This window comes from Phaseolus vulgaris, chromosome 10 (assembly GCF_051622355.1).
Source record: "Phaseolus vulgaris cultivar YP4 chromosome 10, ASM5162235v1, whole genome shotgun sequence".
NCBI classification, from domain to species: domain Eukaryota; kingdom Viridiplantae; phylum Streptophyta; class Magnoliopsida; order Fabales; family Fabaceae; genus Phaseolus; species Phaseolus vulgaris.
Window position 1 is genome coordinate 9465395 of NC_143507.1, and position 72089 is coordinate 9537483.

General features: G+C 32.9%; 6 protein-coding genes across 10 annotated transcripts in view; 1 reads left to right on the top strand and 5 right to left on the bottom strand.

The window, feature by feature from the left end:
- Window positions 1–1668: 1668 nt before the first annotated feature.
- LOC137818824 (stellacyanin) lies at window positions 1669–2952 on the bottom strand. Its single transcript, XM_068622440.1, has 2 exons — window positions 2571–2952; window positions 1669–2194 (listed from the first exon to the last, which is right to left on the bottom strand). The coding sequence occupies exons 1-2, from the start codon at window positions 2728–2730 to the stop codon at window positions 1815–1817; spliced, it is 540 nt and encodes a 179-aa protein (XP_068478541.1). The 5' UTR covers window positions 2731–2952; the 3' UTR covers window positions 1669–1814.
- A 9137-nt stretch (window positions 2953–12089) lies between these two features.
- Window positions 12090–15507, bottom strand: RPL4 (ribosomal protein L4). The gene is made up of 2 exons (XM_068621577.1): window positions 14421–15507; window positions 12090–12315 (listed from the first exon to the last, which is right to left on the bottom strand). The coding sequence occupies exons 1-2, from the start codon at window positions 15310–15312 to the stop codon at window positions 12281–12283; spliced, it is 927 nt and encodes a 308-aa protein (XP_068477678.1). The 5' UTR covers window positions 15313–15507; the 3' UTR covers window positions 12090–12280.
- Window positions 15508–21620: 6113 nt separating this feature from the next.
- LOC137818330 (ras-related protein RABD2a) lies at window positions 21621–25573 on the top strand. Its single transcript, XM_068621679.1, has 8 exons — window positions 21621–21914; window positions 22720–22792; window positions 23259–23306; window positions 23388–23435; window positions 23668–23739; window positions 23839–23994; window positions 24104–24207; window positions 25270–25573. Exons 1-8 carry the CDS (start codon window positions 21901–21903, stop codon window positions 25364–25366), a joined length of 612 nt encoding a protein of 203 aa, XP_068477780.1. The 5' UTR covers window positions 21621–21900; the 3' UTR covers window positions 25367–25573.
- An 8529-nt stretch (window positions 25574–34102) lies between these two features.
- On the bottom strand, window positions 34103–35897 carry LOC150024201 (uncharacterized). Its single transcript, XM_090296054.1, has 2 exons — window positions 34236–35897; window positions 34103–34117 (listed from the first exon to the last, which is right to left on the bottom strand). Exons 1-2 carry the CDS (start codon window positions 35895–35897, stop codon window positions 34103–34105), a joined length of 1677 nt encoding a protein of 558 aa, XP_090152180.1.
- Window positions 35898–37854: 1957 nt separating this feature from the next.
- Window positions 37855–41582, bottom strand: LOC137818479 (RGG repeats nuclear RNA binding protein A). The gene is made up of 7 exons (XM_068621932.1): window positions 41117–41582; window positions 39974–40289; window positions 39809–39874; window positions 39564–39696; window positions 39078–39233; window positions 38919–38975; window positions 37855–38337 (listed from the first exon to the last, which is right to left on the bottom strand). Exons 1-7 carry the CDS (start codon window positions 41313–41315, stop codon window positions 38143–38145), a joined length of 1122 nt encoding a protein of 373 aa, XP_068478033.1. The 5' UTR covers window positions 41316–41582; the 3' UTR covers window positions 37855–38142.
- Window positions 41583–48505: 6923 nt separating this feature from the next.
- EDD1 (glycine-tRNA ligase) overlaps window positions 48506–72089 on the bottom strand; it is a 34762-nt gene continuing 11178 nt past the window's right edge. For 4 of the 5 annotated variants that reach the window (XM_068621933.2, XM_068621934.2, XM_068621936.2 and 1 more), the window contains 21 exons: window positions 71947–72010; window positions 71788–71843; window positions 70621–70692; window positions 70400–70482; window positions 58632–58680; window positions 57253–57315; window positions 57079–57168; window positions 56914–57000; window positions 56202–56273; window positions 56056–56114; window positions 54673–54766; window positions 54145–54363; window positions 53914–54008; window positions 53345–53435; window positions 53098–53202; window positions 52974–53012; window positions 51381–51470; window positions 50223–50324; window positions 49454–49535; window positions 49168–49253; window positions 48506–48856 (listed from right to left, as the gene is read on the bottom strand). In XM_068621933.2, the coding sequence (XP_068478034.1) occupies window positions 48758–48856; window positions 49168–49253; window positions 49454–49535; window positions 50223–50324; window positions 51381–51470; window positions 52974–53012; window positions 53098–53202; window positions 53345–53435; window positions 53914–54008; window positions 54145–54363; window positions 54673–54766; window positions 56056–56114; window positions 56202–56273; window positions 56914–57000; window positions 57079–57168; window positions 57253–57315; window positions 58632–58680; window positions 70400–70482; window positions 70621–70692; window positions 71788–71843; window positions 71947–72010 (1797 nt within the window). In that variant the 3' untranslated portion in view covers window positions 48506–48757. Of the gene's footprint in view, window positions 48857–49167; window positions 49254–49453; window positions 49536–50222; window positions 50325–51380; window positions 51471–52973; window positions 53013–53097; window positions 53203–53344; window positions 53436–53913; window positions 54009–54144; window positions 54364–54672; window positions 54767–56055; window positions 56115–56201; window positions 56274–56913; window positions 57001–57078; window positions 57169–57252; window positions 57316–58631; window positions 58681–70399; window positions 70483–70620; window positions 70693–71787; window positions 71844–71915; window positions 72011–72089 lie in introns of those variants that run through there. The other variant, XM_090296496.1, reaches the window with a different exon arrangement.

The following is a 72089-nucleotide window of genomic DNA, read 5'->3' on the forward strand; positions in this document are numbered from 1 at the left end:
ACTAAGTAAAGTAGGTTTCTTTAAAAGGGTTGGAGTAACTTTTTTTTATCGGTAATAAGTAATTAAATTAAATTGATCCATTTAAGGAGTGTTTCAACCCTCGTACAAAAATAAAAGATAAAATTTTCTTTCTACCTTTGTATCTAAAACTCACTAATAAAAGTGTTGGAGTAACTTAATATTCTTATTTAATTAATTTTTTTTAACTATAAAAGAAACTATATCTATAAGACCTTCCATATATTTTAAAATTTTATTCGCGAAAATTTTCAAGTCTACCAACTTTATGCACTACAAGAAAATTATGAAATAGAAACTAATTTTAGAAATAAAAAATAATTAGTTGATATAGTGACTAGATTAGAGACCATTTTAGAAACTAAAAAAACTTTTGGTTTTTAAATTAGTTTCTATTATTGTTAAATGATTTCTAAATTGGTATCTAATTAGCTACCAGTTTTTGCTACTAAATTTAGAATCTAAATAATTGACATTTAAAACCTCGGTAGCTAATTAGTTACTAATTTAAAAACTATTTAACAATAATATAACTAATTTAGAAACCAAAATATTTTTAAGTCTATAGAATAGTCTATAATTTAGTCACTATAACAACTAATTATTCTTGGTATCTAAAATTGATTTCTATTTCATGATTTTCTTGTTTTGATGGTTTTGGTATCTAAAATTGATTTTTATTTCATGATTTTCTTGTAGTAATGGTTGTCAACCTAATATAATATTATATATATATTATTTGCACTAAGATTTTGGAAAATAAATAAATCTTGTCAAAGAATTTTATTTATTTTTTATGAGCAATCTTGTCAAAGAATAATTATCAACAAATAAAAGTTCAACACGAAGGGCAATTCAAAGTGATAAGCATGTGGTGGTAGTGGTTGGTTCAATCTATAAGTAGTAATTAAAAATAATTGTTAATGATTTGGTGCCAGTTGTATTCATAAGAAGCCAATAACATGATGCATTAGTTTATCAGTAAAATATTTAATTGATGTAGTTGATTATTTGCCCACATGGTTGAAATATTTTAAATTTCAATGACAAAATTAAAATAAGAAAAAAAAAAGGAACAAAAGTATATCTCAGTGAAAATAATTAAATTTTAGATTGAATAGAAAAAAAAAATTCAAAAGTTCATCTTTCTTCATACTTTCTTATATATTCTTTCTTCCCTGTGAAAAAGACCACCACTTACTTAAAGTGGAGTGTACAATATTGTTTCTTGGTCAATAATTGTTAATGGGAAGATAACAAAATAAAGAAAATGACACCATCATAGAAGCTATAATAAGAAAGTGAAAAGAAAAAGTTTTTCATCTTATCATGACATTGTAATTATTACTAATTTAAAAGATTAAGATGAAATACGATTTTTTCTCACTATATAAATTATTCAAACAATACGCAAATTTCAAATATATATTATATCAACCCATTTCATATGTTAAAGAAAATACTAACAAATCTTCTCTTTAAGTAAAAAAAATATTTTATTAATTAATCTGAATTATTGTAGATATACTTTTATAAATAATTGCTATAAAAAATTATCATGCATAATTATTTATAATTGGATGGCAGAATAAAATTATTTTATTATAAGATTACATTGCCTTGTAATAAATGAAAATGTTAAACAAAATGTTGAAGAAAATGTGTCATTTTCAAAGATCAAAGGGTGATAGACATGAAGATGAAGTAAACATGTGTGAATCAAAAGAAGCTCACAGGAACTCAAAGAAAAGAAGAACATGTTGATGAATAAAGGTGAAAGCAGCACTGTCTCTTCCCTAGCCCATGAAACCAAGAACAACTGCTGAAGCAGCCACCAGAAGGGAAATGCCACTGGAAACTCCAACTGCTCCACTGGGCTTTGCTGATGGTGAGGTGGTGTTGGTGGAAGGGGTGGAAGGGGTGGAAGGGGTGGTGGAAGGGGTGGTGGAAGGGGTGGTTGGGGTGGTGGAGCTGGCAGCCTCCACATTGATCTGCAGCTTCATGCCTCCAGCACAGTGCCCTGGCCTGGGGCACAGGAAGTACCTTTTCCCTGTTGTAGACAATGCAATTTTGCTGTTTCCATCTTTGTAGTTCTTGATGGTGTTGCTTGAGCTGCAACTGGAGTAGCCACTCTCATCAATCTCATCAACTTCATGGCTGGAATCATAGTTGAACACTTTTTTTTTTCAACATAAGACATGACAAATTGGTTAGCTTTAGAACAGAACATCATTGAAAAACAATAAGATCAATCATTTCTGTATGTGACAAGTACAAAAATATATACAGTTAAAAATTTACCTGTGATATTGAGAGAATGTGACTATAGTGTACAATTTTGGAGAGATAAAGCAAGTGGTAAAAGAAGAATCAACTAAATCCAATTATTTTCTTCTCATCATAAAACATGGACTAAAAGTATGAAGTCAAGTGAAACTTGATGAGAGAACATGATATACATATAAACATTGCTTCTTAAGTTCTTGTGCTAATTTTGTTCCTTTTCAAAGAATTTTAGCAGCTCTAGAGATCAAGAACTTGAAGAGACTTACCCAAATTGTCACCAACTTTGAAAGTTTTACCAGAGGCCCAGGTGCTGTAATCAACCCCTGAGCTCCATCCGCTGCTGTCACCAACAGTATAGTCAACACCAAATACAGTGGGAAGAGCCAGCATCAGAACCAAGAAAGAAGCTGCAATTGCTTTAGCCATTCTTCCTATAATTTCCACAGAAAAATGTATAGCAGAAAGGTTTAAGATTTGTGATTAGAGGAACCTGTGGCAGTGACAATATATATAATACCAACTCCATTTACTGTGTCACCAACTTCTATAACCATATGTAGATAAAATAGTGAGTGGTTATTGACTCTGTCACCCTCATCTTTCTACCTAATGCATTCAGATTCTTTTTCCATATGCTACTTGGAAAGTGGTGGTCAATGAAGAAAGCTGGTGAATATTAAGAATCATGTGACACATAAGAACCGTATAATATATTAATTTAATATAAGAATATTTTGTAATATAACTATTTTATATATGGTATCAGAGTTATTTAGAGATTATTCAAAAAAAAATTGTTAAGTTGATAGTCGTTATCTAGCCACCTATTATATAGTGTTTCACGTATATTGAGTTAGATTTACAGTTCAGTTAAGATATAAATATAAATGTACCTGTATAGGTAAAATAGGGCCTAAATAGTACCTGAGACTAGTTGTACAATTGTTGGTGTGTTCACTTCAAATCTCCTCCTTTAATTGCACGAGTTAAGTCGGAGATGACCTGGAAATGGTACTCTGACAGTACTCTGTGTAGTGTATAGTGAAAATTGATTCAAGCGTACCTTACACACCTCTGTAAATGATTTATTTATAGTATTTAGTCATGACCTTTGTTGTGATAGATCGATTCTATCAAATATCAGTGTTAATTGATTTGCAATATGATCCCTGATTTATAGGGAGATATATTGGTATATTGATATATTTGGATTATATCTTTTACTAAATCAATATTAACTTATTTTTCGAGAATGTCACCCAGATTCAATGAGACATGATCATTATTTGTACAGAATTTTTATAATAATTGTTGCTCAATTATTGAATGCCTTTATTGAATACTAGGATCATCAATCAACCATCGACTAATTCATCCGGTATCGACCGTTATAATAAATTTCATTAAATTAGTTAAAATAATAATAGAATGTTTTGAAAAACATCATTAAGATATTATAATTAACTTACTGTTATATGTTCAAAATCAAAGAAGTGATATTGCAAAAACCAATGTCTGCATCTGCTGGAAATGTTGTGATGGTTGAATATTCAAATCAAAGGATCATATATTATAAAAAGCACAGGCAAACATAGAAATTTTAATTATGCATCACCATCATGCCATAGTAATGCCAATTTAATATATATACATCAACTTTTAATTTGTGGTTGTCAACTTTTAGATTGCAGTCACCATCTTTACCTACTTCTTCTTTTTTCTATAAAATTTAATAAAAAATTATAATAATTATGATAAAAATTGTTTTTGTATTTTTTATCCTAATAAAATGATTTTTCATATCTTTACCTACTTTAAATAGTGCTAAACCATTTATTTCTTTAATTGACTTAATAAATTTACTTAATTTATCAAAAGAATAATGTGGATTTTATTAAAATAATTAAGGGTAAAAGATTATTTTTAAAAGATAAAAGATGATAAAATCAACTTGTTAATTAGAAAATATAAAAAAATATTAGTAGTATTTATTATATAATTTGTCACTTATTTTTTTCTCATTTTTTGTTTTCTCGTTTTGTCTAAAATATGACACCTTTAATTTCATTTTATTTTATTTTAACTCATCCATTTTATCTCCATCAACTTATTTCTCCTTTATACAGAACAAAACTTAAAAGAAATGTTAACAACTTTTTAATATATTATTCTTTTGAAGAGAAAGGTAGTCAATATATATATACACATATACATATTTTTTAAAGTAATTTTTATTCTTAATTAAATTTTATGTAATTCTGTAAATCTCACGTTATATTTTAAAATCTTAGCATTTTATAAGTGTAAATGAAAGAAGATTGTATCCAAAGAAATGTTAACACTTAGATATTAAGTATATGTGATAATAATCTATTTTTTTAATGGATATAAAACTTATTTAAGGTTCCAATTATATAAATGAATTTTATTATTGTTATGAATGATTGCTTCTAGCGAAGGGAGTAACTAGGAAAGAAGCAAAGAATTGTCAACATATTCACTATTTTTATTCTTTTCCAAAAAAAACATTTTCTTCTTGTTTTTAATCCTCACATTGGAAGCTTTTAGAACACATCTATGTGTATTATGATGACCTAACTGAGTCAAACAAAGTGGGTCTGAGGTGTTCTGCAATTATTATAATCTTGCCATGTGGAAGCTTCCTCACTGGATATATGCATAATCTTATTCTTTTGAATAAAGGCTCAAATATATATATATATATATATATATATATATATATATATATATATATATACTCAACCTATTTAAAACATTTCAATTCTTCCGTAAGAAATAGCTTGGGATGTAAAAAAGTTCATCATTCATAAATATTTTTAAATTTTGTCATTGATTTGAAGGTAAATTACCTGTATTTGATGGTATATAACTTACAGTAAATTTAGTTATCAAAAATAAAAATAAAAATACAAGATTTTCATCCACTTATATAGTATTTATCTTTAGTTGATGTGAAATTTCCAACACAATTTTCTGATACTAAATCTACCAACTCATGCGTGAAAACTAAACATGGTGGTCTGAGGTCGTTTGATGAAGACTTGAAAAGTAAATTTTCAAGACTATTTTCCTTGTTTTGTAACAAAGAAGGTAATTTAGAGTCTTGTGGGGAGTGGTTTAATAGTAGATGGAAGTGGAAGTTCGCCTAGAGAAGAGGTATGTTTGATTGGGAGAAAAATCAGGTAGGTATGTTGCTACAAGAGGTGCATGGAAAGGTCCCCTAGTCTTGGATTATGAAGACAGTTGGGTTTGGAATGATAGTAAGGATAAAGGGTTCACAGTAAAATCTACTTATGATATTTTAAGAGGTCCTTCCGAGGGAGTTAGTCTATTTGTTTCTCTGTGGAAGACTTATGCCTTGCCTTTAGTTCAGTTCACTGCATGGAGAGTGTTGCTCAATTCAATTGCTTCTAAAGACAATACTTGAAAAGACGTGGGGTTGCAATTGTTAGCAACCTTTGTTGTTTTTGTAGGGTGGAAGTGGAGTCAACAAGACATTTGTTTTTCGAATGCAGGTTTGTTTGACTAGTTTGGAATAAGTGATATGCTTGGATGGGGTTAACGTCAGTAGATCATCATGACCCTGTATCACACTTCTCACATTTTAATTTATTAAATGTTCCTGTTCAGGTAAATGTGATTTGGGAAAGTGTTTGTTGGTGAAATTTGGAAGCACAGGAATAAGTATATTTTCAAAGGTGGAGTGATAGATCATTCAGAAATATTCACATTGGCCCAATTAAAGGTATGGTCTTGGATAACGTCTAAATTTGTTCCTGCTTGTTTTTCTTATTCTGAGTGCCCCAGCCTGTATGTTTTCGATTAAGTGACTTTGAACTTTGTGATAGTTTGTTCTTGTAGGAAGGGTTTTAGTTTCTTCTTTTGGTTGGGTTGTTTGCTTTTCTGTAGTATAGTATGGTATAGGCAAACTGGAAGGAGATTGATGGGTCTTGTTATGTTATGTCTTGTATAAGAGTTGGACCACCCGTGAAGTTGCCCATATTTATTTATTTATTTTTGACTTGTTGATAAAAAAAAAGGTAAAAGTTCTAATACATATTAAGGAGTGGACATGGGTTGAAGTATCCCTATTACTCCCATTTATATAATTTTTTAATGCTCATAAAAAATAACTTTAAACTAATTCAATTATATAAAACAGATTCATAAAAAATTGAGATTTACACTTATTTATATATAATATTATCTTATTTCTAGTTAATGTGAGATCTTCAACATTATCTTTAAATTTTATTTTGAATTATTAATTTGACCTTGTGTTAACAATTATTTTATCATAAAATTACAATATTTAGAAATCAAACCATACTTTTTTTTTACTCGATTGGAACTACATTATATTATTTTTAAGATTAAATTAACAGTCTTTTATCTTTCATTAAATAACTAAATATGTACTATTACAATTTATTTTATCTTAATTTTTCTTCTTTCGATTGTACTAACTGACATATAAATTGTTATACATGGGTGACATTTTAGAAGTTATACAAAAAAAAATTATGAAAAGAACTCAATTTGGGTGAAAAACATGCAAAATTTTCTTCAATTTTCTTTATAAATGATTGAAAAATTTTATTTTCTAAAATAAACTTCACATTTTTGGAAAGTCAAGTTGATAGTTGATGAGCAAGCTTTGAATTTTTAATAAAAAAATATGATTCATTTATCTCATTATTTATTCGAGCTGAACACAAAAAGCTACCAAACATGTGCACCAACATAAACAAAACAAGGACTAGGAACGTGAACAAATTGTATAAACCTAAACCACCATGCTTAAACATTATTATTTTTTAAATTAATTATTGGTAGTTATTGCCACCTAATACTCAGATACTTCACGTCATGTTATGGAGATTAGTGTGGAATCACGACAAAACATTTTTCTCCTTTAGATCGAGGTACAAAACAAGTAATAACTATATCACTGCATTCCTTCGTTTATTATTCTTAATTAAATAACTAAATTTATTAAAAACTAATGAAGTATTTGATTAGTTATTAAAAACTATATGTTGTGTATAAAAAAAAATGTTCACACAAACAAAATAACTTAATTGAATATTGAAGATTATGTTGTGAGCGTCTAATAATCGGTCAATACATAATAAAATTAATAGGGATATTTAAGGAATATACCAATTCTTATATGTGTCGAAGATTGTTTAATGACGATTTAGTAATATGTAACTTTGTAGTAGTATGTAAAGATCATCTAATGGTTTATGGAGATTGTATAATGATTTGTACGAATCATCTAGTGCTTTTTAGGGTAACGTGTAACGATTTTTTAGTGATTATCTTTGTTTTGTTGTATGCTTGAGGAGCTATTATTCTCTGTATGTATATATACTAAAAAAAATCATGAAATAGAAACTAATTTTATAGACAAGAAATAATTAGTTGTTATAGTGACTAAATTAAAAACCATTTAAGAGACTAACAAAATTTTTGTTTCTAAATTAGTTTCTGTTATTGTTAAATGGTTTCTAAATTGGTATCTAATTAACAACCAATTATTTAGATTCTAAATTTGGTAGCAAAAACTTTGATTGTTAATTAAATACCAATTCAGAAACCATCTAACAATAATAAAAACTAATTAGGAAACTATAATCTTTTTTAGTTTCTAAAATGATTTCTAATTTAGTCACTATAACAACTAATTATTTTTAGTCTGTAAAATTGATTTTTATTTAATGATTTTCTTATCGTGATAATTAAGAATATTTCCTTAAATGTGTTTTTCTTTCACTCTATTTTTTAGAAATGTATGCTTTTTTTTTATGCATGTGTATGTAACAAATGTTTATTTGATTATTTTCTCATCTTTATTGATATGTTCGGTTGTAGTTTCAACAGAAATATCATATTCAATAACAGTAAATTTTAGGTCTTTGAAGATTTTTTTTCCACAATCAATTTATGAATATCTTTTATCCAATATATATATTAATTTATTAAAATATATTAACTTATTTTTAGAGGGAATATATTAATCATAATTATGGCTCATTAAGAAACTTTTTATAAAAAAAAACTAGGGGACATAAATTAGCAAACTTCCATAAGTATTTCTTAATGCACACCTACTTTCTTTCTTGAAGAGGTGTGCAACAATTATATGTCAAAATATAATTTAATATTAAACGTAATTCCAATTTATTTTACACACTTTAAGAAAAAGAGTGGGTAACCACATAAGAAACTTTGATATATAAATAAAAGCAATTTTGAAATCAAAAGTGGAAAGCAAGTAGGATTAGGTAGAGAATTTGACAGCTCTCAAAGAATGATGAAGCCACCATTGTAGGGCCACACTACACAAATTCCATTAACAAATATTGATGAATTTACATGTACATCAATCCAAAAAAAGTAAGGTTGTGATATCATATCCAATCAATGGTTTTTTTTATTAGAATATATTTAAATTTGTTATTCTGTTGTAAAAAATATCTTTCTTCAGTTAATTTTTTTAACGTTTGACCTAATTATTCTCATAATTGATCCTCGTACATTAATGTATTGTTGTACTAAAATTTCCTTTGTTTAGTTGTTTCAAGTTGTTCCATTAAATTCTGAAGATCTTTTACCTTGGTGGGTGTGGCTCGGGTAGAAGAAGTCTTCATCGATGAACAAGCTTAAAGACATTTTAAGGTGTTTTTTATTAAACAAATAATTTTTTATTAGTGACACTTTAAGAAGACAAAATAGGATTATATCATGACAATGTAAATTTGTTTTACACTATTACTCAATTACAAACTATGATTTATTATTATTACTTTTTTTTATCAGCACTATGATTTATTATAAATTTATTAATTTTGACTTCAACATAGTCAAAATCTTTTGCTTTGCATCTAATTGGAAAATTTTCAAAATTGAAATATCTTGTTGATTTCCCATGTTGGCAGAGATTCGTTTTAAAAAATTTCAGAATTTCAAAGTGAAGAGTGTTTGAGTGTTTCTTCATGCACCTCTATGTTTTTTTTCTATTTCTAAAAATATTCCTTTGTAATATTTTGGATTACGTAATCCAAAAATCTTTTTTTCAAATTCATAATTAACTTCCAGATTATATAACCTGGAAGCTTTTTTCATATCCATAATTAATTTTTTGGATTACATAATCCGGAAATCTTTTTTAACTTCCAGATTATGTAATCTGGAAAATTTTTTCAAAAACATGTTCAGATTACATAATTCGGAAGTTACTCTATGGGAGTGGTATAAAAAGGATAAAAAAGTATTTTCACGTTTTGTATCAAGGTGACAGAAGAACATATGAAGGTACAGGAATAAACATTTCGAAAATGAATTTTTGGTTATAGTTTTCTCTCATTTGTTTGCCTTTCTCTCACCCAACTCATTTCCTCTCAAACTAGTTGATTCATTCTTATTTCGGTGTTGACTCTTTCTTCCTATACCTCCATACCTTCTTGTATCACCCTCATACTAAATGTGAAAATACCATTTTATCCTTTTTTGTGTCAATCCCATACATAATCTGAAAGATACTTTTGGATCCGGAAGTGTTCTTTAGATATAAAATCCAAAACTCTTTTTTGGATTTGAAATAAGCCTATGGATTATGTAATCTGGATATATTTCAGATTACATAATCTGAAAGTCAATCTCATATTTAGAAAAGACTTCTGGATTATGTAATCCAAAAGCTCATCAAACATCTGGAAAAAAAAAAACTTTCAAATTATGTAATCCAAAAGTTAATCTTATGTATAGAAAAGACTTCCGAATTATGTCATCTGGAAGCTAATCACAAAAAACTTTCAAATTACATAATCCGGAAGTTAATTTTGGATTAGAAAAAAACTTCTGAACTATATAATCTAAAATATTAAAAAAAAGTATTTTTGGAATAAAAAAAAAACTTATGAGTTGGCACAAGAAGGTATAGAGGTGCAGGAAAGTGTTTCTTTCTATCAAAATTCTTTCCGCACCTCTCCAATTTTGAAAATGACTATTTTACTCTTATTTTGAATGATTTTCCTATGTCAAGACCTTGATTTCCTTTTTACCCCTTCAAAACTAAGTAAGCTTCCTCTTTTCATCTTCTTTCTTCTGTGATTACAGCTATAAGAAAATTATATCGTCTTTCCATCTCATTCACCTTTTTCCTTCATGGTTTCTTAAGGAAAGGTAATCAATTCAAGAACCAATAACTCACCTTTTATTTTATGGGCAGCTTTTATTATCCTACTAATTCTTTATAATGTAATTAAATAAGAAATTTAAAAATAGAATAATTCATTCTCATAAAGAATTTTAAATATTTTATAAAACAACATGCTATTTGTAAAATTTTATAAAGAACTGAAGTTATTTAAAATTAGATGATTTCATATTTTAAGAAACAAAAATTTAAAAATTTTCCCATTTTGAAATATAAATCAATTTAAAATGAAATCAATTCAATTTTATTTTATTCAAATGTCTCATTAACGATTAAATTTTAATTTTCTATCCAAACACAAAGGTTAGATTTGTGCTTATTCTCTACTTAGATGAACTTATGTTTGAAAACTCTTTTCTAACTACTTTTTTGTTTTACTTTTAAAAACTCTTAAAACAGTGAGTGGATTTATTTATATACTATAATTTTAACTTTATTTCTTGTCAAATATGAACTTCTAAACGCACCTCATACTCAAAATTGGAATTTTAAGCGTGGAACTAGAAGAATCCAATAGAGTGACACAACACCATATTAATTATTATCTTAATAGTAAAATTTAAGTTTAATCCAACTTTAAAACTGACTTGATGAAATTTCAATCTCTTATATACTATTATATAGTATAATTTGATATCTTAAACAAAAATATTTACCTTGATTATGTATACATTTTTATTTTTTACATTTTAATTACTTTCATCAACAAATATGTTAAATATATAGTTCAATTGGACAAAAAAACAAGTAAAACATAATATGATTGATTTATAGGTTTCCCCTTTAACATCATCATAGAAAGAAAACTAATTAATGGATAAACTAGCTTAAAAGCCTTCCATCTTCAAAGTTAAAAACAATGACACTGAATCACCTCTACACTGTCACCTACAAATCTACACTCACAAAACAAAATACAAGAATAATGAAATATAAGTCAAACTAAAGCCTAGAACATTTAGAATTTTGACTAGAAAGAATTACATAAAAGATCATTGAAGTTGAACACGGCACCAAGTTATTACCACCACAACCAATAACTAGGATATCACTGAAAATAATGCTTGGTTTTCTTATTCTAATTGAGTTTTGAATCCTTTTTCGTGTATAAGGTTGGTCTCTTAATGCCCTTTTTGTGTTTTTTTTTAAGGTAGTGTCTTTGTCAATCTGGTAGGCTATTCTAGTTAGGAGAATGATAAAGTGTATTTGTGTATAAGGATTGAACCACCCTGAAATGGTTCCCATTTATTTATTTTTTATTGCTGATAAAAAAAAATCACTGAAAATAACTCACCATGTTCATACCCTTTCAGAAACGAAAGGAACTCATCTCAACAATATGCAATCACCAACAGTGGCAGAAAAATATTTGAAAAAGCAGGAGCAAGGAACAGACAAGGAAAACGTGTATATGTCCTAGTTTATCAATCAATGCACTAAGATTTCTACGAATGACTTAATTCATCAGCAGCCTTCAATATATTCAAAGAAAATAATTTCCTTTTCCTCCTAGGAAGAGAAGAACTGCATGCAAAAAAAATTATGCAAAACAATTGATTATAAATAGGGCAAAAGCAAATATCCTTACAGGTTACCATTACCAGGATTAAGGATCCCTAGGAGATGGAAAGGAAAGAGACATATAAATTGGTACAGATAAGACTTCAGACCTTCCATTCCCCATATCAGCAGTTTCCTCTATAAAATGGCACAAAGAAGACTTTAAAATCCTCAATTCACCACATCACTATTCTCTGTATCAGGTCCTGTATCCCAAATAGAAAGCAAATAAGGTCAGAAGCCTTTCACTCAGACACATCATTAGCTCTTCCACAAATATTATAAAATAAAGTGAATGTGCAGTGAAACGTGTACAAACACCCTGAAGACTGAACAACTATCAAACTGAGATTTAAGCAACTCTACTGAAATGCATTGACTTCAAATCTTTTAACTGGCCCGACACAATAATTTTGTAAAGACAAAATGTAACTTAAATCCCAGTCGTAAAATAGGTGAGATGATTTTACAGGAGAATATTGGGAAAAAAATATCATTGTCTTCTCAGCAATCACAAAGTGCAGAAACATGAATACCACACAACATAAAATGATTACCAATAGTGGCAAAATTCATATTTCATGCATTAAAAGTCTCAGTTTCCAATAGCCACAAAATTGTTGACATGTCAGGCATCAAACCTGGTTTATCAAATGCTTCGCAATATACAAGCACATGTAACCGAATTTCCCACACACATCACGCCAATCCCACTAGGAGGTGGTAGTGTGAGTCAGTGATTTAAAACAAGCATGATTCATTGTAGGCAACAAGACTTGTTTGGATAAACTTCTCCATAAACACTTGTAAAACAAACAAAAAAATGTTCATAAGCTAAAATCAGTTTACTCATAAGTTAATAATAATCTTTTAGATGAGATAGTTCCTATGAATTAACTTGTACATAAGTTAATTTTACCTTACAAAGCAAGTTCATTTTTTTTTCTTTCTTATTTTATTTTCCTAAAAGTACTTATGGAGAACTTTATATACAAAATAAAATAAGAATAACAGTGATATTCTCATCTCTATTGACATGGTATCCATGAAACATCCAATATGAATACGTATCCAAGACAAATACAGTACAACATGGCTACTATTTGAAGTCTCCATACTTCCTTGGAAACCAGCAGCGGAAATGCAGCTACACCACCAAGGTTTTAAAATAACAGACCCAATTGAAACTGCGACATCAAGATTTCTGGGGTCGTCCCAACTATAATTGCAGCCACATCAGCTACATTTGTTCATAAACTAGAACACTGACCATAATTTACAACCTTGGCCACAACCATGTTTGAAATGCACCATGGCAATTTGAAACTATCATAGGAAACCAAAACCAACTATGTAATCACAATCTAGTCAAAGAACAACAACAACAACAGCATCAGCATCATTCATTACCGTAATAAAGTACAATGTGTTTCTAGTGGCTCAAATTTCATTAGTTTCGGTCCATGTACTTTAAAACAATGATTTTGTTTGTAATATTTTTTTTATAATTGGTGAATTTTGTCTTCTTTATGGAACTTAGAATACTAGATGGAGCAGTGAAATTAACTTATTATTAAAATACGAGAACTGATTATTATTATTTTAAAAATTTAAGAACTCACTAATTTTAATAAAAAAATTAATAGACCTAAAACACCTTTACCCTATAATTTATAACAGTTATAACACCAACCATTTACTTTCTTCACAATCCATTAACAGAAGAAATGCAACTACAACCAAGGTTTTAAATTTAAAAAAAAGTCCTCAACCACAATAACAATTGCAACATCAAGATCTATGGAGTCTCCACAACCACTATTTCAACCACTTCAGTCCCACTTGTCCAAAATTTTCTATGATATCAAGAATCACAACAACACTGCAACTTTGACCACAACCTTATCCCCAACTGTGGGTGCAATGCAGTTGCATAAACCTCAGAAATGGCAATAGCAGTTGTGGTTGCAAACTGCAATTCTAAGCCATCATAGGAAACTGAAACCAACTATGGAATTGCAATCGAGTCAAGCAAACATCATTCATTATTTTTGAGATTTCAAAAAACAGTCCGCAGCTTAATGCCAAGCTACATTTGTGTATAAATTTTTTACAATTTAAAAGAAGTTCTTAGAAGAAGCAATGGAAATAACTTCTCCACAAGTCAAAAGTAATATATACAAACTTGAAGCATATTTGAACAAACTTCTCTATAAACACTTAAAAGATCTATAAACACTGTTGTGTGAACTGTTATTTTAATGTGAAGTAATAAGAATAACTCATAAGATTTATAACACCAATGATTTACCTTCTTCACTATCCACCACACCTTCTTCATCATCCTCATAATCATCTTCTTCTTCTTCTTCTTCATCCTCATCATCACTCCCCAAGTAATCAACCCCATACCTCTGGTTCAAATAATCCACCGCACCCTGCGTGAGCACGAGCTTATCCGCGTCGAGAATGTCGTACAAATTCAGCGTCCTCGGCGTGTGCATCTTCAGAGTCCCAATATTCCTGCTCGACAGCCTCACGTTCTCCGCCACCTCCGTCATCAGGAACATCGCCTTCTCCTTCGGGTCCAGCCCCCACCGCTTCATCGCCGCCACGAACTCTCTCGTCCTCGGCTTCTCCGCGAACTCCGCCGCGAAGTCCTCCACCACGATGGCGCTCGAGGAGGCGCTGGCCATGGCGGTCGAGATCGCGAGCCGCTTCTCCTTGCGGTTGATCTTCACGCTCCAGTCGCGCGGCTTGGGCCCGAATATGACCCCTCCGCCAGGCCGGAGCGGCGTCCGGTTGGAGCCGCGCCGCGCTCGCCCGGTCTTCTTCTGCGGGAAGGGCTTCCGGCCGCCGCCTCTGACCTCGCCGCGCGTGAGCGTGGAGGCCGTGCCGCGGCGCTTGTTCTGGAGGTCGGTGACGACGGCGCGGTGGACGACGGCGCGGGCGGTGGAGGGAGGTGCGGAGCGGAGGTCGAGGAGCGACTCGCCGACCTTCTCGCCGGAGAAGTTGAGAACGGGAATGGGAGAAGCCTTGCAGGAGACTGAGAGGGAGGTGGTGGTGGTGGTGGTTGTGAGGGGTAGAATGGGAAAGTTGAATTTGTGAGTGTTGAATTGGTGTGAAGAGATGAAAATGGAAGATGAGGTGAAGGAAAGTGAGGTTGGGGTTGTTGCTGTTGTGAGGAACAGTGATGATGCCATTTTCCACACTCTCTGGACTCACACTTTTGCTATTCCTATCCTATCACTTCTAGATAACATTTGCTGCTGCTGCATCTCTATCACAAGGGGAACCTCACTTTAATTTATTCAATTATTATTATTTTTAATTTCATTTTCTTTTATTTTCCTCTTCTTTTTCTTTCAATTAGAATCTGTAATCATTCAATTCCTCTTAGTTCAAACTCTAATTGGATAATTTGGTTTTGAATGACTTGAAGTTTGTAAGAGATAAAGATAAGTCTCGTAATTAATTTATAAAAACATAATTTAGTAATTTATATTTGGAGGGATTTGAAATGGAATAGAGGTGAAAAAAATAATTAAGCTTAATTCTTACACTAAATTAATTATGTCATGAACAATAATTAAGAGTGAAAGAATATTTTTTTTCTTATTTGAATTGTGGATCTTTGATAGTCTTGCTTATACGTCTAGTGAGACTCTGATTAATCTTTGGTAAGTAGTTTTGTTAAATAATTAGTAAGATTATGAATATTTTTATATTTGTTTAATTGATCTAAGATTTGGTGTAACTTATGAGTACTTAGTTAAAATAAACTTAAACTCATAAGATAATTCTTAGGTCATTTGTCTTGTCAAGCAAGAGTTATTTTCTCAAATATAGTTTGTCTTTCCTTGATGGTTTCTTTGAAATGTGTCAGATGAAACTTTTTGTTGTCTTGTAAAATTTGTAGATAAAGTCTTAGGATTTTATGATTTGATACATTGTATTAGAAAAATATTGCATTATAAATTTTGAGATATTGAAAAAAACTTGAAGGAAAGTTTTATACGAAGTGTTTAATGAGATATGAATGTACACTCGTTTATTGGCCTTCTATGCATGGAGAAACTTCCTTTTATAATCATCTTAAATTAGACCAGTGAAATTTGTTTATTGTGGTTTGTTCTTGTGTGTCAGGACCTTTTTAGAGTCATGATTGACTTTATATTGACACCTTTAGCTGATGCACGAGAAGTGTTGTAAAAAAGATAATACTTTTCTTTACTACTTCTCTATATTTTTTAACAACACCATTTTGAATATACAAATATGGTTGGTTTATTTCTTTCTAATTAAAAACGTTTTAGAAAAATTTATGATGTTATAATATTATTTTGGATGTAAGAAAGACACTAAATGGTTAAATATGTAGTGTTATAACATATGATATAATATTTATTTTTTAATTACAAATACATACATGTATAAATAGTTATAACAATTTATGATATCATTGAGTTAAAAAGTTTAGTTTATGAGTTCAAGAATTTCAAAATTAAAACATAAGACTCCATCTTTTATTAAGTCTAAAATACTAAAGTGAAGTTAAATTGATTGAGTTGATTTAAATCAAATTAATTTGTATGTAACATCTTTAATAAAAAATATATTAAAAAGTCATAGAAAAAAATTTCTCATTTTTATTTATTTATATTTTAACTAAAATAATTTTAGAATTTATAATTTTTTTGTAAATTTAGTCAATTAAATAATGATAGATTTTATAAAGATTTTGAAACCTTTTCACAAACTTTTTTGTAAACTTTTTGAAAATGATGGTTAAGAGTAGACTATACTAATAACAGACGAAGCGTTAATCACTCATTTATATTGTTTCACTTCAATTTAGGCCAAGTTTAGTTCTTCTTTATTACCTATAAAGGATTCCAATAATCACAATACATTACAAGTATTATTCTTTGCACTTCTGCCTTACTCGAGTACACAAAGTTGTTTTTGACTATTAATTCCCCCCAAAATTAAACATTAAGTACACAAAGTTTCTTCAAAAAGTTATATAATAATAAAGTTGTTTTACAAGAAAGTACTATTTTTCTAAATGAATCTTACAAAAGTACACTACTTGATTCTAGAGTCTTAACTTCAAAATAGTAAATGATTTACAAATAATGATCACTTTATACATCTATTAGAAACAACAATTTCTAAGCACTTGAAAGCTTGGAGAAATATTTTGCATGTAGCGTCTGTATGAGACATAAATGTACACCCATTTATTAGTTTTATCTATGTGGAGAAGTTTCCTTTCATAAACATCCTAAATCAGACCAATGAAGTTTTAGTTTTGTGGTTTGTCCTTATATCAATGCCTTTTCAGAGTCATGCTTGACTATATACTAAATCTTTGATTGTTGCCATCAAATTGTTGTAGAAAGGGAAAAAAAATTATTTATTGCTTTTTTATACTTTTGAAAACACCATTTTGATCATACAAACTGTAATGGTTAGTGCATTGTGTCGTGATCATCCTCAAGATGTAGATTTGGCCAACTTGTTCCTTTAAATGTTTTTTCATAAAAAATGTGTCACGTGTTAGGATTTGTAGTTTGCATTTAAGATGTTCATCTTGCATCTTGTTCTAAGACTTTAAGAGATATTGTCTAAGATTTTGTGTTTGTGTGCATCTTACTTAGAGACTTTTTCTAGTCTTGATTTGCATCTAACACTTTTGTACTATCTTCAAATTCTTTGTCTAAGATTTTATAATTGAGCGATTTTGTACAATTTAATACCTATTTCACCTTTATGGAATTATTAGACACACAAAATCATGTTATTATTTTGTCATTATCACATAGAAGATTTTCTTTGAATGACATTACTCACAATCCCTTTATGAGGTTGTGTTTTGGCAGTTTTAAGAGTAATCTTAGCTAACATGTTCACACTTTCTATGTTAGATCCAATGATCTTCTTTGACCGCCATAAGGTAAGAGACTTTCTGAGTTGACAAGTGTACCATATCAAGTTTATGAAGATTTATTTTTTTATTTATAATAAATTTAATTATAACATGGTTTAGAACTACACATTAGTCTTTGTTGAAAGCAACATCACACTCACTACCACACAATTGGCTAATGCTAAGTACGTTATATTTTAGACCATCTACTAAAAATACTTTTTCAATTAAAGGTAAATGTTTCATACATATCAAACCAACTCCAATTATCCTTCTATGTTGGTTGCCTATGAATATTACCTCCCTCCTTGCTTGTTTATCAATTCGTAAAACATAAATCTTTCACCTTTCATATGTTGTGACCATCCATTGTCATGACTATTTTGTAAAACATCATTAAAAATTTAATTTATAATTATTGAATGAGAATGATGTCAAAATCCTATTTCAATTTATGAAATGAAGGTGAATCATATAATAGTTTGGTCTAGTCAAAACATAATTAATAAGTATAATTTTATTTAACCATGGTCTATTAACATCAAATGCAAAATTTCTTACGACAAAGGTATATAATAATTTAGTAAAAAATAAGACGTTATTTATAATTCTATGACACATATTCAAGTCTTTTCGTCTCATGGATATTTTTATTTAGACAAGTAATATATGAACTTTATGACGATTAAGATTAATCTCTTGAAAATTTTTTCAGCATTCATCTTCAGATGTTTCTATCAACAATACTTCTTCCTCGAATTTACCTATGATGGTATTAAAAATCCACATTATACGGATATGATAATCTCATTCACAAAATACATATTTACATCACTACAAGATTTAATCCATCAGTATAGTATAAAAGGTATTAACAAGTGTCATAATTGTCGAAATGGTGAAGATGATAATAACAAGCCCGATAATAGAGATATTTGTGGTTTCATCTGGTAGTGTTATCAAGGATGACCCTTGTCTTCTGAAGGTCACAATATTATTATATGTATTTACGTTCCGTTCTAGTTTTGAGAATCTAGTATTTACTATTACAAAAAGTTGCTAAACATATAGGGATGTCATCCATACGTATTAAAAAATTTCTATCATTTTCATTAAGAAAAAGAGACAGGAAACATAAAGAAGATAAGGAAGTGAAAACAAATATAAGATTATAATTTGTATGGTGCAAATAGTGCAATTATATATACACATATATGATTATATATGCAGTGATATCTGATGGAGATCCCACATCGACTAGAGATTAGAGCCTTTCATTGTATATAAGTGGGTGCAAACCTCAACCTCATGAGTCGGTTTTATGGGGTTGAGTTAGGCTTAAAGTCCACTTCGTAATATGACTATTTTATTTTCATGCATGTATTTAAATTATTTTTGTAGTGGCTAGTTAGGATAAATGAACTTTGATGTGAGATATCATTAATCTGGTTCAAATATCACTAATTTAAATCTTCAAGGCTAAATGTACAAGTATATATAATTTAAATTACCACTTCTCAAAATAGTTTTTTTATATAAGGTAAAACCTATAACCCCATATTTAGGTCAAATGAAGATTGAGTTTTGATTATGTGATTGTCACATCTCTTCCTTCTCTAGGTTTGTTGTTCTTTTCTTTTAAGAGTGTGAGTACCCATCTCACCACATTATCATTATTTATAGTATAATTTGTAATGATTACATTCCCCTTAATTCAAACTCTATTTCGATAATTTAGTTTTGAATGAATTGAAGTTTAATGATTAGTTTGTAAGATACAAGGATAAGTCTCCCAAGTAATTTACACTGAGAGGGGTTTCTAGTGGAGTATAAGTGATAAAAAATCTAATCAAGTTTATCTCTTGCATTAAATTCATCATGTCATAAACAATAACTAAGGTAAAAGGAATATTTTTGTTCTTATTTGAATGATGAATCTCGTAAGAAAGAAACTTAAGTATGTGGTCTTGCCTCTCCATCTACTGATTTGATCAATCTTTTAGTAGGTAGTTTTCTTAAATGATTGGTTAAGACTTTGAATATTCTTACATTTGTTTAGTTGATCTAAGCTTTGATGCAACTTCTTATGATTACTTAGTTAAAATAAACTTAAACTGGAAAAATAATCCTTACGTGCATTTCATGCATGTCTCGTTTTCTCAATGTAGATCATCTATCCTGCCAAGCAAGATTTATTTCCTCAAATCTAGTTTGTCTTTCTCTAATGTTTTTCTAAAATGTGTCAAATGAAACTCTTCATTGTCTTGTAAAATTTGTAGACAAAGTCTTAGGAGGATTTTATGATTTGATACATTGTATTAGAAAAATATTGCAATTTAAATTTTGAGATGTTACAAAAATTTTGAAGAAATGTTTTATATGAAGTGTTTGGTGAGATGTAAATGTACACTTGTTCATTAACTTTATATGCATGGAGAAACTTCATTTTATAAGCATCCTCTAACTATTGATGTTTGTTTATTGAGATTTGTTCTCGTGTGTTAAGGACTTTTTAGAATCATGATTTATTTTATGTTGACACATTTAATAGTTAAAAATGTTATAAAAAAAGATAATACTTTTCTTTGTTTTTTTATTTTTATTTTTAATAACACTATTTTGAATATACAAAACTCTTGTGATTGATTTAGGGTTTACTTGAAATATATTATTGATCAACTTATTTGCTTTAAACGTTCTTTTGATGCATATGGTGTCATGCATTTATAATTTGTATATAAAATGTTTGTCTTGTAAGACTTTGAAAAATATTATCTAAACTTTTTTATGTATCATTCTTCAATACTTCATCCAATTTTAATATGTATCGAATACTTTTATCAGATCTTCAAAGTTTTTATCTAAACTTTAAAGCTAACCATTTTACATTTTTTTATATTTTGTCTGAATTTCTAATTCACACTTGTGTAAATTGTTAAAAAGACACACATACAAAATATAAACAATACCATTTTGGGTCTTACATAAAATCTAATTTATATTTTATATTAAAACATAAGTATATAAAATATAACTATTTAATAAACTACAAATTTTAAAAATTGTTTTCTTTGTCTCTTTTAATTTTAATTAGTAAAATTAGTTGTAGACAATTACAGTACAAAGTACCATTAAATACTTATCAAGATTACTTGGAATATATATATATATATATATTATGCTTATGTGTGCGTGTTAAATATAAAAATGACAAATTTAAATGTACAACTATTTTTATTATTCTTATCTTTGTCAAAGTAGTTTTAATCGAATAAATTATTTGAATTTTGTAAATAGAAAAAATAGTTATATTAAATATTTGTTCATAAAAAATAATATGTTGATGTGAAAAAATAGTACTTTAAAAACTTATTAACTCCAGATTCAATATATGAAACATTTTATGTTTATAAAAAATAACTCAAAAACATATTAAATATTTAAAAAATGGAAATGTAAAATAGCAAAAGGGAAATCAAAATAGACAAAAAAAATGAATATGCAGTGTGGTTGAATATTATATTATATTAAGTTTTTAATTTAATTTGATAGAATGCATAGCGTCAACGCTTGCCATGTGCGAATGGTCAAACGCATCCCTCAAATAAAAACGAAACCTAAAAAACAACAAATTCAAATACGGCACCGTATAGCCTTCCTTCTTCTGTGGTCCACACGATTTCCATTCAAAAGCACCCAAATCAAACCAAAAACTAAAAATTCCCTTTTTCATTCCATTCTTCTCAATCCAAACCAACGTTTTCTTCCTCCGATTGCTGCCTTTCGTCGAGTACCGGATCTCCCCTCTTCTCTCCGCCCATAACCTTCCCTTCTCCGGCAACTTCGCCGCTTCCCCGATATGAATCCTGAGTAGTATGTTTCATTTCCCCCTTCTGATTGCACTAACAATTTTATCCCTTTTGTTCCTCTTTTTCAAAAGGGTATTGGTGGATGTGCCCAATTTTGTTTCAATGGGATGCTTTCGGGGTTTCCATTTTTTCTGTTTGTTAACCCTAGATTGGATCCATTTTTCTTGTTTGTGATTGATTTATTTTTTTGACAAATATTAGAAATATTTGTATCTGCATGTGATTTGAATGAATTGAAACATAATTGGCCTCGTGTGAGATCGTGTGATCAAGCGGGTAGTCTCTGGCTGAAGAATATCTCGAGAGATGTCAATGTCTTACACTGAGGAATTATTCTCTGGCTCTTGATCAGGATACCTGGGCAATAAGAGTGAATTGGAAAAAATAATGTTTTTATTTTCTATTTATTGTGGATCCGATAAAATGGATTCATGGTTTGAATAATTTGGACTATAATTTTGATATGGGGATCATCATTCTATAATTAATCTGGGAGGGGTACTAAAACTATTACTGATTAACATTTGGTGGATGATATTTTGTTCATAGCTCATGTGCCAGATTTGAAATGAGAATGTATCGATTTTTGTTGTATTTGTATATTTCTTTAACATTAATTAAAGGAGCAAAATCATGGTCTTGATGGATAAATTTATAATCCGAGTTCACGGTTTCGTTGTTGTCTGTGTATGTTTTTTATGATTTTGTCGTTATGAAATGGTCTTAGTTGATCGTTGAGGTGAGATGCTACGGCTGATTATCGGTCTAATTTAAATGAGAAACTTCATGTGATGCTGTTATTTATGCAGTGACTATCTGTTCAAGCTCCTCCTGATTGGAGACTCTGGTGTTGGTAAATCGTGCCTTCTTCTAAGATTTGCTGTAAGTTATCTACTGTTTGTTTTATTTTATATTGTAGTTTTGTTTTGTTTCCTTTTACTTGTTTACCGTGTTGCTCACCTCCTTACACAGATTATTGTCTCTCCTACCCAAAAGATTTACTTGCTTTGAGTAAACTGATTTGAAATGGACATTAACATCTTACTTAAAAATAGTTACCCGCATATTCTCTGTTCTTTGTTTTGGTTGTTTTTGGGTGGGCATTACCTTCAGCTTGTTGGGTTCTTTTCCGTTGCTTTCCTCATTGGTCTTTGTAAGTGAAAATGTGGTGTGCAGTAAAATGGTCTTGTGTGGTTATCTAAAGTACGTATTTAGTGACATTATATGTAGAAGACTGAAACCTTGATGCCTTATTTTTCATGTTGTTTTCTCTTGGAGACAGTGCACAAATGGTCAGTACTGTTATTTAAATTACTACCTTAATGATAATTTCAATGTTGTGCCACAGGATGATTCATATATCGAGAGCTACATAAGCACCATCGGAGTTGATTTTGTGAGTACACTATAACACCTTTTTAATTTGGAACTCATTTGAGACTGTTGCTCAACTGATCATACATTTTACTTTGTGCAGAAAATTCGCACTGTTGAGCAGGATGGGAAGACAATTAAACTACAGATTGTATGTATCTGATTGGCTTGATATTGTTTTTTTATTTGCTAATGTTATATTTTCAGTAAGCTTGTGGTATATGTTTAAACATTTGAGGTGTTTGTTGTTGTTCGTGTCTATATTAATTTCACAGATCCCTTTTTTTTCTAAGCAATTGTGTTACTACACAATATGAGATTCTGAGTGACTGAAGTTCTTGATTATATTGACAGATCTTTTCTTACTTGGTTTACTATTGTAGTGGGATACTGCAGGACAAGAACGATTCAGGACAATAACTAGTAGCTACTATCGTGGAGCACATGGAATCATTGTGGGTGGTGGTTTTCTTAGCATAAGATTTTAAATGTAGAAGGTTACGTATCTCTGTGGGGATTTTGTTGCATTCTTCACTAACTGGTTCCTTTCACAGATTGTTTATGATGTGACAGATGAAGATAGCTTCAATAATGTGAAGCAGTGGCTCAGTGAAATTGACCGTTATGCCAGTGATAATGTTAACAAACTTTTGGTTGGAAACAAGAGTGATCTGACAGCAAATAGAGTTGTATCATATGACACAGCTAAAGTAAAACCTTGACATATATCACTTTCTGTTTATAATTGTTGGAATGAAAATGTTCATGTTCCTCAACAAGCACCATCTCAACCCACCTTCTGTTTTTCTCCTATTACAGGAATTCGCAGATCAAATTGGAATACCTTTCATGGAAACAAGTGCAAAAGATGCTACAAATGTGGAAGATGCCTTCATGGCCATGTCTGCTTCCATCAAAAACAGGTACTGTACCTGTTCCTATTTATTGTAGAATGGATGAAATACAGATATTAAACAATATCACTTAAGCTTAGGATGCACTTCTTTCAGCTTTGGAAATGTTTGTTTATGATATATCTTTTACAAAATCTACATTTTTTGGTTATCGAGAGAAGCACTAAAACAATTGTTTGGATCTTTTTATTATAAAAAGCACAGATATATAGGACATATCGATTTTTTAGAAGTTATACAGCACATGGTGACTGTAACACGATGTATAAAATTGATAGTACTGTAAATTAGCATCAGACAGAAATCTTAAATCAACAATGAATCAGCATGTTAAAAACGATCACAAGTCCTTGACACATTATCAAAGATTAAATTTTTTTTTTCTATAATGATTGTGGTATTGTCATCAAAGTTAAAAAAATTAAGTATGAAAATTATAAAAAATAGCTAGAGTATTTGTAGTGTCCAACTCTGATAGAGTTATGCATGACAACTATTATCTTGCACTACCAACTCACATTTTCTTCCTTGGAAGTAAATCTCAGACAAAAATTTGTTACAATTTCCAACTAGAATAATTAAACTTCAGCATCTCAGTATTCTTTAGTTAAAATCTGTTTATCTTGTTTTCCTGTGTATTTTTTCCATTGACTGTTGATTTGTGAAATTGGAAGTGAAAAACAACATAAAATTCTCTGGAATAAATAAGAATCAACCTGCTCGCATAGAAGAAATGCTAAGGTGTTCATTGAACTTCTATATGGCATCTTTTTAACAGTTGTTATGGCATAACCCGGTCAAGCGAATCAATCAAACAGAATTGCTAATCTGTTGGTGGTGAATACAGATGCATACAAAAATAAGTAAATATGCATGAATGATAATTATTATGTAACCTGTAGCACTCCAAAGTCTCATTTAAATTCTGAAATGTATGTTATATATGCTTCCTCCACCTCTAAGGTCAGCCAATAATGACAATTACTCTTGTTAAGTATGATTAAATAACCATTGAACATTTTATTTTGTTCATGGAAGTTTTTTCTGATGGTAACTTTTACCCTTTTGCAGAATGGCAAGCCAACCTTCTGCGAACAATGCAAGGCCTCCGACTGTGCAGATCAGAGGGCAACCTGTTGGACAAAAAGGTGGTTGTTGCTCTTCCTAACCGGATGGTGTTGAGATCCATTTTGCTTGGTCTACACTTACCTTTTGCATGTAAGGGGTATGTTATTTCACTAAATAGTGGACCGGTGTCACATAATTCGTCCTCTGGTTTGGGAATTGTGGCCTAGGTGATCCCATTCTTTACATATACTCGAATGCTATGCTTGTGCTTAGTACTTGTTAATGATAAAACTTTATTCCTACTCTAGTCTATTCTTACCATGCTCTGCTTCCAAACATCTTTCTGCTTTATAACATTCATTACTGTCATAGAACATCATAACAAAAAGTTGTGATCAATGGGAAGCAAAGGCGCAAGGAACATCAGTTTTTCACTAGGTTGATTCGGTTTGCTTATTGTGCCTTTTTGGCTTAGCATATTACAAATAAATAAATATAAATGGTTGAAGTAAATATAAAAGCCTTCTTAGATATCAGCACAGTGTTTCTTTCTTCTATGGTTTTGTTTAGAGAATAATGTGAAAGAAAGAATGATTTGTTGTTTTAATTAAAATAAAATCAAGTATATTTTTTGGATTGTTTGGTAGAAAAGGAGATTAAGTAAAGAAAGTTAATTTTTCTTTCCTTGTTTGATATAATGGACAATGAAAGCAAGGAATTTGAGCAATCATTTTGCTACTTATATTTTTTTATATTAAAAATATGAGCATTTTGAGGAGTTTTCACTTGTCACTTTATCAGTTAACTCAATTTTTATATCGCGTTTAAATCTAAGAAAGGGAATTTGTTTTCAAAGATTTATATTTTTGAAGTTTAATATTTTTTGTGTATATTATTATCACCCTTGAAAATTGTACATTATTTAAAAAATTTCTCTTACCTTTAGGTTAGTGGGGACAAGATTGTGTGGAATTCACTTAAGTTTTTTTTTATATACTTTTTTATTTCTTTTCACCATACCAAACACATTCCTTGTAAGATCAAATTAAAAGAGCAAAAACACTAGTTTAGTTTATCAGCTTTACTTCAGACTGAAGATACCATTAAAAATGTAACTACAAATTCATTTAATAAGTAAAAAAATAGATCAAAAGTAAGTTTTCTTTAAATTTTTTAATTTTTCTAACTAAACGGTTTGGTTCAAATTTCTAACCTGAATAATGCACTTAATCGATTATTCAATTTAAATATGATATTACTTTGAAAATTAATTAGTAACTAATATATATCTTAAATGTTATGTTATTTTATGATATGATTATGTTTTTATTTATATATGATATGATTGTTTTATTTATAACATTTCCTACATATAATATTATAACAAATTTGTGTTGTAAATTTTAGTTATAATTATAAGTTTATAAGGAAAAATACACTTTTTGTTTGATAATTTTTCTTTATATGTTGTTTAAATATTTTTTTATAAAATATATATGTAATTTTTTCAGAAATATTTTAATAATTTTATGATAATAAAATAAATCACTGTAAAACAGTTTAATTTGATTCAAATTTTATAGTAAAAAAAAATCAAAGTAAACTGCATTAAACCACCTACACCTCTACTTAAAACTATAATAAGAACTTATAAAGGAAACTGTTCTTACAAGACCTAGAAACAAACTCCCTTCGTCTTCCACCCGTTGACCTCTCGGCCCTCGCTTCCGGACTCCCTTCTCGGTGTGATCTTTCGGCTTACTTGTTCTTGGTTTGTATTTGGTTCGAAAATCTTTCACGTTTTATTGAATTGCTTGACGGACACTTCCCGGTCAACTTTAATTTACTCCATTTGATCTTTCGGTTTTTGGTCTCGGCTTCCTCTCACAGATGGGTGTGCGTACCTGAAAGGTGCTCCGATGTCAAAGTTAGATTCAGTTTTACAAGATATTAAAATGAATTCAACCTCCTCACCTCTCAGGATGACCCTCTATTTATACTACTCTTTTATTGGGCCCAGAAGTTATTTGGGCCTTTTCTCTTTGTATTAAACATTTACTACATATACCTACATATTTGGGCCCAGTTTCATGGGCTTTTGCTTAATAATAATTTCCATTCTATTTTATTTCTTTCGTTATTTAGTTTACTTTCGGGTTGAGCTCTCGGCTTAATACACCTTGCTTTCGGTCCAATCTCTCGGCCCAGTACACTAAGCCCCCCAGGCATAAGGAGGTGTAGACGACGAAATGTCTATTAGAAGATAAAATGCTACCTCTTGTATTTTTTGGGGGGAAAATCAATTTTGAAAGAAAAGAGAGAAAAACTTGAATGGTGTATTAACTATGAAAAGACAAGCTGATGGGACCGCTTGACAGGACAAGCTAGAAGTGTCAACCATCGGATGTAAGTAAATCTGATGGTCACTATGCCATGACTCTTCAGATTTCACCACTCTTCCACCACTATAAATCTTCACTTCTATTCACCTTATTTCACAGTTTCTCCCTGCATTATATATTAAAGCTGAAGCAAATATTCGCGGAAGGTATAATGTCTTCATCAAGTTCTGTTTCCGTTTCTTCTGAGTTTACGGAATTTTCGAGCACGAGTAATGAATCTACTGGGAGAGTGATTGAGACCAATAAGAATGCCAACCCTGCTTTGTCACCTGAAACGGTTTCGTGTCTGAATTCGTCAAGCAAGGATGGCGTAGATGTTGAGGTCGAGGAAAGAGAAGAAGTGGCCGAACAAAAATTAAGCCTTCGGCGCGGGTACGAATGGGTTAATCCAAAAGTTCGGGAATATTTCTCTCGGTACCAATTTAGTTCAACCCTTCGTAACTTCCTTTCTAAAATTTATGTGTATTCTCCTGATGCCACTGAGGAAATCATTTCTTTTCGGCGAACTTGTGCCATTGATAATGTTTGTCATGGCCGTGAAGGCGACGAACACGAATTTTTTTATTTTTATGAATGTCTCTTTACTGATCTCCATATTCGGTTTCCGTTAAGTGAATTTCAGATGGGTGTCCTGCGTTTTCTTAATATTGCTCCTACCCAACTTCACCCCAACGGTTGGGCTTATATGCAAGCTTTCAGTATTTTGTGTAGATACCTTTCTTTAATTCCGAGTCCGAAAACCTTTTTATATTATTATAGCTCTCGGCCCGGTAAGAAGCCTAGTTGGTTGTCCCTGATTAGTAAGACAAAAGTGTGTTTTCTTTCTCCATTTACTTCTTCGTATAAAAATTTCAAAGGAGGCTTCTTTAAAATTCTAATTGAGGAAACCGGGAGAAAGTACTTCTTTGATGGTGATATTCCAAAATTCCCTTTTTACTGGACCCGTGCTCCTGTGAAATTCAACTCTTGTTCTTACCATTCGATGACTACCGAAGAGAAGCATGGTATTGCGGTTCTAGGTCACTTCTCCCATAAGATTCCAACTCGTGCTCTGCTTCGGCTATACGTTTCTCGTAAACCCCAAAAGGATTTCATGGGTATGTGATTCTTTCGGATTTTCTCTTTTAGTAATAATAGAATTTTAAATTTGCTGAATCTATTGGTGATGTCCAGGTTTAATGGCGGCCACAAAACCGAAGGATCGTGCTTATTTCTCTAAGCTGTTTAATCAGGCTGGAGGTTCAACTCCTCGTTTTGAGAATGAAGCTCCAGGAACAGAAAATGAAGTTGTTGAGCCTACCCCTCGCTTAGAGGTTGAAATAGCCGCGGACGCCGGAATAGGACCTTCTAGAAAGAGTAGGAAACGAGACAAGAATAATAGAAGGTCACACTCCTCTAAAAAGCATCGTCATGGTTCTGGGAGTTCTTCTCAATCGCTTTTTGAAACAATGTTCACATCGTCCACACGCTTTTCAGACTTTGTTGACTGCAATCTTGATTCCTCTGCTCGGGATATGTTCAAAGTGGTTTCTGTTCCTTCTCTAGCTGATTCAATGTTTGAATTGACTAGCCGTGCTTTTTTGATTAGAGGAAAAAACAAAGAGCCATGTTACTTCTGCTGAATTTGAGAAATTGAAGAGGGAAGCAGCTGAATCGAATGAGAAAATCGCGTTACTAAATTCTCAAATTGATGAACTTTCTACGGTTAATAACCAACAAGAAACTGAGAAAGAAAAGTTGAAGAGTGAAAATGTCAAGCTCTCGGCCCAAACTTTGGCACTTAACTCGGAGAATCAAGAATTGAAGGGAGACGTTGCTAAACTCACTGCTGCGAAGAAAATCGATGTTGAAGGCATTTCTCAATTGGAAGCAGAAGTGAACAAGTTAAAGTTGAGAGTTGGTGAAGCTGAGAGTTTTGTTATCCAACAACACCAGTTGGGTTTTGAGAAAGCTCTTCAACAAGCCGAATACTTCTACAAGATCCCGTTAGATGCCGGTAACTTTGATGTCGGCAAAGACTTCTATAAGGGCGAATTAATTCCAGTTAGTGATATTCCTTATGACGGATCTCCAGAAGATGAGAGGGAAAATGAAGGATGAAAAATGAATGACGAGGCCGAATAGTAATCTAATTAGGATGTTTTTTGTTTTTTGTAATAGCTCAGAGTAAAAACTTTCGGACTTTTTAGGACGTTTTGTCTCTGCAGTGATAGGAATTTTGGATATACGACATCAAATTATATAATAATATTTGGTTTACTTCGTGTCTATTTTACTTTATCGGTTCCAGCTATTTATTATCTTAATTTCATACGATAAATGTATTCTGTTTAATCGAACAAGAACAGGCGATCGACCATTTAATTGTGATCTTTAAGCGAACAACTAAGGATAGGTGGCCAGCTTACTTGCGATGTTAATCAAGCAAATTTGGTGAGCGTTCGGCCGGCACTTGCGATGTTACGTTCGGCCAATATTTGCGATGTTAATCAAGCAAATTTGGTGAGCGTTCGGCCGGCACTTACGATGTTACGTTCGGCCAATATTTGCGATGTTAATCAAGCAAATTTGGTGAGCGTTCGGCCGGCACTTGCGATGTTACGTTCGGCCAATATTTGCGATGTTAATCAAGCAAATTTGGTGAGCGTTCGGCCGGCACTTGCGATGTTACGTTCGGCCAATATTTGCGATGTTAATCAAGCAAATTTGGTGAGCGTTTGGCTGGCACTTGCGATGTTACGTTCGGCCAATATTTGCGATGTTAATCAAGCAAATTTGGTGAGCGTTCGGCCGGCACTTGCGATGTTACGTTCGGCCAATATTTGCGATGTTAATCAAGCAAATTTGGTGAGCGTTCGGCCGGCACTTACGATGTTAATCGAGCAAGCGGGCAACCGTTCTTTCGGGAAGGATTTCACCTGGAGTGAAAGCATCCAAGACCGAGAGTTTCTAGTTAACACTTAGAACTTTCAACAAAAGATCTTAATATACAATAGTTAGTGTTCTTAAATACAAGCCTTAACTGAAATAAAATTTTAAGTGACTCATATTCCAAGTTCTGGGTATTAGCTTTTCGTCTAACGTTTCCAACCTATAGGCTCCATTCTTCAAGTTTTCTTTTACTCTGAACGGTCCTTCCCAGTTTGGTGCTAACTTCCCTTGTGCTGGATCTTTTCTTGCATCAGTTCTCATTCTCCATACCAAATCTCCTTCACTAAAAGTTCTCGGTCTTACCTTCGCATTGAACCTCTTACATGCTCTTCTTTTTACTGCTTCTTCTCTGATTTTGGCTTTCTCTCGAAGTTCTTCAATCAAATCTAATTCTGCCTTTAAACATTCATTGTTAACACTCCAATCTTCTATTTGGCTTCGTAATGTTGGTTCAGTGACCTCTATGGGCAACATAGCATCTGTTCCATATGTGAGATTAAATGGTGTTTCTCCAGTTGATGTCTGCGGTGTGCATCTATATGCCCACAATATTTCAGGTAACTTCTCGGCCCACAACCCTTTCGCACTTCCCAATCTTCTCTTTAGTTGACTGAGAATGACTTTGTTAGCTGATTCTGCTTGCCCATTTGTTTGCGGATGTTCAACTGAGGTAGTTGTAGACTTGATTCCCAAATCCGCATAGAATTCCAGAAGCTTTTTATCAGTGAACTGTCGGCCATTGTCAGTTATAATAGAATGTGGAATACCGAATCTACAAATTATATTCTTCCACACAAATGTTTGAACTTGTTGAGCTGTTATTTTTGTCAACGCTTCAGCTTCTATCCATTTTGTGAAATAATCAACCGCAACAATCATGAATTTTGTTTGTCCTCGGCCTAAAGGGAATGGGCCGAGGATATCCATTCCCCATTTAGCGAATGGCCAGGGAGAAGCAATGCTTTGCAACTCTTGTGATGGTATATGGTTGAGGCTTCCAAATTCCTGACACTTCTTACAGGTTTTAACGTATTGATTGCAATCTTCACGTATTGTCGACCAATAATATCCGGCACGACAGATTCGTGTTGCCATTGTTCGCGCACCACAGTGCAATCCACATAGTCCTTCATGAAGTTCTCGGATTACATGTTCAGCTTGCTCATGAGAAAGACACTTTAACAAAGGAGTTGAAAACCCTCTCTTGTACAGTTCATCCCCTATGAGGATAAAATTAGCGACTTTTCTAGCCATTCTAACATCAATTTCAATTCCTTGTTCTTGATTGTTAATCACTTCTTTGTATGATCGAATCCAATCATCTTTCTCTGTGGTAACAATCAAACATTCTTCCACTCCAACTGTCGGATTGTGCAAGGTTTGTTGTAAAATGGAGTTGTGCTGAGGTTGTCTTCGTTGACTTGCCAACTTGGATAGAGAATCTGCTTTTGTGTTTTCTTCTCTCGGAATATGTATGATCTCGGCTGTGATAAAGTTTTCCATAATGCTTAAGACTTTGTGATAATACCTTAATAATAAGGGATCTCTTACCTGGTATTCACCTTTCATATGTCCCACCATTAATTGAGAATCACTCCGGCATATAACATTTTGTGCACCCATGTCTTTGGCTAAAACCAATCCTGTAATTAAAGCCTCATACTCGGCTTGATTATTTGAAGTTTTGAATTCAAATTTCAGAGCCATTTCCAAATGAAAGTTCCCTGGTCCTTCTAGCACGATTCCTGCCCCACTCCCTTTCTTGCTGGATGATCCGTCAACAAATACAATCCACGCTTCATGATCGGCTTCCGTTGTCGGCATTTGGATAATAAAGTCTGCTAATGCTTGTGCTTTGATTGCTCCTCGTGGCTCATATTTGATTCCAAATTCTGACAACTCTACTGACCACGCTACCATTCTTCCCGCAAGTTCAGGTTTTCTTAATACTTTGGCTATCGGGCAATTGGTTCTGACAATAACCTGATGATTCTGAAAGTATGGTCGGAGTCGCCTTGCTGTGTATACAAGTGTTAAGGCAATTTTTTCAACCCGTTGGTATCTGGTTTCGGCGCTTTGGAGAACTCTGCTCACGAAGTATATAGGCTTTTGTTCTGGATTTTCTTGTATCAAGGCTGCTCCTATGGCTTCGTGAGAAGTGGCAAGGTAGACAATGATAGGCAGAGTTGACATAGGTTTGACCAGGATGGGAGGTTTAGCTATCGTCTCTTTAATCGTTGCAAAAGCTTGCTCGCATTGTTCATTCCACGTGAACGTTTCGGCCTTCCTCAACAACTTCACTATCGGTTTGGACTTCTCGGCAAGTATTGGCAAAAACCTTGCCAATGCATTTAACCTTCCTATTAACCTCTGAACTTCTTTCAAATTTATCGGATTCCTCATATTCATTATTGCTTCACATTTATCTGGATTTGCCTCAATTCCTCTGTTAGTCAACATGAAGCCGAGAAACTTCCCACCTTTGACTCCAAAAACGCATTTTTCTGGATTCAATCGCAAGTTATACTTCCTTATCTGTGCAAATATTTCTTCAAGATCTTTCACATGGTTATCTACCGCATGAGACTCGACAATCATATCATCCACATACACTTCCATATTCTTTCCAATTTGTTTTTTAAACACCATATCCATCAATCTTTGATATGTTGCTCCGGCATTTTTTAAACCGAAAGGCATGACCTGATAGCAATAGTTTGCCATATCGGTAGTGAATGCAGTCTTCAGGATGTCAGGTTTATACATTTGTATTTGATTGTAACCGGAATAAGCATCCAAGAAACTCATCATGGCTTGACCAGATGCCCCATCAACCAACCTGTCAATACTCGGCAAAGGATATGAATCTTTCGGACATGCCTTGTTCAAATCTGTATAATCAGTACACATTCGCCACTTTCCGTTTGCCTTCTTGACGAGAACTACATTTGCTAACCAAGTCGTATATTGGATTTCTTTAATGAAACCCGCTTGTAACAATTTTTCAGTTTCTTCAAGAGCAGCTTTTCGTCTTTCCTCTCCCAACTTCCTTCGTTTTTGAGCTATCGGTCTTGCTTCTCGGCAAACAGATAATTTGTGAAAAATGATGTTATGATCAAATCCCGGTATGTCTGATGCCTTCCAGGCGAACAAATCTTTGTTCATTCTTATTACTGCCACTAAGTCATCAATCATTTCTTCGGGCATACTACCCCCAACATATGTACATTGTGTTTCATCTTCGCCTAATTGAACCGATGTAATTTCTTCTCTTGGCTCTATCCTTTCATCATCATTCATTCTGGGATCCAAGTCCACCATTGCAACCATGTTTCTTGCTTCCATACTTCCGGTCGCCACTCTCGGCTCTTGGACCATCTTCAATCCGGTCGCATAACACTCTTTGGCTGCTTTTTGATCGACATATATGGTTGTTATGTCTCCCCGTTCAGTTGGAAATTTCATTGCCAAATGTGGCGTCGACACTATAGCTCCCAACTTATTCAACGAAGATCTTCCTAACAAGGCATTATAAGAAGTACGAGTATCTACCACCAGGTATCTGATTGTAATTGTTTTCGTTGCATTTCCTCTACCAAAGGTTGTCGGCAAATCAATATATCCTTTGGTGTCAACCTTTTCACCTGAAAACCCAATTATTTGCTCCTTCAAAAGAACCATGTCTTGTTCTTTCAAATGTAATTTTTTGAAGGTTTCCCAGAACAGAATATCGACTGAGCTCCCTTGATCTACTAGAGTTTTCATTACCGCGTACCTGGCAATTTCAATTGTTATCACCATTGGGTCTCGTTGATCAGGATCAATATCTTGGAAATCTTCATCAGTAAATAACATAGGTGGCAAACTTCTTCTTTTGAAAACATAATTCACGGTCATGGCACCTCTCAAATATTTCTTTCCTATCGTATTATATGTTTCCTTTTCCGGAAAACCTCCAGAGATGGTATTAATGAACCCCCTGACTGGCCTTCCCAAACTGCGTTGTCGGCTCCTTCTCTCTTGAGAATGGAGGTGGCTTCCTCCACTTCTTAGATCTCTTTTTTCGTCTCTTCCTCCTCTTCTCTCCTTTCGATCGTTTTGTATATCAGTCGTTCTTCCAAATTTTTCTCCTCTACTCCTGACATCTTGTTCTGGACTTTGACTAGCCTTCATTCTTCCGACTCTAACAAAGCGTTTTAATTGCCCTGTCTGGATCAACTCTTCAATTCGGTCTTTCAGCGCTATGCATTCTTCAGTGTGATGGCCATGATTTTTATGGTACTGGCAACGTTTGCTATGGTCAGCTCGATCTGGGGTTCGTGCTTTCCTTGGTGGCGGTATTACTTCAGTTGCCATTGCCTCTTGAAGTATTCGGGTCCGAGTTGTGCTCAATGGTGTGTATTGTTGAAACTTTCGGCCACGGGGTTCCTCTCTGAAACGTCTGCTTTGATATCCTGCCTCTCCTTCATTTGTTTTCTTCTCGTTCTTCACGTCCATCCTTGCCTGATTCCTAAAGTCCCTTAACTCCTCCATCTGCATGAACTTTGCTGCGCGCCGTCTTAATTCATCAAGGCTTACGGCTGGTTTTTTGCATAAGCTATCGGCAAATGGTCCCGGTCTCAAGGCAGTTATCATATGATGCATAGAAACTTCCGGACTGAGGTTTCTAATACTTAAAGCCATCCTTCTAAAGCGTTCCATAAAAGCTCGCAGTGACTCATTCTGTTCTTGTCTTATGTTTACGAGAGCTATAGATGTTAAGTGATGTGGTCTACTTGTAGCGAATTGAGCTCCAAACTTTTCTATCAAAGTGTCAAAACAATCAACAGATAAGGGTGGTAGCCGGGTAAACCAGCTCAGAGCCGCTCCTTTCAAGGTAGTTGGGAAGACCCTACATAGAATGGCGTCGTTCCACGTGTACAGACTTATTTGAGTTGTGTATATTGCAACATGTTCATCTGGATCTGTGTTCCCATCATACTTCTCTATTGTTAGACTCTTCCAATTGTCAGGTAATGGGGTCTCTATTATAGTCTCAGAAAACGGGTGTCTTCTGACTGGCGTTTCCACAGCGACACCGGAAGTCTCAGGTATCTTCCTTTGTGTAACCCCGAAACTCTCTTCCTTGTTCTCTCTTTCATTAACAAAGTTTCTCGGGGAAGTATTTAACGCTGTTTCTCCATTCAATCTTTGTCTCATGTAAGCATTCTCAGCTCTCAACATGCTCAACTCCTCTTCATTACTCTTCTTCAGTGTCTCAAATTCCTCTTGCAATTGTATTAACATGGCCATAGTCATGGCGTTCTGACAATCTTCTTGTTCTCTAGAATGTTCTCCTCTTTCGCTCATTTTGTTTCTCGGCCCCACGGTGGGCGCCAAAATGTTCTTACAAGGACCTAGAAACAAACTCCCTTCGTCTTCCACCCGTTGATCTCTCGACCTTCGCTTCCGGACTCCCTTCTCGGTGTGATCTTTCGGCTTACTTGTTCTTGGTTTGTATTTGGTTCGAAAATCTTTCACGTTTTATTGAATTGCTTGACGGACACTTCCCGGTCAACTTTAATTTACTCCATTTGATCTTTCGGTTTTTGGTCTCGGCTTCCTCTCACAGATGGGTGTGCGTACCTGAAAGGTGCTCCGATGCCAAAGTTAGATTCAGTTTTACAAGATATTAAAATGAATTCAACCTCCTCACCTCTCAGGATGACCCTCTATTTATACTACTCTTTTATTGGGCCCAGAAGTTATTTGGGCCTTTTCTCTTTGTATTAAACATTTACTACACATACCTACATATTTGGGCCCAGTTTCATGGGCTTTTGCTTAATAATAATTTCCATTCTATTTTATTTCTTTCGTTATTTAGTTTACTTTCGGGTTGAGCTCTCGGCTTAATACACCTTGCTTTCGGTCCAATCTCTCGGCCCAGTACAGAAACCATTTTTTTATGAGAAAAAAAAATCATTTGGCATAATTGAAAGTAAGCATGCCCGTTTATCGTGTTTCATGATTTTTAAGAGTAGAATGAATGGAGGAGACTGAATGTTTTCTCAATCTTTACATAAAGATAATTATGTTAATTTCAAAAAATTTGTATGTTATCTAAATATACTTATACATGTATTTTATTATAGTATACAATATACAAAATATACATTATATTATAATATATAATATATAAAATTAAACATAAATTTATTTAATATATTATTAATAATATATAATTATAAATAAAAAATATTATAATATGAACAATACATATATAACTATATAAAATAATAAATATATAATAATATTATTATTTTATAATTTTTAAAATACAAATAAATATAGATACAAACAACCCTAAAATACAAAAATTTAATCAATTCAAATCTAAAAAATATATCATAATTCAAATACTTTTTAATAATAAATATAAATTTATACTTTACTTTTAAAATAATTTCTAAATTTTCTTCCAATTATCACATCATTAACAAATTTCAATAAATCATCCTCACAAATTAAATTTTTCATTCCAAACATCACATATCATCCTAATACTCACAAATTCAATCTCGTATACAAATACATAAAAGATTAAATTCATAATAATCAATATTTTAAAAAAGGAAAAAACTAGATCTAATTTATATAAAATCTAAGTGAAACCATTATAAAAGCATACTTTTTATTTTAAGTCACTTCATGGATTAGTTTTTATTATTATTCTTATCATTACACAGAATTTGGTTAATAAGAAAAACTTCATGTATCTAATATGTTTACAATGCACAATTTTCAGATTAGAAAAAGGAGAATAAATGTTTCCATAAAAAACCACCTTCAAATCTGAAATCTGTAGTCTTGCAATGTTTAACGATGTTGTTTGTTCAATTACACAAAAAAAATCTGATAACGAAAGTGATGAATTTGTTTAGGTAATTTCATTATATACAGAAAATTTTTGTTCTTAATTCAAAAACTGCTTAATCTTATTCAAAAGAGTCAAATTACGTCAGCACCTCTAAAATGGCAAATTCATGACAAGTGATTACTCTTGAAATATTTGTGTTGGGGTGATACATTATTTTTCACTTAACTCTTGTTTTTTCAAAAACTAAGGCCATTATTAATAACTTCTAATTTGGTCAAAACATAACTAGTTTATATAAAAATTGAAAAAGCAACACTTCAAAATTATTTATTAAATAGAATTACAGAAAATGGACATTATAGATTATAAAAGCATATATATTAAATAGTTTGAGAGTGAAATAAAAAGTGAGAATTCAATCTATAAATATAAATAAAAAGGAAACTCAACAACATTTATGTCTTATCCGCCACCATATAACCCCCCAGAGTGTTGTAAAAACAGCAAAACATAAGGAAAAGGCTACAAGGACAGTGAAGAACAACCTAAATTTACATTGCTGCAGTTTCTAATTCAGGAAATCCAATTACCAAAGTTTTTTTCCTCCTCAACACCAAATCAGACAACCCAAAATTGACACAAAAAAAAAGGACAGGGGAATCTCACTAGGGATTCTGGATAACCTCACTTGCCACCCAAGGTTGGGAATTGCCCAGGATCCTCAATTGATGGAGCTGACACATTGCTCCCTGCATTTCCACTGTATCCTCCTCCTCCTCCTCCTCGGCCACCACCACGACCACGTCCCCTACCACGCCCACTCGTGTTGTAGTACCTTTCCCCTTCAGCTGGCTTCAGAAACTCAGTGATGTTCACAGACTAAGAGTATCAAAGTTCAGCAAAAGAAACAGAAGTTAGATGAAAACCAAAAGTGAATGAGAGAATTAGCAGAATTAGAATCAATTCCAAAGGAATAATGTGAACAAATTGTATAGAACCTAAAAGCATTGGTATAAATCAACAGAGCTTAACTATAAAACCAAACATTGAGTGAACATATCATTATAAACCTTGAATTTTAACACAATTAAAATGAAGTTGGATAATGGCATATGAACCTCTTCATTGTAATAACTGACCAAACTGCCACTATAATCATAAGAAAAGCAATTAGTATAGATAAAAAACACAGGTTACTTCCAGCATAGAAAAGTTGACAGAAATTTTAACGTTCCTTGACAACTGCCATCATTTTTCATCACTTTCTGTCTTATGTTATCATCAAGTATTCTAATCACTAAAATAGAAGACCTTGACCCTCAAATTTGGTATTTGAAATGTGAAAGTTGTTAAATTAAAATTAGTGTTAATTATGCTACCAAAACGGTAAAAAAATGTTCTAGAAGCAACAAAGAAGCTTAATACAAAGTAATCAAAGACAAAAAAAGTTACAAAGTTACCTTCTTGGATCTCTCCTCCTTCTCCAAAGCATCTTTACGCTTATCCTTGTCAGATCCCTGGAAAAAAAATTCAAGAGTTAAACTATATCATTAGGCATCACTAATTAATATAAAATAATTGCAAATTTAGAGGGCAAAATGGGACCAAAAAAACCTCACCAGTTTAATAAATATCTCATCATTGTCTTTCTTGTTTGACAGTGGCTGCATGGATGCAAACTCCTTGATATCCACCTTTCTTGTTTCAGTCTTGAGAGCCTGCAGGGCCTTCCTTCTCTCTTCCAGCACTTTCTCATACTCTTCCAGGGTCATCTCCTGCAACCGGTATAAATTCCAATTAGCAATGGATGAAAAAAAACCTAAAGAATATAAATTTCAACTATAACCCACTTAAAGCATAATGCATACACAAACAAGAAAAAAATGCAATAAAGACCCCCAAGAGTCTACATTTTCAAAAATGCATAGCAGCAAACAGAATGCAGTGAAAGTGAGATGCACTACAAAGAACCAAAGCTTAATTTGCATGATCATTCATGAGACATATCTTCTGTTTGTCTCCTGATCATGAACAGCAGAAAACCTAGAATTTGCAGCACGAGATTCAAAATAAATGGGGAAGCTTTAATGGAACTGATCATTCACCTTCTCCTCAGGCTCCTTCTCTTCATTTTCATTAGCAGGACTGTCCTTGTTTCCATCTGCTGCAGATTCCTCACCTACAGGCTTCTCATCACCAAAATTCTTTTCAGTTTCATCCCCCACTTCCTCAGTCACCCTAGCACATTTAATATCAAAAGAAACAATATCACAAAAAGCTTTCGATTGGATACAAGACTCTTTTGAAGAATTTGTGATCATATATTCATTCATATTAACAATTTGCTTACTGAGCAATATCATCAGACTGGGTACCCCAGTTTCCTCGTCCAGCACCATCCCTTTTGAGATCATTTCTGCAGATAGAACAATTAATGACATTATATATGTAGAGATCGACAGAGAAACAGAACTAAAATAAAGAAAGATTAGTTAGTTATGAACTATAGTGTTACCCTCGTCCAGTCCCACTGTGGCGTTCAAAGGCCCTTCTTGGGCGTCCATCTTCACCAACTTCACCATTGCTAAAGCCTCCACGACGACCACGACCACCGCCACGATAGGGCCCGCGTGGTGCACCATAACCACTTCTTTCTGAGGTATTTCCAGCCTCTCCTTCAAAAGATCCTTGGTTAACAGGGACAGATGAGTTCTCGTCATTGGAAAAATCACGACCAAAGCCACCACCACGTCCTCCTCGTCCATATCCTCGTCCACCTCCTCGTCCACCTCCACGGCCACCATAAGAAGCTTCATTTTTTGCCTCCCTCGCTATCAGTAAGACAGGAAAAAAACATGAGAAAAGCAACACAAGAATATCATCAATGCAATGGTCCTTAAGGTACAAAGGTAGCAACAAAAACAGTTGAAATAAACTCAACACTGAAAGTCCAAATATACTAATATTTGATAAAGTAAGTACAAAAAATAAAAACAAAAAGATCAACAAGTAAATAAATATTTGAAGAGATTCAGTGCCAAACAAATCTAAATTTTTAAAAAACCACATATGTTATGAAAAAAGCTATTAGGGACATATCACATGTTCCAAACAAATAGTCAACAACCAAAGCATGTTCAACCACATATGTTAGCACATGATAAGCATCATAATAATCCCCAACAAACTTCCACATGCTACCATACATAACTCCTAAAAACAATGATGTAAAATTAATGCATTAAATACCTTTCAACCCAAAATACTAAAAGCAAAAAGGTCCATACAAACCAAGGACAAGTAACAACCAAAAACAACAAAATCCAATCTAAAATAAAAGCCACGTCTTTTCTAAAACAGAACAAATTCATAAACCCAGTTATCCCCTCAACCCCATCAATTCACGCAACCCAAATAATAAGACAAAAACAACTTTCAATTACATACAAAATATAATGAATAAATGAACCAAACTAAAATCAAAACAAAACCCGCATCCTTTTAAAAACCATGAACAGATAAATCCCTTTACTCCCTTAAACCCCATCAGCAAAAGCCACAATTTCATGACCCAAATAAATATAATGAAAAAAAAACAAACTTTCAATTACCAATGACAAAAAAAAAACTATAACAGAAATGAAGGCACGAAACTAACCAGCCTGAGTGGGAGGGATTGGCTTGGAAGGCAACTGAGCCGGCTTGCTCTGCTGAGCCACCGCCGCACCCCCGCGGGGTCCAGGCTTGACCTGCTCCTTCTTGGGCGCCGCGGCGGCCTTCAACTGCTCGGTCACGATCAACTGCGACGGGTCCTCGGCATCGTCGCCCAACAAATCAAAGGGATTGGCAGTGGCCATTTGGAAACGCAACCCTTATGAGAAAACCCAACAAAGCTTACTTCTTTCGGAAGCAGATAAAAGGGTTAACTGAAAGAGGGTTCCATGGTTGATTTTGTGATGGAAAGTGAAGGGGAGATTTTGAGTAGAGAAAGAGAGTGAAGAAGAAAACCCTAGCCGCAGGGGAAGAGAGAAAAGAGTGACAATAACCTAATCTCTATCTTCTCAATTTATTTATACTTTCAGATTTCCTTTCTCAGTTTTCCTCACAACACAAAACCTCTTCTCTTCTCCAAAACTTCTCATATATATCTATATTTTTCTAAATTTTAAATTAACTTTTTATTTCAATAAACTTCAAATTAATATATTAAGTTCAAAACTAATTTCTTATACTAATCTGTTATCTGTTATTTATCTGTTTTTATGAAATATGGTGTTATCATATTGTAGTACAATGTCACTATAATAGATCATCCTAATTTTTCATTTTATTTGTTAATTATAAAAATGCTTCTTTATTAAAAAGTTAAAAATTCATAATCATAATGATTAATAAGTTTATCATCAGTGTGATTTTTATAATTTAAAAAAAAATCAAACTAATATTATACATATATATATAATACTATGACTAACTTAACTAATTAACAGTAATAATATCTATATATATATATATATATATTACATTTTGTTTATAAATTTTACATTTTACCTTATATTAATATTTATTTTATTGTTTTATTGTAGACATTTTAATTATTTTGATTATTTTTTAAAGTATTTAACAAATAATTAATTAATTTTATAATTAATTAGAAATTGTTTTTCTTTTTTATTTTTAAAACTAATCCTTATCGTTTTTTAAAAAGTGGTTACTAACAACATTATTTTTCTTTTTTATTTTTAAAAGTAATACTCCATCATTTGTAAAAATTCGTTACTAACAAATTTTCAAATGTGAAGCAGTTTATTAAATGTTTCGCAGATTTTTTTCTATATTTTCATTTTTCTTAAAAATCGTTGTTATTCTTTTTTATCATTTGGTTTTTTATTCTTTATTTAAAAAAAATATGAATGACATCAAACCAAACGGTTTCTTCACAATGACTCGACTCAATCTCTGCCTGTGACCTCTATCAATAGCATTTGGCGGACGACCATCTTCGAATGTCTCGCGTGGACGATCAAGATGGAGATGTGAACGAGAGACAAAACAATTTATTCTTCTTCACTCCAATTACATCATTCTTCAGGGGTCACATATTCTTCTCATTCACAAATGTGACATTGAAGCTTCTTCAGATTTGTCAATAGAATTTTGAGTCTATGATTTATGACACGATCTTTCTCGCGCGAGGCAGGAAAGAGGTTCGTTGCATTATGGAAAATTGGATCGTTGTTACTTGGATTTGTAATGATAACTTATTGTTTGTCCCACCAATCAAACTTTTAAAGTCATTGCTTGGGGGTGGTGCTCACACCCTCTTTTTTCACAAGTTCGCTTTCTATTCTCTTTATCAAATTGATCGTTCTTTCATTTCCTTTTATTTATTCTCTTTTATGTATTCGATCCATTAAATTGAAAATTATTAATATGAAGATTGTGAAGAGTATTATGCAATAAAAACATGATAAAGTGGACAAAAACTTTGAAATATAATTTATAACATCTCCATAGTTGTAGATATACTTAATTTATTCAAACAAATATTATGCAATAAAAATGTGGATAATTACCTAAATATAATATATGTAAAATGAGTTTTGTAAATTAAAATATGGATAATTACCTAAATTTTGTGCCTACATAATATTTTGTAATAGCATATTGTAGAAAAATATTTATGGGAATAACATAATTTACTATGAATAGAATTTAATTACCAAATTGTCCAATTTTGATTGTTGTTTTTCCTGTCCATATAGGAAAATGGGTCGAAATTCAGTTCCATCTAAGTTTAGGCCTGATTTTTCCTTATATCAAAAAACAAAAAATAGAGAAAAGTAAAAATAAATTGAAAAATACTCTGTATGATAATTTTTTTTTTGTTTGTAAATTATGAAAATAATTAATAAAATATTAATTAAAAATTAAGTGACAATGGTATTTTTAATTATTTTTTAAATTCATAAAAAGTCAACTATTGTTCATATAGATAATAAAAATATTTTTTAATCATTTTAATTAATTTAAAAATTTAACATAAATTAATGAAAAAATTATTAATAGTAATAATTTACCTAAAAAGTTAGTATGAGATAACCTTTTGCAATAATAATTAATATTAAGTATTTATTTATGTTTTGATTCCAAGTTTAATTGACGTCAAAATTAAGTATTCTTATGTAGAATTTATTTATGTTGAATGATGTATTTTATAAATCATAATTTAATTAATATTATCTAATTTTTAAAGTTTGTATTTTTCTCAACTAATTTCCATCATCACAAATAGATATTTTTATTTTTATTTTATAAAATTTTAGGTAGTTATATTAAATTTATTTATTAATTGACTTTAAATTAGATTAGGAGATCATACAATTTAAAATATTAAATTTTAATTTATTTTTTTATAAAAATATTGCTATAAATTCACATTAATAACATAATTTTTTTTTATTAAAATTATTATTATTATAGCTCAATTTTTTAATTTGTGCTTAATAACATGAAATAATTATAAATTAGATAAACTATGCTGAGAAATTAAGTAATTTTTTATTAATAATTCAAAAGTTAAATGTAATATAAACATAAATTAGATAAAAATGATAAAATAAGAAATAAACCAGACTTAAGATAAGATAAAATGAGTAACATATCATATAATGATTAAATTTTTTTTTCTATTCATCGTAGTGATCAGAATCTTTCAAGTCATGAATTATGTCATTCATTATCAGAGTTCATAAATGTCTCATATGAACAATTTAATCTTCTCAATATTTTTAAGAAATACAATTTCTTGAAAGTTGTATGGTCTAATCTAATATTGAAAGATGATGATTACATTAAAGTTAATTTTGGATAAATTGATCATGACTTTGTCATTATAAATATCAAGATATTTTATTTTTCTAATTTTTTTTGTCAATATACTCTAGCATTTGTGTGATCTTTAAAAATAGGTTAGTCAAATTACATATATGTTGGAGCACCATTTTTCTTAAAGAATATTTTACATTGTAACCATTAAGACTTTGATTATGGTTGCACCTTGGACATAACTTTCAAAGTAAATTATTGTTATTTATGATAATGTGTTGAATTTGAATGTTTTGGTATGTGAATAAATGGATTCATGTTGTATTTGTAGGGAGGTCGATATGATTTGCACTATTGAAATCATTAGTGCAATCATGGTCATTATGCTAGTGGAGGCAATATGGATTGTTGATTCAAAATAAGGACAAATAGTGTAAGACATGAATAATAACTTCACATGACACTAAGTATTCTTCGCTTTTGGCTAATAACGATTATTCTTGCTCAAGTCACTCATAACTAACCCTAACCTAGCCACTCCTAACGAATCGATAACTCTTTTGGATCACAACTACTCTTGGTTGACCCCGTTAAGGAGTATTTTTTACTTAAGCTACTCCTAACTAAACTTAGCATTCTTTACTCTTTAGCCACTCTTGGATAACATAAGAAAGGTTGAAGGTTTGAATAATGAAGAATGTTTGCTTCTTTCAACAAATACAAGGTTTAGAGTTTTTCTCCTAGTTAAAATCATTTTGCACTATAGGGAAGGGTTACATCTTTTGCCAAATACAAGGTGAAATTTCACTCTCTTAAGGGACTAAATAGGCACTTCTTGTGTTCTTTTCTAAGCTCTCATGTATCCATACATTTTAGCAGTGCTCTTGCTCTAAGCTCCGAAATCCTTTTGACAAAATTTTGGCACATTGTATCATCTGCTATTTTATTCTTCTTTTTTTATAGTAGGCATTATATAGCCACTGGAAAAAGGTAGTTGTTAAGAGGTTGTTTATATCCATTGAACAACTTCAGTTATTCTTTCATGCCTTCCTTGCATTTGATGAACTTCAATTTGATCGTTGCATTTAATGCACCTTATGAATCTTTAAATGCTCTTATTCTTTATGCAATCTCTAGGATGACTAGCAATATATCCTTCTCTGAATAGTAGAGCTTTTTGTATTATCGCATGGTAAAAGTCACCATCGTACAAGACAGGTAGTTGTGCCAAAATTTGAAAGTAGTTATTTCAAAAGAGTTGGTGATCCTTGCAACTTTAACTCATATCCTAGGAGGCAATCTTTGTAAAGTAGATTCGAGCTTCAAAAATATTCTTTGATCTTGTATTAGCTTGGAGTTTGCATTGAGCTTACCATATGATGCTCTATCACTTTTTTATCGGACGTTCTGATTGATCTTTGTGATGTTCCTTTCATGTGACATTCATTAATGTTGATCAAACGAAGTTGCTCAATAGTCTTTTGTCTGGTTTTTATTATTCAAACGTTATTGATCAACAATTTATTATTGTCTGACAGACGATGTTCTGATATGATTTTATCTCTGTCTTATCAGACACAACTACTTTCAAATGTTGTGATATGATTTAGCAGGAAGATAGAAAAAATATCATATTCCAATTCGTCTTTATTGTTGTTAAACATGAAAGACTAAAAACTTTTTTTTTCTCTTCTTAAAGAACCTAAGAAGATAGTCACATTTCAACATGAGTTTATGTTGAACTGTGGTTAAACTAAAGGAAACCTTTATAATACATTTGACACATGCAATACCTAAGTCCGAAAACAACTATTACTACAATATTAATAAAATTTCAAAACATAAGTAGACAAAGTAATAAGATAAAGGCCAACGGTAGTAATAACATTTGAAGACTAATTTTAGATGAATCCATTAACTATGCTAATTCAATTTTATAAATATTGAGGAATTTCCGTTATTCTTCTATCATCATTTCTACATTCACAGATGTAACAAATTTTATATGTTATTTAAAAAACATGTAAGAAGAACAATGTACTGATTTTCCACTATTAAAAGAAAATTTCATTCAAATGAGTACATTGCCCTTCTTCCTCCATGGTGAAGATGTAATTGAAACAAAGAAGTTATCTTAGTGATTTCTAAACTTAGATTGCTGCATCCAAAACATTTATTTCGTTCAAAAATACTATTTTATAGTAAATTCAAAATCTTTATTAAAGACGATTGTAAAATCAATATACTGTATTTTGAAATTTTCATTCCATAATAATAAATGCATTATGAGTTATGAAGCTCATACACTCCTTTTAAATGACGTGTCCGTGTCAAACACGACACTCGTATGTTACTTGTAGAACATTTATTGGTTAAGTGTCCAATTAAAAAAATATTTGTTGAATTTCTGAAAATTCTAACACGGGTCTAACACAATTTTTTAAAGGAGAAATATATTAATTTTCTAAAAACTCAAACTTATTGTATAAATTTTTATTATGATTATAAAAATAAGAAACAAATCCTTTCGAACCAGCCATGAAAAATATATTTCTGCTAAAAAAAATACTGAAAAATACTTAGTGTACATAAATCTTTATTGTCAATTTATATAATTGATAATTATATAATATATAGATACGTGTTCCCGTGTCCTACATTTTAGAGATTATACGTATCTCCGTGTCAATATCTATATCAGTGTCTTGTTACATAAATTATTAGTATTCACACTAAAAACGAATTCAATATCCCTTCAGAAATACTATTTTGAAATCAATTATACTCTATTATAAAATTCACATTATGTTATTTGAGATATTGTAAAATTTCAAATTATGTTATTTGAGATATTGTGGAAAGAATACCATTCAACACTCTTAAAAGGACATTCTATTTTTTTTTCTACATTATAAATTTCAGAATGATAAATGAAATTACGAATGTTTTCTTGAACAGATTGTTAATTATATTCTATTCCAAAGTTTTCATTTTGTAATGATAAATGTTATTACTAGTGTTCTAGAGAGTGTCAAAATATTGTAAAATTGATTTCACTTAAGTCTTTCTTAAATGGTGTCGAATTCTTTGTAGAATAACCTTTTTTAAGAAAATATTTTTCCTTTGGGTGCAACAATCTAAAATTTAAGAAACGTTTAAGGCAATTTAGTTATTTCAAACCCTTTTTTAGGGCAGGGTGAGATCTTCATCGTGGTACCAAAATCACGAGTAGAAACACTTGAAAAAAAAAGAGAGCCTAAACATGTATATGAATAATTCACCAAACTTTCCAATTATCATACACCAAATTCTTCCATACCTTCGTACCTTTTTTTTCCCGCACCTTCATATTTTTTTCAATTAATATCTTTCTTAGTATGATGGAAAATGTGTCTTCTTCTTTATCATTCTTCTTAGTATGATGTTTTTCCTGGTGATTGTGGTTTTGTTGACTTATATTTTTCATTTTTCTAAAACCACAAAACCTAAAAAAAAAAATGAGAAACAAAAATGGAGTATAAATTTTGTTAAATCTTTTCATCAACTCTCTCACAATCAAATGATAAAACTTCTCTAAAAAATTGTAACTAGAGAAAATGAAATCGATGCAGCTGAAAATGAAGTATATGAATGTAAGAGTGCAATTGAACTTATTTAAAAAGATAAGGTAATGTTCTATTTAAAATTATTTAGTTTTTTTTAAAAGGTTAAAATCGATTTTTTAAAACTAATATGAAAGTGTAAGGAGAAAATATGGAGGTGAAAAGAGAATTTGCCTATTCGAATATTAAGTTTATAATTTATATTTATCTCAATTTTTCAATATTAAAATTATATATAGTTGAATTATATTATTTTATATTCACACGTGTTATATTATTTTACTGTCATCCTAAATATTTTTACATATCTACCATTATCTATTATATTTAAACTTATTTAATATATTTTTAGTTAAATCATTTTACATTTTAATAATTAAAAATTATTTCTTTATTTAATAAATTAGCAATTACACTTTTCTCTACTCACAATAACTAAATAACTTTTCCACTTATTACATTTTGTTAATATCATTATAACAATTATATTAAGAGTTGCATTGTTTTAATATTTTTTAATATCATTTTTACAAAATGTTAATACCCACCCCATGTATTTTTGCTAGTATCAATAAAAAGTAATAAACACAAAAATGATTTAGAATTGAAAAGATATATTGGATGATTAAAAAAAAGTACATTATCTTTTATTTTATTATATGGATGAAGAAGAATATTACAAATGAGTCATAAGAAATTTACAGACTGAAGTGGAGCAGGATAAACAACACGCCATGGATTGAAAGAAACTCTTCTTAAATAAAGATGGCAAAATTCGAGCAGAAAAAGCAAGAGGGCGAATAAAATAATTGGAACCTCAAAAATAATATGGTCTTCCTAAGAGAAATAAATAATCTTCTTACCAATCCTTAAAATCCTGGTAGAACAGTAAGGTCTGCTATTCCTTTGGGGAGATCAGCAATTCCTTTCAGCAAAGTTAACCTGTTTACTCTGATCTTGTCATCGTCCTAAGATACACCAGAAACAAAATTATGCTTATGAAACTCAAACTGCAGAATATATAAGATAAATTTTACAGTCCAAAGCACAAAGAAACTACAAGAGAAATCCTAATTTTATACCATGAATAACTTTTGAAAGAAAAGCTCTGCAATATCAAGCCCTATTATTTCTGGACAAATTTTATCTTTATCATTCTTGTAATCAGTCTAGATCGTTCAATTCTCATCGAACACTATTAAAGTGCTTGTACTAAGAGTTAGCACAAATATATTAATGCCCGATATGTAATTATACAAGTACAGTAAGATTAACATACCACCATTACAAAGACATTATTAAAGAAATCCTCAAGTGGCTGTATCAACTGACATGAAGTTTCTACGAAATCATCTATTTCGAGACCTGTATAAAGAAAATTAAGTATCATAATCAAAATAAAGAAAATGAAAAAAAAAATTGTGTAAAAGGAAATTAATTATATTAAATATAGTGCCAAGTTAAAAAAACACTATATTGCATTGCATAAATATAAAAGCGCACGATATCAGTAGATAACACCAACTATATACGCAAAAATTGGTGGACGTGTAGAAAAAAAATACCAGGATTGATACTCTTTTTAACAGACAAAAACGTGTTCCATAAAACTCTCTCTTCATTTGTCACAAAAGCAGCCTCATCCACCTAGTCATGTAAGTTTAAGAATCAAGAGAAGATAAATGTCAAAATAATAGACATGGTAGAACGGAAACGCAGAAACAACTCATAAATAAATGGTTCGTGATAGAGATATGTTCTTCTGTTATGTTATTTCGCATCCATCAGTTAGTTACAGTTGACACATGTCTTTTGATGATCCTTTGGTGTGTGTATGTATAAGTATTACATAGGATTAGGATCCGTTTACATCAGGTGTAGAATTTTGTCAACTTACAACCGTTGCATTTCATATTCATATAATATTTCATACAATTTCAAAATTATTTAGAAGCTTATTGCACAAGTTAACTTTAACATTTAATATGAAATTTAAAAATTTGTAAATTCTCATTTGTAAATCTTTTTATGATAGCACTTTGGTCCCATGGAAATTTAGTATACATTTCAAAATTTCTCATATTTTCATGGAGGGAAATAGGTGTTTGATTGTTTGGCAGCCTAAGTTGAGTATGCATTGTTTCTAACTTTTGTTTGGATAGGTGTGGTCTTCCGCATTTTCGTTTCTTAGTGGGTCCAAGAATGTCGTATATAGTTATAAAAAAATAAATTATGTGAAATTTAATACACACACTGTGTGTGTTTTTTTATGTTATGCATAACTCAGATTTGACAGTAATTTGGTAGCCTCTGTTTACGAAGAAAAATGCATACCTCCGTATGAAGTTCATCTTCCTTCCCACGGACAATTCTAGTTGGCCGGGAGTATGCTTCAACAACTTTAAAAAAAAGGTCCCCTCTTGATAATTCTTCCATCTAAATCAACATTGTAAACAATCAGGAGTACATAATTGCTTTTCGACTTGTGGGTATCACATCATTCAGCAAAACTAATATTCCCCATATTTCAGAAACACTTGACCACTCATATTACAGTCACATTTGGTCCTCAGTTCCTCATGAATAGTTCTTTTTCTATAGAAATCGTAATTTGTATCCCTGCATACTGGTACATCGAAATGCTAAACCAAGAATCTAAGTCATGTTTAAAGGTCATGTTTAAAGTCATGTTGAATTGTGGTTAAGAGTTCTAATTTCAATTCCAATTCTGTATAATTAAGAGTTGAGATACGGAATTCCAATTTTGAGCTGAATTAAAATTCTATTATTTGAATAGTTTAACTAGAATATATAAAATTTAAAGTAATACATGTATATATTTATATATAATAAAATAATGGAACACTTTGGTTCTACTAATTATAAACAAGGAAGGCATTTAGAAGTGTGTGAACTACAGAGGGATATAACTTATGACACAGACTAAGAAATTACGGGGAGTTGATTGAGCACAAATTAAGATACTAGGACTTCAGAAAATCAATTTGGTTTTATACCAAAAGGCCTACAACAGAAGTTATTTATCTTAAACAGGGATTGTTGAAAAGGTACCAAACCAAAGAAAGAGATCTACACATGTTTTTTATTGACCTAGAAAAAACTTAGTTGAGCATCAAATAATGTGCCGCGGAGGACTTTGAAAAAAATAAGTGTTTGTGTGACTTATATCTTAACCATACAAGACATGCATGACAGAAATAACTACTAGTGAAAAAAATCTAGGAGGTGAGACTAAGGACTTTCCAACAAGGATAGGATTAGATCAGGACTCATTAATCTAGTCCCGGATGTGCTTACCAAGAGCATACAAAAGATGATCCCTAATTGCATGCTTTTGGCATATGAAATAATTTAGATTGAGGAATCAAGGAAAGGGGTTAACTCTAAACTTTGGAAACAGACATCGAAATCAATTGAGTATACATCAATGCAAATATCAAATATGGAGTAAAATGAAAGAGGGATGCTTACTTTATATGCTGATTTTGCTGCAAGACAGGGAAAATTTGCTCTTTCAACAAGGATTGACCGCACAAATTCTGCATTCACCCCCTTGTCAATCTGTTAACAAAATAGTCTTAGAAAGTGGATTTAGGTCTAACTCAATTTCACAAACCTACTAATAAGGTGATATTTGCACCCACTTATATATTATAATTGGATTATATTTCTAATTGATGAGGGATTTCTAACACATCCATTCATGCAACATTCTGAGCACGAGACTAGATATTTGTGAGAGGCTGGATAATGGCCTCATAGCAAGTGGTACGATAAGTTCCAACAAACCTTATTAGGATAGGATCTGTAACCATCTTAGAAAGTGAATTTAGAACTTAACCTCACAAAGTCGACTTATAAGGTAAGATTTGCATTCATACACGATACCAAACATTGCATATGTGAAAAAAAATAACTATTTTATTAATAACAACCACACCAATTACATTCTAATCACCTCTATTTGTAACAATTGAACTCCTTAGAATATGGAAGTAAGAAGATTCTAAAGATATTCTCTTAATCACTCTAGAGGTATTGAGGATATATTTATCATAATAACCTGCTATTTACAACACACTTATATATTATAATTTGACCATATCTCGATGTGAGTTTCCAACTTATAGCAACATGATAAAACTCACCAGACCATTACAAAGCATTATGCACAAATACAAAAAAACATGTACGCACTACATGCAAATATATCATTGAATAATATTTGCTGAGCAAAACATCACTGTCCAACTATTGTAATGATACAGTTAGGATCCAATAACATAGTATAGAACTTGAGTCCCACATTAGAATTTTCGGATACTGGTGTTTGGGTAGTTTTGTGGTATGAGATCTTCCAAGGTTCTTATCAATTGGTGTCTATGTACCATGTTACAACAAGCAGTGCAATGTGTAGTATGGCAAGATATTAGGATCCAATAGCAAGAAATGGGACTTTCCAAGATTGGAAGTATGAGATTTTTGTGTGGTATTTATAAGGTGTTGGGCTTGCCCACTACAATGACTAGCTTTTGTAGGGTGGTTATCCCAAGGTCATAATCAAAAGAAAGAATATACCAAGTGGTCATTAATTAAATTTTGATCTGCAAGACTGCAACAAAGATTCACTTCAAAAACTCCTATAACTGATGCTAATTATTCTCTCCCTAATCCGTACAGTTATCTACATCCATAAGCTCCAACAATTTGATACTTAATATAAATATCTGGTAATTAGTTTGTGTAAAGTACTTGCTGTTCTAAATGAGAAGCAATTAAGGAGTAAATATGAATTAGAATTGATATAAAACTTTTTTTCCCAAAAAGGAATCAAAATCAAACTGCTATCAAACCATTTGCACCCCCTCCTTCCCAAACATACCTGATTTTGCTAAGAACAATGTGTAAAACAATTGAAATATATCTTCAAGTCATTCACCTTATGCTTTTAAAGTTAATTTGGCCATAAAGAAACAAAGAAAAATATTTAAAGTAAAAGATAACAGTATGAAAAGTTTAATTGTAGTCAAGAAATGGACCAAATATTATGATCATAATACCTACCAGAAATTGCTCTAATCTTCGCGTGACAAATTGAAGTACCTAAAGAAAGAGAAAACTGTTCTCATCAGATTTCAATCACAAGAAGCAAGCAGAAATTGAAATTTATGAAATACTTTAATCTTACATCATCTATTACATGAGGATCTACTTTAATGGACTGGACTTCTGCTGCAAGTTCCAGGGCCTTTTTAAAATCTAGATTTTTATTCTTTTCCACCAATAGTTGCACCTGGAGTATAAAGTGCATCTCTGAGCGCAAGCAATTGTTTTTATAGAATTTCTGCTTAAGCTTTTGGCAGGGGGGGTGGGTGTTGATATAAAAGGAAATACTTTAACAAATATTAGACAGATGAAAAGTATGTTATACTTACAAGACCATATGAGATTCTTCTCAGACCAAACGGATCATTTGAGGAACTAGGTTGACAACCAGCAGAAAATAAACCTACCAGGCTATCTAATCTGCAGAAAAATATCATATATCTCTTAAGATGAAGAGCTATGCTGTAAAAATCATTCGGACATATTCTCCTATAACACGTACCATAAACACATTTCACATTGCAATGAAGAACATTCCATAGTAAATCTAAGAACGGTGAAAAAGAACTCCCTGAAGTATACACTAGCATTGTTGATTCTTTTGTCTATGTTATAATCAAGATAAAGGAAAGTTCTATTGTCGAAGTTATTAGGATATTTTAGAATAAATCCATTCTAGAACCATTAGAATAGACAAGCCTTTGACTGATCTTATTCTTATCCTCATCTTTTCTTTGTAATCTTTCCTATCGTGTTTTTATTTTATTTTGAATTTGAATAGTAATCTGATTGGTTAGAAAATATCTCAAAAAATCTTCCAATAAATCTCAATCACTGTAAAACTGAATTATCACTAAAATAAACGGGGAAGATATTTAAATTCTGGCATCAGTTCCACCTATCAGCAATTGCCAAAACTATGCCAGCATCACTTTCAGGAAGCGTGTCCCCAGAAAATCTAGGAAGCGTGATCTCAAACAAGGCCTCTGCAATCTGCAAGATAACAAATGACAAGGAAAAGCAAAATTATGTGACTACCAACCAAACATGATGCAATGAAGTTTTAACGATTGCAGTGGTAAAACATGATATTTCAGATAACCAAATATAGCAAAAAAAATTTAGAAACCTGCTCTGAGTATCCATCTCTAAGGGCATAGTGACGCCCCATAATTCCCGAAAGTGAGGTAAATTCAGTGACAACTGCAGTGGAAAGATCAGACATTGCAAGTGAGGCAGCATCACGGGTAATTTGTTGCACATCTTCACTGATATCTAGGATGCAACTTAGTTCAGTAACCATATTTTCAACACGAGTCATCTTATCAAGCATGGTCCCAAGCTTTTCCTGTTTCATTCCATGTTATTGAAACAAGCAAGATGCGAGAGGTCAAGAGATATATTTTCAACAACTTTCACATAAAACTATTATTGTCACTAGTTCCTGACTTTCCCTTATTTTCTTTTCAATATAAACAGTGAATTGATATTTGACCTGATTTAGAAGAAATAAAACGGGTAATAGAAAATAAAAAAATGGAAAATGATAAATGCCTATTCATTAAATTTTTAAATTAGAAGAATTACTTTATATATATTTTAGTTAGTATGAGATTTACATACAAGCACTTCAATAAAAGTTTAATTTGTAACTTACATGAAATAGAATGTTTTTCAGTTGCTTTCGGAATTCTGTAAACCTTTTACGGGTGTCCATCTCATAAAAGAACTTTGCATCTTCATAGCGAGCCCTACAAATATAATCAAGAGATTTTGATGTGCCTTCTCCCATTAAAGAGAAAACATGAAATGTGCACATTACATTGTTCAAATATGCTAATTTTATTCTTAGTAACTGAAGAAATGGCATCAATGTAAAAGATCAGTATCTAATGGACCGCATGACAGTTGAGGCTATATCTCGTTATATTCTACAGACCATTCCAGAATCTTAAGTTTTTAAGTGGAAACACCTGTAAAGTTTTATGCATCATCTCTATTGTGCCCTGTCACAGCACCACATGAACCTTTCAAGCTTAAAGAGTGGAATGTAGATGATACACAGACCAGCCTACCTTCTTCTAACTCATTAAATTTAGTAGAAAAGAATGGAAAGTGGTAAGGACTGAACCATAAACCACTACCACATTGTTTGAGAGATCCCAATATCATGTAAAAAAGCCAATTATCCTAAGAGCTTAAGCTGTTGGGAGAAACACAAAATGAATGGTTTTATATTACAACAACAAAACAATTCAAATAAACAAAGATAAAAATTGTAACTTTTGCTGAAACCCTACTCCAATACCATTTTTTCCCAGAACCTCATTTCATATATTGTGGTTGCTTGTTCTCACAATAAATGTTTGAAGTTCACTAAAGATATAAATTTATTCAAAGTTCAGCTAATAGCTTAAGTTTTAAGGGTTGGTTGCCTGTTGGGAAGTTCCACATCGTCTGCCTCAATTCTTGGAGCGATATATATATATATATATATATATATATATATATATAGTGAACAATTTTGCCTAATGCAATTGGTTTTAAGTTGATCATGATATCAAAGCCTATAACTCATCTTGATAATTTTCTATTCTGATATGCTCATTTGGTTTGGTAGGCATCTATCGATGAGGGGTGACAGAAAGTCCCACATTGTTTGCCTCAATTCTTAGAACTCAATTCTTAGAATGCAGCTTATATATATGTTGGATAACTTCGCCTAATGCTAATGGTTTAGAGCCTGAGTCCAAGTAGTCAAGAGTTTCATTCTTGGTGCTTCTATTCTTCTAAATGAAGTTAATTTCAGCACAAATTAGAGTGGAATTGTGTATTTTCTCAGCTTCAAGCCTAAAGCACTGTGCTAGAAAGATAAAACCATCAAATACATTAAGGAGAGTTTGTCCTTGACAGAAGCCATCAAACACAGCCAACAACTAATAAATGTTTGACAACTCATCAAGGACACCAAACCCAAGAGGGCCTGGGCACCTCTTTTTAAATAAACTATATATGACACAATAAGTTTAGATAAGAACACCTGAGCACAGCTTCATTTCCTTTCCTCACTGTAGTCTCATCAATTGCTCCATTTGCAACCTGAGAAAATACCATGCCATTTAATAAATAAAATTTCAAAACATGAAGCTACTTATTCTAGAAGACTAATTAATGGAAAGAACTTACAGCAATGAAATAAGGCAATAATTGTCCATTTGCATCACATACAGCAAAATACTTTTGATGTTTTTGCATAACCTGCAGGCATGGTGCACAATAGTTAGCTTCTATTTTCAATATTTTTCAAAACCTGGAGGAATTAATATATGTTTAATTCATAATGACCCTCCAAATCAGAACAATCAAGGATAGATTACGTTAGAAGAGATCAAATCTCTCTACTAATTTAGCTTCATTTAGATATTGGGGTTAATTGTGAGATTTTCAGTCACAGATAGAAGGTATTTCAATTAGGGTCCTAACATCTGGAATTTAGCTGTCTATATAGGCCTTTCACTTGGACAGAATAGCTGGAGGTAATAATATTATTTAAGGTTTATTTATGTTAACAAATCACTGACAGAGAAAACTTTTTTAAAGGAAACACCCAATTCATTAGCCATGTAAGAGTAGGTTAATTTTCTTTTCAAAAGGAACACCCTATTCATTAGCCATGTAAAGGGCACAATTTAGATATTACAAAGAACAAGCAGGGAGTAATTTTTTCACTCTACAACATCCTTTCTAAGAATAAATAAAAATAAAAATGCAGTCATCGTCCATTTTAAAAATAAGCACGCACACTATCTGAGATGGAGTTATAATTTAAACTAGTTTAATGATCAATAGAAACAGATTCCAAACAAAAATTAAAAAGCCAAAAAAGTGAAACACTCACCATTGTTAAAAGATCTTTTGGAAGATCTAAGAAAGTCTCTTTAAACTTTCCAAGCACGGGAAAAGGAGCCTCAACAAGATTTACAACCTAATATTAAATATAAAAGGGAATTCTTAGAATGAACATATGTGCACAACATTAATCAGAAGGAATAAAAATTCTTACCTCGTCAAGCAAACCTTTTGGAATAAGAATTTGGCCATTTACACCTTTTGCTAATGCATTAGATTGCTCAAAAATAATTTTCTTACGGTCCTGAAAAGAGTACCAATCTAATTATTTAGATATATTTGTAATTATAATGTATGATTTTTTATATTAACAACTTATCAATTGTACCTCAACTGAAACTTTGATTCCCGCATTGTTAATTGCAACTGAATAAGATTCTGCATTTTCCACCTGCAATTAATATAGTAGGGTTCCTTTTGTAAAAGTTCCTTCTTAAAATGAAAAGAAAACAGTAGAAAACAAAGAGAACAGAAAGTATGGCCCGTTATATTGACCACACATACTAAAGTGAATATATTTCTCTGAAATATACAATCATATCCCAACTCAAGGTACAAAATGAACATGGGACACCAATAAACCTGACTATAATCACCAAAAACTAAAACAACAACAAAAAACAAACTCACTAACTCAACCGAATTACATGAATCAAATTATACCATTTTGTTCTATCAAAAGACAATTCTTTAAAGAGGTTGTTTAGATCAAAATCTGTTTATAAGGTTTCAATTTAAGTTTTTGAGTTTTCTTCTACTCTAATTATTGGCATATCTTATTTGATCAACCCTTATAGCTAGGGATTTTATTGGTTTTCTTCTCACGTGTACAAATCATAAGAATGATTCTACCATCTTCTATTCTATGTAAAGAGGTGTCATCCCAACTTTCTCTCTAATACATTCATTGCTAATATTATCCTTTCATGTTACCACACATCCACCAAAAGTCACCCTCTCTATAGAACTTATGTTCTGGATAGCATTTTGTCACCCAACACCATTCTGTAACATAATCACTGCACCATTGGTCCTACGGCCACGTGGTCAAAGTTTCTTTATAGCTCTAGGTTTAGGGGCATCATTCTATCACAAATAATACCTCAAGAATTCTTCCATTGCATACCCCAAGCTTAAATCTTATGTTTAACATCTCCCTATAATTCTTTAATAAGAAATAAATGTTCTGAATTTACCTGAGTCAACATGTTTCCTGCATGTGATAGGCAGAATTATACATCAGCATAAGAAAACCTCCATAGATTCACTTAGTAACATTTTTCTAGCAAGGTTAACTATATCATTTTATGTCTTGGGTTTAAAGATTTTCTATCGTAATCCATAGACATATTTTTAACTTCTTTCTGGGTACAATAATAAAAATTTTAATCTCAGAATATATAGTTATGTGAATTTCTCCAGTCAGTTAAATCAGATTTTACTATTCTCTTCCCTAATTCATGTCAGATTTATTACTTTCCCTTCATGAAGCAGTGATCTTGAACCATTGGTAATGGAACTAAAATTAAGAACTAATGTAAGATTTTTACTACACATACAGAATCAGACATGCATATGAAAAGATATTTCTCAAAGAAATATGTTGTTTCAACATGCATCAAATTAAAAACCATAGAATAAAAGTGAGAATGATAAAGAAAACAAGCTTAATTTGCAGTTGTCAAAAAAATTGCTTCAGGCATGCACCTGGACAACAGCTGAAGAAGTACTGCGAAGACCACAAGACATGTTTCCACTGTATAACATAAACAAAATGGAAATTGTTATTCATACCTATCAGATAATAAACTAGTACACCAAAAAGAACTTAATATAATTGGGTGTCAGCTAAGCCTTGGAATAAGTGGCCAAGATATTATTTCCCAAGTTTTATTTTTTGTCTTCTTTTTACTTTTTGCTATTTGGAAATCTCACACCTCACTCCCTCATGATATTCTTGTTTCTGGTAAGCGATCTTCAGTAAAATAAAAATACTGAGGGAGGATAAGTGAAAAGCAATAAATAAAGTAATTATCAAGTAGCTATGCCAACAACATAAATAAGAACTGTTCCTTGCCATCACTGTTGACATTGGATACACTGTTTCTCGTAGGCATTAATGTTCATAGCCAACATTATTAATTACCGGTGACATATTCCAAAGAGTTTCTTAATTCTGGAAAGCTTTTTGCAGTCAGCATAATGGTTAACTGCGGACTTTTTCCAGCAAGTATTCTTCACTGTTGACATTTTCTGGACAGATTTTTTTTTCTGACAAACTGGTCACTGCACTCTAAGCGTTTTGCTTCCCGGCAACATCCATCTACTCTGAGCATTTCTTGTTTACTGGCAGCCACATGTTATATGAACATATTTGTTTTCCAACAGCCATTGTGTTCTCTCAAACAATTGAATGATAAAAAACTTTGTAAACAAACTGCACTATTTATATTTTCACTCATGAAATAAAAAGCTTAGAACAATTTTTGTAGGCAACCGTTTACGACAAAAGATATTGTTAAAAATAGCTGATGTATTTCTGATGGGTTTCTTAATTTCGGCAAGCTTTTCGCAGTCAGTATTAGGTATAACAGTATTAACTGTTATTAGGTATAACAGTCTTAACTGTTTGCATTTACTTTGTATTACTACTGCACTGGGTACTATTAATACCCAGCCTTCCCTGTACATTACACACTGAATCATATAATAAAGATTACTCATTCTCTATCTTTCTTCTCTCTAATCTCTCCTTCTCTCTATACTCTTATATGGTATCCAGAGCCAAAAATGGCCTCGTCATCTACCACTGAACCCAATTCTGAAAATTTTTCCTCCAAACCCGAGGTTCTTCTCCCTCATATCTTTCATACCCCAATCCATCTGAAACTGGATCCAGACAATTTCCTTGTCTGGCGGCAGTAGGTTAATGCCACCCTTTGCAGCCTTGACCTTCTTTATTTTCTAGATGGTTCTTGCACTCCTCCACGCTTCATCTCCGCCGAAGAAGACTCTTCCCCAGTTGTTAATTCAAAATACATCCAGTATGATCGTCAAGATCAGGTAATCTTGGCCTGGTTATTGGCATCTATGACTGCAGGTATCCTAACTCAGATGGTTGGACTGGAAACTTCAAACCAAGTATGGGAAAAACTCCAGACCCATTATGCGTCTCAAACTCGTGCTCAAATAAAGAAGCACAAACAGCAGCTGCGTACACCCAAGAAGGATCGCTCCATCTCTGCCTACCTTCTTGATATCAAGAAAACCGTGGACCAATTGGCTGCTGTGGGTTGTCCAATTTCTACAGAAGATCACATTGAAGCTGTTCTTGATGGGCTATCTGACGAATACGACCCTTTTATCACCTCTGTCACATCTCGCCTTGACCCATACACAGTAGCAGACATTGAAGTGCTGCTTCTTGCCTAAGAAAATCGTATTGAAAGGAATAAACAATCGGTTGATCACATTTTGCAGGCCAATATTGCTTCTGTCCCACATTCTTTCTCTCATTACAACTCCAGTTCTACAAATTATCCCTCCTCCTTCCGCCACGCTGCTCTTGCTAAACAACGGTTTTATTCAAAACCTCGTTTTACACCTTCTAAGAACTTCCCCAAAACACCATCTAATTCTTCTTCAACCCGGGTGCAATGCCAAATTTGTGGAAAATATGGCCACACTGCTCTTCACTGCTGGCATAGATTTGATTCTTCTACCCAATCTCAAGTTACTGCTAATACTGCCCCTTTTTCTACATCTCTTGGTGATGATGAACCTTCGATCCTCGGAACCCCCAATACTCTCCATGACCCGCTTTGGTATCCTGATAGTGGTGCCTCCCACCATCTCACTGCCAACAGCAACAATCTCTCCACAACCACTCCTTACACAAGTTCGGAAAAGGTGGCTGTAGGTAATGGTTTCCAGCTTCCTATTACTTCTATTGGATCTGCCAGTTTTACAGATCTTAATACCCATAATACCTTCTCCTTACAACATCTTCTGCATGTGCCTACTATTTCTAAAAATTTGTTAAGTGTTTCTAGGTTTGCAAGTGATAATCACGTTTACTTTGAGTTTCATGCTGATGTTTGCCTTGTTAAACGTCAGGGAACCAACGAAATCCTGCTCCAAGGCAAGCTTAAAGATGATCTTTATATGTTTCCTATTAAAGGAAAAGAAAGAATAGGGTAAATCCCTTGTGTATATTGAACACATAGGGTTATGTTTATATAGGAAAAAGAAACATATGGGCTAAGCCCATTACATAAATATGAGATATCTAACAATATCTATAATATCAAATAATATCTAATTATATCTAATAATATCTAACACTCCCCCTCAAGCTGGTGCATATAGATCATATGTACCCAGCTTGTTACAAATGTAATCAATCCTAGGTTCTCGTAAGGGTTTAGTAAAAATATCTGCTAATTGATTACTTGAATTAACAAACTCAGTCTTGATATCTCCTGATATAATCTTTTCTCGAATGAAATGACAATCAATCTCAATATGTTTTGTCCTTTCATGAAAAACTGGATTTGAGCTAATATGAAGAGCAGCCTGATTATCACATATCAGTGTCATTTGAGTAACCTCTCCAAATTGCAATTCTTTAAGTAACTGTTTAAGCCAAATAAGCTCACAAGTAGCCGAGGCCATAGCTCTATATTCTGCTTCTGCACTAGATCTTGCCACAACACTTTGTTTCTTGCTCTTCCAAGAAATCAAGTTATCACCAATGGAGACACAATAACCAGAAGTTGACCTTCTATCAGATGGAGATCCTGCCCAATCAGCATCTGAATAACAAACGACTTTAGTATGGTTATTATGACCATATAACAAACCTTTTCCAGGAGAGCCTTTAATGTACTTCACTATACGAATGACTGCATTCCAATGATCTTCACATGGAGAATTAAGAAATTGACTCACCACACTGACTGCAAAGGAAATATCAGGACGAGTAACAGTGAGATAGTTCAATCTTCCAACTAATCTCCTGTACTTCTCAGGATCTGAAAGAGGCTCCCCCTGATTGGGTAGAAGCTTGACGTTGGGATCCATGGGAGTATCAACAGATTTCGAATTCATCAACCCAATTTCCTCCAAAATATCTAATGCGTATTTTCTTTGAGAGATAACAATACCAGTATTGGATTGTGCTACCTCAATCCCCAAGAAATATCTGAGTTTGCCAAGATCTTTGGTCTGAAAGTGTTGACAAAGGTGTTGTTTTACTTGTGAGATGCCATGGTGATCACTGCCTGTAAGAACAATGTCATCAACATATACTACAAGATAGATACACCCAACACTCGAGTGACGATAAAAAACTGAATGATCGCCTTCACTGCGAGTCATACCAAATTGTTGAACAACATTGCTAAATTTTCCAAACCAAGCCCTAGGAGACTGCTTGAGGCCATATAAGGATTTGCGAAGACGACATACCAATCCAGAAGACTCCCCCTGAGCAACAAAACCGGGAGGTTGCTCCATATAAATTTCTTCCTGCAAATCCCCATTAAGAAAAGCATTTTTAACATCCAGTTGATAAAGAGGCCATTGTTGAAGAGCAGCCATAGCTATGAATAAGCGAACAGAGGCCATCTTTGCTACTGGAGAAAAAGTATCACCATAGTCTAAACCAAAAATTTGGGTATAACCCTTAGCCACAAGACGAGCTTTGAGACGATCAATAGTACCTTCAGGACCAACTTTGATAGCAAAAATCCACCTGCAACCAACAACAGATTTCCTAGATGGTAAAGGAACAAGTTCCCAAGTTCCATTATTCTGAAGCGCATTCATTTCATCAAGCATGGCCTGCGCCAACCAGGATGGGCTAAGGCATCACCTACAGATTTTGGAATGGATACAGAAGAAATAGACGAAAGGCAGGTATAAAAGGGTTGAGATAGTCTATGGTAACTCAAAGCAGTATAATGTGGAGAGGGATTACGAGTAGAACGTATACCTTTACGGATAGCAATAGGAAGATCAGGTTCAACAGTCGGAGGTTCAACTATAGGAGCCGGAGGGGGATGAGGTGTTGGCACCAGAATAGAGTCTGCTGATGGACGATGAGACGGTTGACGACGACTATACACCTGAAGAGTTGGCGGCGGTGGTGAATTGTTAGGTGCACTAGGCACAACAAGAGGAATATTAACTTGATTAGATGAAGAAATTGAAGGAGAAGGACAAGACTTAAAGTAAAGGGAAGATTCACTGAAGGTGACATCTGCTGAAATAAAATAACGGTTTAAAGACGGTGAGAAACATTTATATCCTTTTCGTGATCTAGTGAACCCTAAAAAGACACATTTGTGTGACTTAGGAGATAATTTATCAAGACCAGGACTAAAATTATGAATAAAACATGTGGACCCAAAAACTTTGGGAGGTAAAGAGTGGAGAGGGTCATGTGGAAATAAAATAGAATGAGGAATTTTGTTATCTAAAACTGAAGATGGCATGCGATTAATGAGATAACATGCACTAAGAACAGCATCACCCCAAAAACGCTGAGGAACATCACCATGGATTAAAATAGTACGAGTTGTTTCAACAAGATGTCTATTCTGGCGCTCAGCTACCCCATTTTGTTGAGGTGTATAAGCACATGAAGTTTGATGAAGAATACCATGAGAAGCCATAAAATTTTTAAAAGAATGAGAAAGATACTCACGTCCATTATCACTGCGCAAAATTCGGATGGAAATTCCAAATTGATTTTTAATTTCATTGTAAAATATTTGAAATATAGAAAACAACTCAGAACGGTTTTTCATTAAAAATACCCAAGTACATCTTGAATAATCATCAATAAAAGTAACAAAATACTGAAATCCTAAATTAGACTTAATACGACTTGGTCCCCAAATGTCAGAGTGAACTAAGGCAAAAGGAGGTGAAGCACGTTGTGAGACACTACGAGGAAAAGAACTACGAATGTGTTTCCCTAACTGACACGACTCACACGATAAAGTAGACACATTAGACAAACTTGGAACAAGCTGTTGCATCTTGGCAAGACTAGGATGACCCAACCGAGCATGAATGAGAGATGGAGAATCCATAATTGCGCCAACATGTGCAGAGATCTGTAGTTGATAAAGTCCATGAGACTCACATCCGGTGCCAATCATCCGTCCCGAACTCCGGTCCTGTAAAGTAACAGAATCTTTGGTAAAAGAAATAACACAGTCAAGGGAACGAGTGAGACGACTAATGGATAATAAGTTAAATGGAGACCCAGGGACATAAAGAACATTATCAATAGATAAAGATGAAAAAAGATTAATAGTACCAACACCATGTGATGGTACCCTATATCCATTGGCCATGGTAACTGAAGGTAAATAACCCGTAGTAGATAGGGAAGAGAAAAAAGATTTATTACCAGTAATGTGATCAGTGGCACCTGAATCTAGAACCCAAGGGCCATGGGAAGTGGAGTGAGTGAGGCCAACAAAAGATGTACCTGAATGTGCAACAGAAGCCGTGGAACTAGGGTTCTGACGATCCTCATACCATTTAAGAAATTCATTGAAAATAGCAGGCTGGCTTGGGGTATCAATTGAAGTATGGTCCATGGTAGAAGGTTGCACAGGGGCAATTTGAGCAACCGCAACAGATCTAGGAGGACGACCATGTAAGGCATAACATCTGTCAATTTTGTGGCCAAGTTTGCCACAATGGTCACACTTGTGACACCCTTTGCCCGGCTTGTGAGGGCGAGTACGATCATTATGCTGAGATACTAAAGCAGAAGAGTCATCAACATGAGACGTTATATCAGCGGTGTGTTTACCTGGCACGCGCAAAAGGGTAGAACAAGTGGAAGTAAAATTGGGCACAATAGGAGATCCCAAAATTTGATCACGAACGTGAGAATAATCATCAGGAAGACCATGTAAACCCAATAACATGAAGAACTTGGATCTTTGTTCTAGTTCTTGAGAAGGAGTAGAGGCAGGAGGTAATAACTCATTAAAATCATGAAGAAGAGCATGAAGTTTACCTAGATATTCTGCCATTGTACCATCAAGACGTTTGGGAGCAACAATTGTGAGAAGATTTTGACACACACCATAAAGACGTTGAGTATCATTGGTGTATAATAATTTTGCTTGTTCCCAAACTTCTGAACATGTTTCATAGGTACGAAAAATTTGTTTTAAAGATGAGTGAATGGTCGATTTGATAACAATGCATAATTGAGCATCAATTTTCGACCAACGAACAACCTCATTTTCAGCAAGAGTAGGATGAGTAAGATGATCAACATAACCTTGACTCTTAAGCCATAATTTAATATCTGATGCCCAAGTGTCATAATTGGTTCCATCCAATTTGTCAATGGAAAGATGAACATTGACGTAATTAGTATAAATAGATGAATCCGGCATAATGATTGAAGAAGCCATAGTGGCAGTGGAAGCGGAAGAAGCCATAAAAGATAAGGACAAATCCAGTCACCGGTTAATTGGCGGGAGCAACAAAGATGAAGGCTCCGACAGCGATTCCGGCGGCGTCTCCGGCGAAGTTCCGGCGAAGGTCCAGTGAAGGTCCGGAGGCGGGTACGGCGAGACAGTGGGGTGGTGGCTGGAAAATTCCAGTGAATAGTGGGTTCACCAATAAAAATTGAACCCTAAACCCTAAACTCTAACCTTATGCTCTGATACCATATTAAAGGAAAAGAAAGAATAGGGTAAATCCCTTGTGTATATTGAACACATAGGGTTATGTTTATATAGGAAAAAGAAACATATGGGCTAAGCCCATTACATAAATATGAGATATTTAGCAATATCTATAATATCTCATAATATCAAATAATATCTAATTATATATAATAATATCTAACATTTCCAAATCTTGTTCAAACTGCACTTTATTCTGCTCACAATACTGCTATTACTACTGGCTCTTCTGCTTATCATTTGTGGCACTCCCGGTTTGGTCATGCCCAACCAAGAGTGATTCACCAAATTATGAAGATTTGTAATATACCTTTTACTGCTAAACGTGAATTCTGTGAATCCTGTGTTGTTGGCAAGTCCCAACAACTTCCTTTTAATGCTTCTCAAACTATATACTCTAAACCTTTACAGCTTGTTTTCATTGACATTTGGGGGTCGTCTGCTACCCCTGCAACTAATGGTGCTACTTACTACATCTCTTTTGTGGATGCCTATACTAGATATGTTTGGTTCTACTTCACGCTAAATCTCAAGCCCTTACTGTTTTCAAATCTTTCAAATTATATGTTGAAAAACAAACTGGTTTTCCTCTATTAAGCATTCAAACTGACAATGCAAAAGAATTTCTCTATTTTAAATCTTTCTTGTTATCTAATGGCATATCTCATCGTCTAACCTGCCCTCACACTCATGAACAAAATGGTTATGTTGAACGTAAGCATAGGCATATTGTTGATATAGGATTGACTTTACTTGCTTGTTCAAAATTACCCATGCATTTCTGGGGCTATGCTTTCACTACCGTTGTTTCCATTATCAATGTTTTACCCACATTTGTTTTAAACAATCAAAGTCCATATTATCTGTTGTTTAACTCACAGCCTGATTATTCTTTTTACAAAACCTTTGGATGTGCGTGTTATCCTCTTCTTCGCCCACATAATAAACATAAAATGAGTTTTCGTTCATCTTTGTGCGTTTCTTGGCTATGCCTCCAATCACAAAGGTTACATGTGCCTCTCTCCAACTGGGCGTATGTATATTACTCGTCATGTTACTTTTAATGAATCTGTTTTTCCCTATGCTGTTTCATCTAACCCTTTCTCTTCTGTTTCTTCACCCACTAATAGCCCCCACTCCGATTCTTCACCCTCTTTAACTGTTTTTCAGCAACCGCCTGTTTATGTATCTCAACCAGCACCTCCTGACTCACAACCAACCACCTCAGATTCTTCCCATGAACATCCTGATTCCACTGCTTCTATGTCATCTCACTCTGACTTGTCTTCCACTACTTTCACTCCCCTCAATCCTGCTCCTCAAAACACTCACCCCATGCTTACACGCGCGAAAACTGCTCTACTTGGTCCAAGTGCCTTTACTGCTGCACCTGTTTTGCCTCTTCCCAAATCCACCAAAGAAGCCTTACATCTTCCCCAATGGCTTTCCGCCATGCAGGAAGAGTTTGTTGCTCTAACCACGAACAACACCTGGATTCTCACCACTCTTCCTCCTGGGGTTCAACCCATTGGTTGCAAATGGATTTTCAAAATAAAATACAATGCTGATGGCTCCTTTCAACGAAATAAAGCTCGCCTCGTCGCCAAAGGTTTTCATCAGCAACAAGGTTTTGACTATTTTGAAACATTCAGTCCTGTGATAAAACCTGTCACCATACGTATTATCCTTACTCTAGCTCTTCAATTAAACTGGTCTGTCAATCAAATTGATATTAATAACGCCTTTTTGTATGGTGATCTTGAGGAATCTGTATACATGGTTCAACCTCCTGGCTTTGAAACTGGTGATTCCAACACTGTTTGCAAACTTAACAAAGCTCTCTATGGGTTGAAACAAGCCCCTAGATCCCGGTTTCACAAGCTAAGTACTACTTTAATCTCTCTTGGTTTTCATCCCACTAAAAGTGACACCTCCCTCTTTCTTCACTTCCACAATAACGTTACTCTTTTTGTCCTAATTTATGTTGATGATATTCTAATTACAGGGAATTCTAACACTGTCATTCAGCGTCTGATTTACTCCCTCAGTCAGCATTTTGCTCTAAAAGACCTTGGCACTCTCCATTATTTTCTCGATGTTGAAGCCACTTGGACATTGGATGGAGGCTTACATCTCTCTCAAACCAAATACATTCAAGACCTCCTCCATAAAACCAACATGCTCTCCTCCAAGCCTCAACCAACACTCATGCTCTCCACTACTCGTCTAACAAAAGACGCTACCACTGTTGTAGACGATCCTTCCCTCTATCGCTCAGTGGTAGGCTCGCTTCAATATATACTTATCACTCGTCTAGAACTCGCCTATAGCGTCAACAGAGCGTGCCAGTTCATGAACAACCCTCAACATCACCATTGGAATGCTGTTAAACGTATTCTCCGCTACCTTGCTGGCACTACCACTCATGGGCTTCATCTTCGCGCCCATCCCAACTCACTAAATGCCTTTGCTGATGCTGATTGGGGTTCTGACCCTGATGACAGGAAATCCACCTCAGGCCTTGTTGTTTATCTTGGATCGAATCCTATTGCTTGGCTTTCAAAGAAACAAAAGGTTGTTTCTCGCAGCTCCACAGAAGCTGAATATCGCAGCATTGCTGCCACGCTTGCTGAACTCAAGTGGATACAGAATCTGCTCACTGAACTTCGTCTTCCTCCTACTCTTCCCACCATTCGATCTGATAATCTTGGCGCTGTTCTCCTTGCATCCAATCCCATTATGCATTCCAAGACCAAGCACTTTGAACTTGACCTTCATTTTGTTCGGGATGCTATCCAAAAAAAGCAGTTACAACTTCTACATGTCCCTGCTACACTCCAGATTGCTGATGTCTTTACGAAACCTTTAAGTGTTGGCCCGTTTTCAGCCTTCTCGCATAAATTAATGGTGTATCCTAAACCATCAATTTAAGGGGGGGATATTAGGTATAACAGTATTAACTGTTATTAGGTATAACAGTCTTAACTGTTTGCATTTACTTTGTATTACTACTGCACTGGGTACTATTAATACCCAGCCTTCCCTGTACATTACACACTGAATCATATAATAAAGATTACTCATTCTCTATCTTTCTTCTCTCTAATCTCTCCTTCTCTCTATACTCTTATAGTCAGCACTATGGTTATCCGCTGATGTTTTTCCAGCAAGTATTTTTCACTGTTGACAATTTTAGGACAGATTTTTCTTTTGACAATTATCGTGCCCTTTGAGCATTTTCACTTCCCAACAGTCACTACACTCTGAGTGTTTTTGCTTTCCGGAAACATCTGTGTACTCTGAGCATTTATTGGTTGCCATTTTATTGTTTACTGGCAACCGCATGTAATCTGAACATTTTTGCTTTATGTTTTCTCAAAGAAATTGAACAATAGAAAACTTTGCAAACAAACTGAACTGTTTATTATTTTCACTCATGAAATAAAAAGCAAAAAACACACAGTATCTCATTCTAGTGTAAAAGCTGAATTTGGAACCCTTGCTCAAAGTATGTGTGAAGAACTCTGGATAAAAATCATACTAGATAGAGGACCTTAAAATAAAAGTTTGCATCACTATGCAATTGTACTATGATAACAAATCAGTCATGAGCATTGCTCATAAACAAGTACAACTTCATAGGACCAAACATATATTGAAATTGGTAGACACTTCATCAATGATAATCTCAACAGAGGTCTTTTCGTTACTGTTAGATATAACAGCCAATGTAATGGACTTAGCTCATACTTTTTGTTTGATTTATCACTGTATAAGCATAACCCTATGTGGTCAATACACACAAGGTATTTATCCTATTTTATTCTCCTTCATTTTAATATGGTATATAAAGCTAGGGTAAAATCCTTGACTTCCCGATAAACCCACTGCTCACCGGACTTTTTTTTCGCTCCCACCGATGCGCCACTGTTTGGACTGGCGACATCACCGTTGGGTTTGTCTTGGCCAGGCAACCACCATGCCATCAGGATCACGACAATCAAAGTCCGCACACGCTCTCATGCACCTCCTCTCTGTAGTTCACTGCCACAATGCGTGGCTGCACGTCAGTTGTCCGTTCCGACGACGCTTCATATTCACGGGATTGCCTCACCATCCTAGTGCTGGATCTGGCCTTGTCTTTTTTTATCGGAGCCCGGTTAATTTTAGGATTTTTCTCTCTCTTCTAAGGTGTTTCTCTCTCACCTTCATCTATGGCCTCTTCTGCTGCCACTATGCCTGACCCATCCATCTATACTAATTATGACAAATTGAATGACACTAATTATGATACTTGGGCTTCAAACATTAAACTATGACTTAAGAGTCAGGGTTATGTAGATCATCTTACCCAGAGTATGGCCAATACATGAAATTTTATAAAGCTGTGTCAAGGTGTGCACAATTCACACCGACCCTTATCTACATCATTGATTATACAATAATACCCATAACTGCAAAAAACATAATGTAATGCAATGTAACAGAAATCACAATTTAAAAACCTAGCTTATAATAATTTTCAATCATCTATCTTCTTCTCTAATCAGCTAACTGTTACAGCCAGATAACTTAGACTAACCAGCCTATTTAATTGGGGATCTGCTAATAGTGTTTAGTTTATAAAATCTCTTCAAAAGACATGGAAACAGTTATGAGTAAGCATACAACTCATAGGCACAAAGTCCGGAATGACACATGGTTTAGGAGAGGGCAAAGTAGAGATAATATCTAAAAAGAATAAATTACCTTATCACCCCAGCAAACGTAAATGGGACTACTACATCTCCATGCAGAGCTAAAATCCAACGGATAGGCCTGCTAAACATCACCTGTATATTAAAAGTATAGAAACATGTTAATTTATGTAACCAGTGATTTCCTTTACTCCACAATAAAACAGCGTGATAGCATTATATAATCTTCAATTATTTATAACTTCATGTTGCAGAGGATAGTTGTCATGTTACCTGAGAATTCCAACGCATTGTCTTCGGAAAAGAAATTTTAGCAATAGTAGCAGGCAAATCTTCAGACAAGACCTGATAAAAGTATAACAAATCAGCAGCTATAGCATTTTTCATATAAAGTCTGTAAGAGGCAGAGAAATAAACCCTAGATGACAGGTTGTAAGATTCACATCTCAAAACTCTTGAATGGAACCGTGGTTAGAACTTGTCCTTGAATCTATCTCAAGTGAATTTGCCTTGAATTTCCTTTTATTGTGTATTAGATGAGAAACAATTGGAAAGATTAACCATATTTATGAATGATATAACTGTAAACAGAAGAAATTAGGTATCTTTTGCTAAACTATTAGATATCACAAATAGTGTACTGTTGTGATAATTGGGACTTCAATCAAAATCAGTCTCCCAAGTTTAGCATAGGTAACTAACTGGACATAATCAAAACAGTTGGCATTCTCTACATTCCATTAGGTTTGTACATCTCCAAAATGTTGTCTTTAAGACTATGAAGTTCACAGAGCACAGAGAAATAAACCCTAGATGACAGTTGTAACATTCACATCTCAGAAGTCTTGCATGATATCATGGAACCGTGGTCAGAACTTGTCCTTGAATCTATCTCAAGTGGATATGCCTTGAATTTCCTTTTATTATGTATTCAATGAGAAACAAATGGAAAAATTAAGCATATTTATGAATGATATAGCTGTAAACAGAAGAAATTAGGTATCTTTAACTAAATATTATATATCATAAACAGTGTACTGTCTCGTGATAATTGGGACTTCAATCTAAATCAGTCTCCCATGTTTAACATAGGTAACTAACTGGAGATAATCCAAACTCATTCATCAAAACAGCTGGCATTCCTACACTATTGGGTTTGTACATCTCCAAAATCTTTAAGACTATTAAGTTCACAAAGCACTTTTTAGTGAAACCAAGCGTACAATATTGCACTATTATCTTAAGCCTCATTTCATTTTATGAAGTGCTCAGTTGATCCTATATACAACATTTATAAATCATATTATTAGAATATGTCGTGGTATATTGGCCTATTTAAACAAATACCTTTAAGAAACAGACACTCACATTTGCAATACTTGTTTTAACAGAACATATAAAACCCACAAAAAGGCAAGACAAGGAAAAAAGAACAAAAACCTCCAAAGCATATCTTGAAGACTCCTTTACATGTGCATAAACATATTCTGTTTTCCCTGCAACATCAAGTACCTATTAAAGGACTGAACTTATGGTACAGAGGTATATTAGCAGTAAAATACACTCACTCAACAAGTCTTTCTGCTTCTGAATACTCACCATCGACCTTTCTGTATACTAGGTCCAGTGGTACAGAGTATCTACGACAAAAACCCTCAATGGCCTGATACAAAAAATATAAATGTAGGCACCATTTCATGAACATCAACACTTACGATAAAAATAAAAGCCTCAAGCATAGT

Excerpts from the sequence above, each read along its gene's own strand:
- LOC137818824 (XM_068622440.1), bottom strand. The coding sequence starts at position 2,730 with ATGGCTAAAGCAATTGCAGCTTCTTTCTTGGTTCTGATGCTGGCTCTT. Across the intron at positions 2,195-2,570 it reads CAAAGTTGGTGACAATTTGG|TGTTCAACTATGATTCCAGC; the intron begins GTAAGTCTCTTC and ends GAAAAAAAAAAG.
- RPL4 (XM_068621577.1), bottom strand. The coding sequence starts at position 15,312 with ATGGCATCATCACTGTTCCTCACAACAGCAACAACCCCAACCTCACTT. Across the intron at positions 12,316-14,420 it reads TGTGGTGGATAGTGAAGAAG|GACCTGATACAGAGAATAGT; the intron begins GTAAATCATTGG and ends TTTGGGATACAG.
- LOC137818330 (XM_068621679.1), top strand. Across the intron at positions 23,307-23,387 it reads GCACCATCGGAGTTGATTTT|AAAATTCGCACTGTTGAGCA; the intron begins GTGAGTACACTA and ends TACTTTGTGCAG. Across the intron at positions 24,208-25,269 it reads TCTGCTTCCATCAAAAACAG|AATGGCAAGCCAACCTTCTG; the intron begins GTACTGTACCTG and ends ACCCTTTTGCAG.
- LOC150024201 (XM_090296054.1), bottom strand. The coding sequence starts at position 35,897 with ATGACTATGGCCATGTTAATACAATTGCAAGAGGAATTTGAGACACTG.
- LOC137818479 (XM_068621932.1), bottom strand. The coding sequence starts at position 41,315 with ATGGCCACTGCCAATCCCTTTGATTTGTTGGGCGACGATGCCGAGGAC. Across the intron at positions 39,697-39,808 it reads CAGTCTGATGATATTGCTCA|GGTGACTGAGGAAGTGGGGG; the intron begins GTAAGCAAATTG and ends TAAATGTGCTAG. Across the intron at positions 38,338-38,918 it reads AGGAGGAGAGATCCAAGAAG|TCTGTGAACATCACTGAGTT; the intron begins GTAACTTTGTAA and ends TGATACTCTTAG.